Genomic DNA, 72,089 nt, shown 5'->3' with positions numbered 1-72,089 from the left:
AATGGGGAAGTAAGTATGCTTCACTAAACAACCTTTGGGATTTTAGAAGCCAACTCTTCAATTTTTTTGGGGGAAGCAAATGTGATAGAAAGAAATAGGCAAAATAAATATACGTGTAAGGAAAAATGCTAGAGCTTTTACAATACTTTAATCTACTTTGAAAGATAATAAATATGCAACTCTTGAATAATAGGCACAAAACACCATTATCTCTTTATTGCTAGAAAGAGAATAGAATGCATAAGGTTACATAGACACATAACATGTAATACTCAAATATTTCTATGAGAAGTATCTTTTGAGGCTTGTCAGAATGTTTTAATGTCAAGTCATAAACATTAGAGGCCACCAAAACAGTGAAACACATGATTCAATAGTCAATATATTTGAATTGAAATCATAAGAGTCATAAATTAATACAAGTTATTATACTCACTTGGGACCTAGAACCTTAAATCATTCATCAAATAGAAATAAAACATACAAAAGAGGCAAACTAGGCACAACCTAATATGGTTCTTTCCATTAATCAATAGAGTAAAGCTAAAGTCTGAGAAATAATAGAGATTGCATATCTTTAATTGCAAAGATATAATACTCTCTCATATGTATAAAGTCACTAACTTACCTTATAATATTCCTAAAGATATAATAGTCTTTCATGTGTATAAAGTTACTAAGAGGAACTTTTTATTAAAATTTGGTGGCATAGAGATCATCACCTTTGTTGGTGAAGAACTGATGATCATGTTGGAGAATTCATTTGCATTTTAACTACTTCCTCTTTCCTTGTAAAGCTATGTTATATTCTATATATATAATGAGAGCCTTTCTCTTCATGGGCTTCTAGATCAATTCTTGAAAACAAAGTGGTTTCATATCAAGGAAGATTACATGGAAGCTATTTAGAATGGTTCTTTTGGTTCCTCTATTAATAAAAGGGTTTTAAGCATGTTTTCAAAGGTTAGTTTGAGGATATTAAGTCTAGTTGGATTCCTATATTTTTTGAAATCTCTTATAAGATCATTGTTAATACATGTTGTTCTTAATATCAAAAGTGTTTTACAATTTGTTGTTAGATCCAAACAAACTAAAATTATCATTGGTATATTTATCTTTGATAATCTCATCCTTGTTAGGTGAACTATCAAGTGGGTGAAACAAATGACATAAGAATTTTTAATAATTGAGAATGACTTTAAAAAGTCCTATGGATCAAACTTATAGACAGTTTAGAAATATAAATGTTATATTATCTTAGTTTTAGACATTGTTTGGTTTCATGAAAAAAAGCTAATAGAAAAAGAACTTTATACACTAATCACTAATAGGAGATTTGTGCATAGATATATAATACAATCAAATACTTTCAAAAGAAATTTACACAATGAAAATTCATCAATTGATTATTTTAGAAACGCCCTTTTAATAAGAAACCTATACTCAAAACCTTGAACCAATGTATTCATGGTATCAGTAGAATTGCAGTACATAATAGCATAAAGCTCAACAACTGACACTACATTTTTGGTGTAAATAGTGACTTTACTTGATGATCCTAGTTAGCTTTTTTTGGTGTAAATGGTGACTTTACCAAACTAGTTAGCTTATAGAATACCTACAGATAGTCCTATTCACATTAGTTAAGTCTCCACCGAGGGACTTTTAGAGATTTATCTCACCTCATGTGGTTGAAACATGTGTACTCACTTAGTGACTTACATCTCTTGCACACATATATGCCACTTGCTCACGCACTTGTCAAGTGTGGTCACAAGTCTCCCATATATGGAGGGATGGTCAATCATTGTTTCCTACCTTCTCATTTCTATATTTTGGCTATATATATAAGGTATCCATGTACATTACTTACACTCTCATTGTATATGATAGATATTGCTATTTGTGCTAGTTTTACTTCACTTGTAGAAGGTTGTTATGCATTCTAATTCTAGTTAAATCACAACATGGTATTAGAGCTAGTTTTGATTGTCGTAGCTGGTTTGATGCCACATGAGATTAGTTGACTCTCTTGGCTTCTCTATACTAATTCTCTCTCCAAGTTTGCACATCTTCTCACATCCAAGTGATTCCTCACATAACTCTATCATAATGTTTTATGAAGTTAAACCGACATCAACATAGAATTTAAAATTGATGAAAAATTGGTACTTCAATTATTATTTTTTTGGGCTATTTTTTTTTTTTTTGCTTTTGTATCCACTTTTGTACAGATTTTGGATGAGGAAGCAATTTTTTAAAGGCTATTTCTAGTAAAAGGCTTGTAGGTTTCTTATTTGGCCTATTTTGCCATCTAATGCTATGGTATGATATTTTCCATAAGAGTTGGTTGTTGCTTGGCTTTTTTGGCATCATCATAATCACTGAAGAGAAATCCAAAGAAGGCGTGAAGGAATTTTGTAGGTCGTTAAATGTTAAAGTTATAGAGAAAAAGGTGCATGCCCTCAAATTGTCTCCTTTGCATAACCAAGCATTCACCAACGTTGAAATTTTTGATGTGGGAAGAAGTTTAAGAGCTGTACAACCCTCTTATTTGTAGCAAGGATCAACTAAGATTTTTTTTGCATTTATCTATATGCATCATCAAGTGCAGCTATCATCAACAACAACAATATTCTTTGTTCTTTGAATTTGTCACAGTCATTTTGGCATATGCATTTGCCATGAAAGATTTGGATTTTACAATGTTAACACAAATCTCTATGAGGAAACAAATGGCATAAATAACTGCGTAGGAGATCATCACCCATTTTTCACTACGCAGTTATTTTGGCTCCAAAATGTTATACTTGTAGAATTTTGAACCTGACCTATCCTCTATGAACCAGTTGATTAGCAAATAATAACAACAAAAAGAATAAATTGCAAAAAGAAATCACAATTCAGAATAAAAAATAAAGTGCCCTATTTTTTGGAATTGCACACACCATTTTCTTTATTGAAGCTTAATTAAAAAATTACATAGAGATTGTATATATAAAAAATTTGCAGCCTAGAAGAATTAATAATAACTACAGTTCTAAATATATTCGTAGCATTGCATGGAAAGCTACTAAGGCTCTCAAACTAAAAAAAACAAACTACTCCCTAAATTAAGAATACAATAAGTGCATGCACAACATGCTTTATTTACTAAAAATAAACTCATGCAAAAAACAAAACTAAAAATAGTCCTAAGGATTAATGCATGCTAGAGTACATGCTTTATTTGCATGAATAAACATAAACTAATTTAAACTAAAAATAGCTTATGCATGGTGATGAATGGATAGATTCATGTCCAAACTGGAGCTGCATGGAGCTGTATGCTAGAGAAGAATTAGTTATCAACATACTCCCCCTTGATGCTGAGAGGGCTCACAATCTTATCTCGTAGTGCTATAAACTGAGCATTCACAACCGCTTTGGTGAATATATCTGCTAGTTGATCCTGGGTGTTGATGTGCTTCAATTCAACATCCTTCTTCTGCACCAAATCTTGTATCAAGTGATATTTCAAATCAAAATGCTTTGTTATGTTGTGATGAACTTGATTCTTAGCTAACTTGATGCACTCACATTGTCACATTAAATTACTGTAGGATGAATTTGTTTTTCTCCAGTTTCTTCCAAAACTTTTCTGAGCCAAAGAGCTTGTGTACCTGTTGAGGTAATTGCAACATACTCCGCTTTTGTAGATGAGAGGGCAACAATACTTTGCTTTTTTAAGCTCCAGGTAATCAAACCAGAACCAAAAGAAAAACAATTTCTAGATGTAGATTTATGGTCATCCATACTACCTCCCCAATCTGAATCACTAAAGCCTACAAGATTGAACTTTTCAGAAGAGTAGTAATGAATACCAAAACTTAAATTCGCTTTCACATACCTCAAAATCCTCTTGGCTGCCTTCATATCTATTTTAGATGGATTTATCATATACCTTGAAACAAGTGAAACTGAATAGGCAATATGAGGCCTTGTGTGGATTAGAAACATCAAGCTCCCCACAATACTTCTGTAAGCTGTCTCATCAACTAAATCAGCACCATCATCCCGACATAATAAAAATCCATGAGCACTTGGAGTGGAGGCAGGGTTACAATCAAATTTCTTCAACATATCTTGTGCATACTTTGTTTGACAAATGAAAATCTCATCCTTACTTTGATAAACCTCCATTCCTAGAAAATATTTCATCAGACCAAGATCTTTCATCTCAAATTCTTTCATCATAGTAGCTTTGAATTCATCTTTCATCTTAGAACTACTACCCATATACAAAAGATCATCAACATACAAACTTATGATGAGAATATCAGTACCTTCTTGTTTGTAGTAAAGGCTAGGATCACTCTTACTTCTTTGGAAGCCATTCTCCTGAAAGTATCCATCAATCCTGGCATACCATGCTCTTGGTGCTTGCTTGAGGCCATACATATCCTTCTTCAACCTGTAAACAAGATGCTTCTTTCCTTCCACTTCAAAACCTAGTGGCTGCTCCACAAATACTTCCTCTTCTAAGTACCCATTCAAGAAGGCACTTTTCACGTCCATATAATGTATGCTCCACTTCTTCTGAGCCACTAATGAAATCAACATTCTTATGGTCTCTTGTCTTTCTACTGGTGCAAATATCTCTTCATAGTCAATTCCATACTTTTGTGTGAAGCCTTTAGCAACTAATCTTGCCATGTGTCTTTCAACACTCCCATCACTATTAAACTTGGTCTTGTAGACCCATTTGGTGCCAATCCTTTTTTTGCAATGTGGAAGTTCTGTTAACTCCCAAGTGTCATTCCTGTGAATGGAATCCATCTCTTCTTCCATGGCTTTCACCCAAACCTCATTAGTACATGCATCTTCAAAACATGATGGTTCAAAATAAGCCTTGGCTAATAAAGCAAAATTCACTGTCTCACCTATTGGGTTTTCTTCATGTACTTGATTTCCACTCCTCTGGTAGATATCACTCAATTTCCTTACCTTCCTTGTAGAACTTGGAGAAGAAGATGGACTTGAAGTTGGTACTGAAGAAATTGATGAAGGGCTACTTGGTGGAGTTAAACCACTAGATATAGAAACATTAGTTGGTTGCTCATGATCAATATCAGTAATTATATCATCATTCAAAATAGATTTTCACTTCTCAACATGGCCTTTTTGATGACCATAAACTCCCCCTTCATCAAAAATCACATCTCTTGAGACAATAAGCTTGTTACTGAGGGGATTATACAATCTATAAGCCTTGTTTTTCTCACTATACCCAATAAAAATACATGACTCACTCTTTGCATCTAACTTCTGTCTATTCTAATCAAGTACATGCACATAAGCCAAACAACCAAAAACTTTGAAATGATTAACATTAGGCCTTTTGCCATACCAAGCTTCATAAGGAGTCATATTTCCTAGTGGACTGGTGGGGCTACGGTTGAGGATGTACACTGTTGTAGCAACTGCATCTCCCCAATAAGAATTGCTCAATCCCTTGGTTTATAACATGCACCTTGCCATTTCAATCATAGTATGATTCTTCCTTTCAGCTACTCCATTCTATTGAGGTGTGTATGGAGTAGTAATTTGCCTCTTGATGCCATTAAAATCACAATAACTTTGGAAAGCCTTTGAGCAAAACTCTCCTCCACGATCAGTCCTTAAACATTTGATCTTGCATCCTTTCTCATTTTCCACAAGGGCTTTAAACTTCTTGAATGTATCTAGGGCTTCATCTTTGGCCTTCAAAAAATATACCTGACAATTTCGTGAGTAATCATCAATAAAAGTGATGAAATATGATGACTTACCCAAACTCTTAGTCTGCATAGGACCACATATATCTGAATGAACAAGCTGAAGTGGGTGATCAGCCCGCCATGCATTGCCCTTTGGAAACTTTTCTCTTGCATGCTTTCCTTTAGCACAACCTTCACAAACTTCCTTGTGTTCCTCAAGCTTGGGCAAACTAGAAACTAATGCATGCGAGGTTAGAAACTTCAAACTATGAAAATTTAAATGCCCATACCTGAGATGCCATAACCAACTTGAATCCTCATAAGCCATATTTGCCAAACTGTTGTTATGTTCACCAAAACTCAAGGGGAACATCCTATTTCTTGTCATAGGAACAACAGTGATCACCCTATTATCCTTATTCTTATCATAGATAGTAAAAGTCTTATTCTCAATGACTACTTTATAATTTATCTCACATAGCTGCCCAACACTTAACAAATTGTGCTTCAATTGTGGAGTATAATAAATATCAGGAATACTCTTTATACCTTCTTTTATTTGGACCTCCATAGCTCCTTTGGCACAACCTCCAATGATTTATCATCACCAAGATGGATCTTAGATTTGAAACTTCCATCCTTTGTTGAGAACAACTTCTCATTTCCTGTCATATGGTTAGAGCATCCAGAATCTAGGTACCAAACATCTTTACTAGTATTTTCACCCTTGGCATAAGATAAAAATAAGTGATTAGGAGGATTGTCACTACTTTCTTGAGCATAGTTAGCACTTTTACCTTCTTTCAATTTGCATTCTCTTTCAAAGTAGCCATACCTATTACAATGGTAACATTGAAAATTTCTCTTATCAAATCTACCTCTACCTCTTCCTCTAAAACCACCACTTCCTCTTGAGCCACCTCTTCCTCTACCTCTTGAAGAATTTTTGCTTTGCCCTTTACCTTGGCCTTGATTGATTTTGGCACTACTGTTGCTTGCATCTTCATTTTTTGTGATTAGCAATTTAGAGGAAAATGCTTTCTCTACACCTTCAAAAGAATCTTTCAATCTTTCTTCATGAGACATCAGGGATCCAACCAGTTGATCAAATTGTAGTTTTGTTAAATCCTTGCTTTCTTCTATGATTATTGCTACATGATTCAATCTGGGTGTTAAAGATCTCAACACCTTTTTTTATCAAAACTTCATTGCTTACAATTTCCCCAAGTGTACCCATTTTATTGACTACATATTTGACTCTAACACAATAATCACTTATACTTTCAGCTTCTTGTATCTTCAAATTCTCGAACTCCCACTTCAATGTCTGAAGCTTGACCACTTTAACTTGATCACTACCTTGGTAAGCTTCTTGTAGAGTCTTCCAGGCATCTTTGGCAGTTGTTGCTCTTGATATTCTTGGAAATAAGCTCTTATCAAGAGCTATCTGAATGTGAAACAAAGCTTGAGCATTCTTTTTCCTTGCTTCCTTTCTTGTTGTTCTTTCATTGGCTGTAAGGGCATTCCAATTAGCTGGCTCCTCATAACTTGATTCAAAAATCTCCAACAAATCTTTTCCAATAAAAAAGGTCAGCATCTTAATGCACCAATAATCATAATCATTCCTTTCAAATTCTGGAATGGGCATATTGTTAGAATTCGACATGATTAACTTTGGCAAAATTCCAACAATAAAACTTTAACCCAAAACAATTTTACCTGCTCTGATACCATTTGTAGAATTTTGAACCTGACCTATCCTCTCTGAACCAGCTGATTAGCAAATAATAACAACAAAAAGAATAAATTGCAAAAAGAAATCACAATTTAGAATAAAAAACAAAGTGCCCTATTTTTTGGAATTGCACACACCAATTTCTTTATTGAAGCTTAATTAAAAAATTACATAGAGGCTATATATATAAAGAATTTGCAGCCTAGAAGAATTAATAATAACTGCAATTCTAAATATATTCCTAACATTGCATGGAAAGCTACTAAGGCTCTCAAACTAAAAAAAATAAACTACTCCCTAAATTAAGAATTCAATAAGTGCATGCACAGCATGCTTTATTTATAAAAACAAACTCATGCAAAAACCAAAACTAATAGTCCTGAGGATTAATGCATGTTGGAGTACATGCTTTATTTACATGAATAAATAGAAACTGATTTAAACTAAAAATAGCTTATGCATGGTGATGAATGGATAGATTCATGTCCAAACTGGAGCTGCATGGAGCTGCATGCTAGAGCAGCATCAGTTATCAACAATATTCGTATGTCATGTTATATGACATTCATGAAAATCACAACCGTTAATTACGTTATCGACGATCAATAATACAACATACCAATATAATATTTTGGAACCACAATAGCAATAGCTCTTTTTCATTTGATACTTGGGTGATATGAAGACGAGATTTCCAAACTATTTGGAAAAGTCGTATTGTGGAAATATACGCAAGAAATAAGATGACATTTATTGGGGTACCAAACATGGGAGAAGGCCCTTCCTGAATTCCACAATTATATTGTTGCTTTTTGAAAAGGGGATATGAGCTTGCAAAATGGAATTAATCTGTCCTAATTGTATGAGAAATGTTGTAGCTGAGAGCTTGTATGCCCACCATAACAAGAAAAATGTATGCAACAACTTCTACATTGTGCATAACATGCAATAGTTGACTCAGAATACATGCAATTGCAAGGCAGAAAGATAAAATGTTTAGCATTGCCTTCAATGTCCTACGATGAATCGTTTCTGCTGCCTGTCATTTGTACAAAATTGGTGTTATATGGAATTCGACTGGTTTGAAATAAGCAGATCACTCTCTGCTCTGTTGCTTGGGATTGATACTTTTACAGACAGACCTATCAAATGCCTGAAATTCGTTGATGGGTATTGCAATTACAGTTCAATTTGACAATCCAGGCCATCTTCTAAATCATTGCTACCTTTGTTGTGGAAAATCTCTGCCCGAGCCTGAATGTCAAGGCAGTCTACAAGATACATCTTACCCTCTGTAGATCTTACACACCCTCAACGGATAGCCCAAACAAAGTAGGAAAGATTTCGTGCAATTTGAGCTGTGCTGCAACTTTGAGTAATAAGACTGAAAGCTAATTCCTAGTTTATAGAAATAAGATAAGATATCAATCGTTCGCTAAATTGTTGCCACTTTGAGTAAACTTTAAGCAATAAGCTAACTAGTTTGGTAAGCCACTCAACAATTGCCTTAACATTTTCTTCCTCCATTCTTAGTCCATCCTTCAAAATGACAAGTTTGAAGAATACCAAACTCTTCAATATAAACCTATAGCTTTTTCAATTTTCTGGAGCCTTTCCATCCTTAGTTGTAATAAATTTTACAAATGTCTTAAGTTCTCTTCCAACATTAAAATATCATAAATATATACTACCACAAACCTACAAATGTAACCTCATAGAACTTAATCATCTTCATTAATGTGTTGCCTGAATTCATCACCTAATCTTGAACATCTTTTTCAATTCATTATCTTCTTGATTGAAAATTTGATATTATCCATTCTAAAGGTGAATTTTAGTGAAATATTTAACTCTTTTAAGAACAACCATCATATCATCAATGTAGTGGGTAAAAAAATATATTTGATGATAATTTTGTGAGTTAAATATATAATGAAAAGGTTAAATATACATTATCATATATTAAATTTAGAAATATTTTAAAGGGTTATCACATTGTGACAAGGAGATAATATCTTGCAGATCAATACTCCATAATGTGTACGAATTTTTAAAACAATAGATAATTGCTCTAAGATGCTTTCCACTTATTTTAGTGCATCAAGTCAAAACATGTCACTATTAGTTGCTTCTAATGCTCTAGGATGAAAGTGTCACTATTAATTGCTTCTAATGCTCTAGGATGAAAGAGATCATATGTATTCTAGATATCTTTGAATGAATGAATTGAATGTCTTTAAATATTAGCACATGCATCAAATTATATTAAATATGTGTTTAGTTTCTTTAAAGTTAGGAAGGTAAATAAGGTTGACCAAATTTGACTTTTTAATTTTTAAAAGAAAGGGGACAAGTCTACAATTGCATAAATGTAGTAGTGTGGGAAAATTGTAAGAATTCATGTAAATATAAGATAGGACTAAATGTTTTGAGATATAAATGAATAAAACATTAAGAGAATAACCTAATTTCACATAAAATTGTTCCATTTATCACTATTCACATATACTTTAAGAAATTTTCCCAAAAGAATTACAAAACTAAAAAATATAATATAAATATACAGATTTATCATTACATTATTATAAAAAAATAGAATCATTAATAATTTTAAAAATTCCTTATTTATCTGAATGAATTAAATTTTTTAAATAACACCATCAATATTAAATTTATTACACACACAATTAACGTTCGCAAAGTTCTAGAAGTTCGAGATACGAAGTAATGCATGGATTGTTTATGGGTTATTGACAAGAAGACTCAATATCAAACGCACCCATTAATGTGAAACAGCTATTGCTAACATCATATTGTTTGTCAAAAAATTGCTATCACATTTGCATGTCAAACGATAGTTCAAGGACTCTAAATTTTTGTTTGTTCAATTTTCCTTAATCAACGAAATCCAGTTTAATTTGAAGAAAGCATGAACAGTAAAACTGTGAAATAAGAAATAATATAAATGTTATTTAAAAACGTAGAAGTTTGTGTGAAGCCAACATTGTTAATTTAACGAGATATTTAGTTTGAACGTGATGTCTGTAAAGTGTGCAAATAATTTACAAACTATTCTAAAGACCTTAAACTGTTAACTCACGGACCACAGCAAGGTACCGCTGAATTGGTTATCTCTCAAATATAATCTTGTTAAACTTGTAAGGTATCCGAGTGATGAAGGCAACTGACCTTTTAATCTGTTTCTTCTCAGGTATAGCTCTGTCATATTTGGAAGAAAACCAATTCATTCTGGCAAGTGGCCGCTGAATCGGTTTCCTTGCAAATTTAATATTTGCAAGCTCGTAAGATTTCCCAACGATGCAGGAACACTAACCTACAGCATTGAAATGTTGCCCAATTGAGAGGGAAGATGCCCTGAAAGAAGATTATCATTCAGCCACAGAGATTCGAGGCGCCTCAAAAGGCCAAGTTCTCTTGGAATGGGACCCTGCGTATTGTTTTTAGAGACAGTAAACATTTGGACACTCCCGAGTAGGCCAAACTCTCTTGGAATGGGACCTTCTAAATTGTTTTCACAAACAGAAAACAATTGCAGAGACGTGCAATTCGCTACGCTTGAAGGGATAAAACCATTCAATTGGTTTTCATGGAGACATAACTCTTCTAGCATTTGTAATTTGCCGATTTCGATTGGGATCGTGCCTTTCAGATTGCAGGAGGCAAAGCCTATAAACGTAAGCTTTGTGTAGTTGTTAATTTCAGGTGGTAAGGAGCTCGTAAAGCGGTTATACCCTAGTCTTACAAATTGAAGATTTAGAAGCTTACCAAGAGAGGCAGGAACATCTCCAGAGAGATTATTTGCACTCAGGTACAGAACAGTAAGTAGGCTGCAGTTGACGAGAGTCGATGGTATAACACCACTAAAAAAGTTGTTTGAGACATAGCGCTGCTGAAGGTGGGTGCAATTTCCCAATTCAGGAGGAACATGTTCATATAATCTGTTGCCAAAAATTAGGTCCAGCTCCTCCAACCGGCTTAGCTTCCTAATCATAGGAGAGAAACGGCCGGGTAGGTTTCTGGTGGGCAGGGCTAGTGAAATAACATTGTGGGATGTTAATGTTGATGTGCACTTGACGCCTTGCCACTTGCAAAAATCAGATGAAGCAGAGGCGTTGGACCAGTCTGGCAGAAGATCTGTATCTCCACCACCCTGTAGCGACTCTTTTATTTGCAGATCAAGGATCTCGCCTTCCTGTGGAAGCAGCACAAACATAGATTGGCGGAAGAGATAAACCTAATAACTCTCTGACTGGGAGAAGAAGTGGCTGAAAGCCTTAACAACATTTTGGCCACGAAAATAATCACCTCGGTAGCGGTCGGTACAAAACAATGATTGTATATATATGATTTTCCGACTCGGGTATATAAGGATGTGCTTACGAAAAGATTTTAATGTAGTTGTAACGCATAAAGACAGAGATCCAAAAAGGTCAAGGAACTGTCTTTTAACTTATCGCCTACAACAATTGCTAGTATGAGCATAGCCGTTTGCGTGTTGCTAAACTGTTAGCACAGTCAAAAAAATTATTGACCGTCATTTTTAATTTAATATTTTAATTTTCATGACGACGTGTTTGGAAGGCTGGGCCGGTGGACGAAGTCTTTACTCGTTCATTGAGCTTGAAATTTTGATCGTTTGTGAACAGGTTTTTTAATTCTGATGCATAGTAGCCTTCCTTTTTCGAGAGATCACAAAAAAATAAATCCATTTGGGAAAGGACTATTATAAATATCTGGAGCTCTCCCTTGCTCATTTATAGTAGTGGATGCAATTCATATTTCTCAATTTAAAAGCTCTGATGACCCCAGAAAAAAAAGAAGAAAGAAGAAAGAAGAGAAGAGCCTCATATTCAACCTATTGGATGCAATTCATATTTCCCAACTTAAGCTATGATGATCAGATAAAGGATTATTGAGATCAATCTCTATATAAGTATGGGCATAAATAGTTACCATTCTTTCAAGTGTCTAATGAAAAGATCTTAGAGGCTTCCAAAAGCTACTATAACTGAATGAAGAATGTTAGATCTCTATAATTTTGTATGTAATTGAAGAATACACAGTAGGAGTTAGAAGTGGAGATGGAAACATCTCTAAAGAATCAAATTCAGCGTGCTGAGATTTAATAAATAAACCTATTTCATGGTGAAAGTAAGATCCTCATTCAAAAGCTTTATTTCTATATATCATTATTCTAAAGAAAATAGAGAAAAAACTATTAGATATCTGTACAACTTCAATATCTCCCTCTTTTTTATAAGCGAATGGTTATGAGTGCAATTTTAAATAAAAGACAATATAACTTATAAATCCACAAATTTAAATGCTCTCGAAATATAATTCTTCTTTTGAGTTAATAACCACACGAAATCGTTGCTCTTTTACCAACATCCATTCAAAAGAGAACGAGTTTCCACTTATTATGAACTCTAACATCATGCGTAGCTTGCATAAGAAAATTTACTGCATTACAATGCTCAAAAGTTGAATATTCATCAATTCGAATATCTTTAAATGACAACGGCAATGGTCTGCCAAGACCTTCGCTACAACTAACCATAAATTATCAGACCGTTGACATAACATCAACCAATGAAATAGCAAAGGAGGTACGAGAAAATGAAAAGCAGTAAGATCTAGGACTGAGACACAGTCCACGGAAATACATACGGCAATATAGTATCAACATTCGATGCATGCGATAACATAGGAAGAAAACCAAGACTCAAAGATCAACGAACCCGCTGTTCACTGACAGACTACAGCAAGGTGCCGCTGAATTCGTTTTTTCGTAAATCTAATCTTGTTAAGCTTGTAAGGTTCCTCAATGATGCTGGCAACTCACCTTTCAATCTGTTGCTTCTCAGGTAGAGCTCTCTCAGATTTGGAAGAAAACCAATTCCTTCAGTCAAATTGCCGCTGAACTGGTTTTCTCTCAAATCTAATACTTGTAGACTTGTGAGGTTCTCCCACGGTGCAAGCAACTGACCTTCCAATCTGTTCCGTCCGAGAGATAGTTCTCTCAATTTTTCTAAATAGCCAATTGCTGCTGGCAAGGTGCCACTGAATTGGTTTCCAGACAAATCTAGTACTTGCAAGCTTGTAAGATTTCCCAAGAATGCAGGAACGGTGCCGGAAAGACTATTATTCGAAAGGTTTAGAAAGCTCAAACTTTTCAACGTACCTATTTCCTCTGGTACACTTCCATTAAGATTGTTGACAGACACGTCTATCGTTTGCAGCATTGACATGTTGCCCAATCCATTGGGAAGATTCCCTGAAAGAAGATTGTTGTACGACCATAGAATTTGGAGGCGACTGAGGAGACCAATTTCTCTTGGAATGGGACCTTCTAGATTGTTCCCATAAGCAGAAAACAGTTGCAGGGCCCAGCAATTCCCAATGCTTGAAGGGATAAAACCGTTCAAATGGTTTTCATAGAGATATAGATGTTCCAGCCTCTTCAGTTTACCGATTTTTAATGGGTTTGTGCCTTTCAGATTGGAGGAGGGAAAGTCGATAAATGTAAGCTTCGCGCAGTTGCCAATTTCAGGTGGTAAGGAGCCCGTAAAGCGATTATACCCTGCCCTTAGAACTTCAAGATTTGCAAGCCTTCCGGGAGAGAATGGGATGACACCACTAAAAAAGTTGAAGGAGAGATATAACAGCTTAAGGTGGGTGCAATTCCCCAATTCAAGTGGAACATGCCCATATAATCGGTTGCCAGAAAGGTCGAGCTCCTCCAACCAGCTCAGTTTCCCAATCACAGAAGAAAGATAGCCAGGTAGATTTCGGCTGGGAAGGGCAAGTGAAATAACGTTGCGCGATGTTGATGTCGACATGCACATGACGCCTTGCCAGTTACAGAAATGAGATGAAGCAGAGGCGTTGGACCAGTCTTGCAGATAATCTGTAGCTCCACCACCCTGCAGCGTCTCTTTTATCTGTAAAAGTATGCCGACTTCTTCTGAGAGGCCATAGGCACTGCTAAGCAGGAACACTACTCCACATAAACACAACCATAGAGTGGGTGAAAACCTCATTTTAGACAGGAATGTAATCACGTCAGTAGAAGATTTTGGGACTTGGCTATGTGAGAAATGCGCTTGGGAAAAGCTTTTAATGTACTTGTGACGCACAAAGAGATCCAAAGATCAATGACGTGACCGTTACTCACAGGCTACAACGATGCCAACATAAGTTTAATCGTTTGCATTTACAAAAGTGTGGTTTAGAGGTGAAGCATTGGCTCACCCATCTCAATACTATTTCAAATGGTGCTTAATCACAAAATTTTCTTCAAGGTTAAATATATTGAGTTTGTAATTGTATTTGCAAAACTTTTAACAAGTGTTGTGCCTTATGAACCATTCAATACAGAGTCTTTTTAGCTCATCAATTGATAAGTAGGAGATAAATTTCACATTAACTCAAATTAAGATATTTCTACCAGGATTCAACTGTTTAGTTTTCGAGTCAAACTCATCAACCCATGTTTCATGAGTAGTGGTCCAACTCAAGCATGCTTAACCACGGAGTTTCTTCCAAGGTTAAACCCACTTAGCTTGCAACCCCATTTGCCAAATCTTCAGCAAGTGTTATGCCTTATCATTAATTAAGCTTAAAATTTGATGGTCTCTTGACTTGGTTTTAATTTTAAATTATGTTTTATTATTCTCAAATTCTATTAGATCATATTCCATTTTGAATTTTCAAAAATTATAACAATAATTAGGAAAAAATAATATATTACTTTCATTTATTGGATATTATGGAAATAGATATTTAAATTTTATAATATATCTAAGAGTATATATATATATATATATATATATATATATATACTCTCAATCAATATTATTTAAGTTATTTGTTTTGCGTTTATAAAGATACATAGTATTTTTTTAATATATATTCTTAAGGTATTTGTTTTGTATGTAAAATTTAAAAGTGGTTATTGTTCTTTATTCATTTAAAATTTTATTTTTACTTTTTCATATCTATAAAATTAGTATATATATATATTTAAAATAATTTATTTAAAATATGATCTTAAGAAACCTATTCAACTTATATATCATAAATTCATTTCAAAATAAACTTATCAAGAATAGTGTCTCTTAACATATTTCAGAAGCTATAATTTCAACATGTAAATAATTTTATAATGATTTGAAAATTTTATCTGAGTAATAATAGTGTAGTATCTTTACATAACATATCATTAGAAAGAAATATCCAAAAACAGAGAGAAAGCTCTGCAACTTCCCCACCTGTTGCTAATTTTAAATTTTTTATTTTTGTGGAAATGTTAATCATGGGGTGAAAACATTTCTTGTGGATAAACTCATTGGAAAAAAAAAACTTGTTGTTCCAACAACTCCACTCCACTTTCTTTAATTAAAATTACTAAAGAAAGTTTTGAAATCTCTCTCCTAGATACCTTTATGGACAAAAGTATCTTGGATGTAACAATGAATCTTATACGTAAGTTCTACTCTTCTAGACCTAATGTTGAAAATAGTGTATTGGTTAGTGCTTTGACAGATGGGTTGTTTCTTTTAGATTTTCTATTAAAGAATATATAATTAATTTCCTCTTAGAGGGCCTTTGGTTTTTTGAAAAAGGTCGCTATATAATGTCCTTTCACTTTGTAAATGGAAACCTGATTTTAAGCCTAAGACAAATCTATGAAGGGTGGCTTCCACTTGGGTTCACCTATCAAGGCTTCCCATGGAATTTTAGAGCCCTAATAATTTCAAGTGTATAACATTATTTTGGCATGCTTATTTCCATTGACAAATTAACTCTCCTAAACTCCCATCCTATATTTAATAGGCTTTATGTTAATGTAGGGACCCCATAGAATAGTAGGGGCACTCAATGTTCAAGTCAACAAACCCCTTCCCCAGACTATCAACCTTATCTAAAAGTTTGTTAAACTATTCAGACCCATTTTATATGATAACACTAGTTTCTTTTGTCAAAAATTCTTTAGATTTGATCACCTATTAGACACATAACATATTCCTCCCACTAGTAACTACTTAAAGTAAGGTAAAGAAAGCTCTAGGCCCCCCAACCAATAGATTGTTGAGGAGTTCTCTAAATCTACGAAGAAACTTCTCATAGTACAAGAAACTCAAGTCCTAAATAATGCATCTTCTACAATTAGAAATAATCTATCAAATGGGATAAATACTAGTTTGGAAGAAGGAGGAGTCCTTCAAGGTAAGACACAATAGGGAACAAAGAAGCTAGACCCAAATGATAATGTGACAAGGTCCAAAGAAGGAAACATTAGGAAACGCAAACAAAAGAACTGTAAGTTAATACAAAAAGTGACACCTGAAGTGTGGATCATGCCTCAAAAGACAAATAAAGTTGTATCTCACACTATTGTGGAGAGAATCCCAAAGGCTCACACTAGAGATAAAAAAGTTTGGAACATATTAACACAAACTCTAATGTTATGAAGCTTCCTCTACTAGCTACCTCCCTAGAACTGGTTCAAGATGAATCTCACACACTTTTGTAAATGTGCAAGGAAGTACAATAGACAAAAAAAATAGTAGAAACAGAAGATGGTTTTCAGGCTCAAGACCTTAACATAAAACATGAAAAATTTAAGTCCCCTAATGAAAAAAAAAAGTATGGTTGAAGTCTTGAATGACTTTAATAACCCTCCTAAATATCCCCATACCTTTAGCTAAGAGATCAATTGGACAATGGTTAGAAGTAAAAATAGAAAGAAGATCAATGGAAAGAAAGCTAACATAAGAAGAAATTTGAGGAAATGAAGACCTAATTATATTATAGATACTCAACAAAGGGAAGTTGAAAAGGATATAGCAATGGGGAAACAAGGGACCCTAGATAATTTTTTAGGTGACAAGAGAACTAGAAAATTAAGATCCTATCATAGAACAACAGAGGGATAAATAACACTAATAACCAACATACACTGAGGTGTACTATTATTGATAGTAAAATATATATACTTTCGTTGTAGGAATGAAATATGACTGAATATGTTATTGCTAAAGTTCCTGATAAAATTTGGCCTAATGAAAGTTACTATGTTAGATAAGAAAATGGAGCCTTGAGAGGGAAAGTAACTATCTGGAACTACCTCACTGCTAGAGGGGGTGTGATTGATAACTACAAAAATAGTTTGACAATGGCCTCTCCTACTCTATCTTCTAATGAGAACTGGAAGCTCATCAATACTTATGCACAAAACACAAGAGATGCTATAAAATATCTTGGGAGAAAATTTATTGTTTGCCAAATTCCTGCCAGTATTGTCATTAGATATTGGGAGTGAACTTCAATACCCCTTTATTTCCCTCAAAATAATTGGGTGATATGATAGATTTGGTTGAGTTTCTAAACAAGATAGGCTAACTAGATGTGGACCTTAAAGATTCTCTATTTACTTGGTCTAATAGGAGACTAAGAGCTTATCTTATTTAAGTCAAGCAAGACAGATTTATTGTTTATAATGGTTGGAATATACATTAGAATCTCACCCTTACTTCCTTCCCTAGAAGTGGGTCTGATCATACTCCCCTACTTCTATTTTTGGAAATCTACCCTATCAGAGGTCCTTTTCCTTTCAAATTGAAATTATTTGGTCAATCTATCTGGACTTTAAAATTTTGGTGAATTCTTAGTGGAATTTCCCTATTAATGGGACCTCTATATATAGAGTGGCTTATAAGTTGAAAGAAATAAAAAATCAGGTTCAAGGACAAAATTAGTATACCTTTGACAACATTTTCTAGAAGAAGACCAAATCTCAAATAATCTAAAAGAGACTTAGGATGTTATGGTTGTGGGGAACATAGATCATTATATTTTTTTAAAAGAAATACAATCAAGAGAAGATCGGTATTTTATTCTTAAAGAAGAAGAAACATATTGAAAGAAATCAGAATCTAATGTTTGCATGAGGGAGACAAGAATACCTAAATTTCTTCCACTAATCTATATTAAAAAATAGGATCTATATAACACTATTAGTAAAATATAGATACTAATGGGAACATATGGGAGGATCAAGTTGGAGTTGTTAGTCAACAAGATGATATCTTTGAGGTGATACCCTATGTTCTCTTAGAAACTGACAATTACAATTTAACTAAAGATGTCTTGGAAAAGGAATTAAAATATGTTGTATTCTCCTTTGGGGCCTTTAAAGTGCCTATTCCAAATAGATTCCACTCTACTTTCTTCCAACATATTGGGATATAGTTAAGAAAGGTGTGCTTGTTGCTGCTAAGGACTTCTTATATTTTGGGAAAATTATCAATTAGATCAACACTACCTTCACTTCGTTGATGCCAAAAAATGATTAGGTAGACAACTTCCTTGACTTAAACATGATGAACTTATGTAATATTTTTTATGTAATTCTATCCTAGATGATTTTTAACCACTTTAGAGTCATAAATTGTACACCTTTAACTAGGGTGTCCAATTTCATGCTTAGTTAGCACTCATTTTATTATGTCTCATTATACTATGCATTATATGACTTCCATATGCATTTTAATAAATTAATTTAAATATGAGTTGTTTATTAATTTAAATCACATTGTATTCTATAAATTGGGCCCTTGATTCTAGTTGTACCCTTTTATCATTTTATCCTAACCCAATTCCAACTTTCAAAACACATTTTGCATATCTATACATCATGGTTTGAGCCTCCAAGGTGGAATTAGCATCAGAACCCTGTTATCTTGAATCCCTAGAAATTTTGGATGATGTCATCGAGACAAGGATGGTCATATCCCCTTGGTCCCGCACTTTAATCCCCAAATTTTGGGAGGATAATTTGACAGTCCTATTTAATTCAAATCCTGCTCCATGCAAATAAATAATAAGCTTATGTTGTCTTTTGATCAAATTCAAATCTAAGATTTCATATATAATGCAATTCACTCCCTCATTTGTCATAACTTTTTGGCATTTTTGGAGAGCAAAAATTGTGCCATTGAAGATATCCTAAGGAAGTGAAAGACCTAATATTTAAATATTAGATCATTCTAAGCATCTCAGACCTACAAATTCAGCTTCAATTTGTAGTTTTAGATACACAATCATATTTCCTACTTATTTTTGTGTCGATTACAACATTTTTGTGTGTTTATCAGCAAATTACAATAGCATAAGTGTTCATTTACTTCATACTGTGGTCATAGTTTTACATTACATGAACTTATTTCCATCTATTTTGATAGTTCATTCACTTTCTAAATAAAAAAGGAATAGAAACCATGATAGTATGATTTGACTCTCTTTTACAGGAGTCAGTCAAATACAATCACTCCTCTAGGTGATTTTGTATTCTAATGTATGTATGAGAGTGGATCTTCATCTTAGTCCTATCCAGATCCATTTTAATCCATTACAACCACCTAAAACCTCTGTTCTCTTACCTTATTTCTATCAATCAAAAGGGATTTTATCAGGAAAAATAAATATTAGATGTTGTCTTAATTACACTTGTATCCTTAGAAATACACATCCACACATACTTCATAGTGGATCAAGGAGACTCATATATATGAGTTCCAAATACAATTGAAAACATAATTCAACCACATGGGTGAATTCACAATACTGGTTCCCACTTTTTGACCAACTTTGACACTGAGATGAATATTTTGACAAAAAACTTCACTTTCCGACATCTATAACTTTTAAACCATTAAGAGTTTGAAGATGGTATAAACTAGTGATTTTTAGCATCTTGTTTGTAGATTCTAAATATATTTTTTTCAAACTTGTTTGAATAAAATTTTATTGATTTTTCCGTCTCCCTCAAAAAGTAGTTTTTTACAGCAAACAACATTTTTTAAGAGTGATGTGTATCTCGAAACACATAATTTTTTTTCTATAAGTGATAAAAACTTAATTCTTTTGAATTTTGGTTTGTAACATCAATACCCAGGGCATGCAATTGGTTTGATAGTGATATATTGAACATTTTTCATTTTATTAATTTTTGAAGTTCGACTAATTATAATTCAGATATAGGTGTACATTTGAACACATAACTTGTTCTATATATATCAAAATTCAATTTTCCTTTTTTTTTAGAAAGAAAACACCAATACCTAGTGCATAAATATTTTTTTGAATTTTTTTGAATTAGTTTACTATTTTTTCCCAATGCATTGAACAAAGAAGTTCATCTTCGGTGAAAAACCTACATTCATAAGAAATAAAATGAAAATATATTAATGAAATTAAATATATTAAAAGTTATACTATTTGGAAAGCTTATAATAAGGACTAAATACATAAAAAAAATAAAAATTAAATGAATTAATTTGACCCCCCAAAAGCTAATGTAAAATTGGTTTTTTATCAGCATTTGATAGATGCAAAGTAGACTCCATTGCAAGTATGATTTAGAAGTAGAGAGGTTCTATCCAAGAAATTTTGATCTAAGAGCCTTTTATTTAACTCTCTTCAATTAATTACTTCAAATGGGACCTCTTAAAGCTTAAATCATTATATTTTCTAAAAAGTGTATGATTTAAGCAAAAATCAGGACACACCAAAAAGTGGGAACCAACTTTGTGAGTTCACCCACATACATAGCTGCATAGTTCAAACATATAGTTTATTTCATCAAACATGTAGTAGGCTAGGTGTTAATCATCCTATACACAACTCAATGCAAGAGAACAATCCACATGCTTCTAAAAGAAACTTAAGAAGGCCCAAAAGGCTATCCTTGCATAAATAGTGATAGATTCACATGCATAAATCCTTTTGTAAGCCGGTCATATCAAAAGTGCAATAGGTTTGGCTCAAAAATATACACTCAACTCCACACAAAGTAACTTGTCTTGTGGAACGAACCAAGGATTAGACATATCATAGAGCACATCCACCTTTAATTTTTGGCATCAAATACTCAAATCAAATATTACAACATTCTAAATAAAAAAGTGGGTATGTTATTGACATAGTAGCAAACTGGTGAACCAAATACTAACTTCTAACCAAATACTAGCTTCTACCATACTAGAGATTTTGAAACACATGATACTAATAATTTTTTTGTAGATATACTCACTATAAAATTTACAGGTCATTATGCTTAATCACTGCAGGTTGCAAGAACATGATCACTATTTGGTTGACAATATCAAACATTCTAGAATAGAATTCCAAACCAGTTCCATGAACTAATCTTTTAGCCCATTTCATAGTCATTTCAATCAAGGTACTGCATAAGTTTAGCCATTACTCAAACTTCTATAGCATGACATGTAATTACCATAAATCTCTACTCTTCTAGATAGAACAAGAACAATCAACATGAAATACTTCATAAAAGAAAACTTGTGCCTAATAGTTTGACATCAATGACAACTTTTGTTAAACAACTTTAACCCAATAATATGTAACTTGGTAATAGTTAATTGTCTTTCAAGAGAAGTGAGGCACATATAGCCCTCTATCTAAATTGTTGAGTGTCCCAAACCACCAATCAATATAATACATAAGAAATTGTGTTCCAATGAAAGATCTGATTGTTCAATAAGTGAACATATGGGTACCTGCAAGAAGTTGTGTCCACTTTTTGGCCAAAAAGTGGAAGTTTTTTCCCATTTTTTTCAATTTCATCCTGTTTGACCTAAATATTTGAGGCACTTATAGAATGAATCTTGGAAAAATACAATAATAGAAAATGTAGTGCTCGAAGTCTACTTTCCAAATATGTAATTTATTTTAATACCCAGATCTTAAAAATGAAGCTTGAATAGGAATTACTAAAACCTATAATTTAAAAGTCACTTTTCAGGACCATACCATGCTTGTGTACGTCAAGCATAATTTGACCTAAATGAATTTTTTTTTATAAATCCTTTTGGGAAAAGATCTATAACTCATTCACCTTTGATGATAATATTTTTTTGTAATTTTTTTCTGCATATTTGGTTTTTGTTAATTTTTTATTGGGCATAATCATTGTTTTGAGAAATTCTTGTGTATGAAAAGCATAATTTGATCTAAACTTAACATTTTTTTAATTTTTTTATATTTAAACTATATAGAATTGTCTCTAGTTTGATGCCATAATCTATTTTTTCAAAAAAGTTAGAGACAAAAAAGTTATTAGAAAACTAAAAACCCATGTTATTTCAAGTTTATGGACCTCTTTCATTAGTAATTATTTTAAAAATAAAAGTATTGATCCATTTTTTTTTTAAATTACATATTTCGAATCTAGACAGTCTCTACTATAATGGGTTTTCATTGTTTAAAAAAAATCTGAAAATTTGGTGTTCAGATATATTTCTGAACTCATTATTCTATATGAAGATTGATTTGGCCTTCAAGTTGTAGGTCAAACCAGGTCCAAGCCAAAGGGTCGGCTCTCCAAGCCATTTCCCAAGCCAAAACTGAAGCTACAACTGAACCAAAGCTTGAAATTTTTAGAAACGGGATCCCGTTTCATTTTTTAAAATAATTAAAAACACATTCAGCAAATGGGATCCTATTTTGAAACGGGATCTCGTTTCAAAAACAAAACGGGATCCCGTTTCCTTTTTTAAAATTTCTTTTTTTAATTAAACTATATATACATTTTTTTAATTTTTTTTTTTAAACAAACTATATATACATGAAATATAACATTGAAGTTTAAGTCACATTTCTATTTGTCTTTTTCCTTTCTTATACTTTAAGTTATATTTCATGTATATATTGGCAGGATATTTGAGAGTGGTTTCAGATCTCTAGGACTTATAATATAGATTCTAGATTTTAGAAGATCTTATAAATTGTGACGTAATCGGACCTATAATGTCATAATGACATAATAGGTCCTAATGTGTCATAATAGGTCCTATTGTGTCATAATAGGTCCTATTATGACATAATATGACCTATTAAGTCATAATAGGTCCTATTATATCATAAGACCCCCCAAAAGGACATATTATGACATTATACCTCTCACTAGAACCTATTATGACTTAATACCCCTTAGTAGGACCTATTATGACATAATAGCATAGATTATCACATAATAAAACCTATTATGTCATAATAGGTCCTATAATGTCAGAAGACCCCTTAAGAGGACATTTCATGTCATAATAGGTCCTATTATGTCATAAGACCCCTTAAGAGGATGTATTATGACATTATACCCCTTAGTAGGACCTATTGAAGGGTATTATGTCATAATAAGACTGATTATGACATAATAGGACCTATGATGACATAATAGGTCATATTATGTCATCATAGGTCCTAATATGACATAATACCCTTCAATAGGTCCTACTAAGGGGTATAATGTCATAATACATCCTCTTAAGGGGTCTTATGACATAATAGGACCTATTATGACATGAAATACATAATAGGACCTATGATGACATAATAGGTCATATTATGTCATCATAGGTCCTAATATGACATCATAGGTCATATTATGTCATAAAAGCCCTTAAGAGGACCTATTATGACTTTATACCCCTTAGTTGGATTTGCTAAGGGGTATTATGTCATAACAGGACCTATTGTGACATAATAGGACCTATAATGTCATAATAGGACCTATAATGTCATAATACGACCTATTATGTCATAATAGGTCTCATTGTGACATAATAGGTCCTTTTGTGTTATAATAGGTCCTTTTGTGCCATAATAAGTCCTATTATATCATAAGACCCCTTAAGAGGACCTATTATGACATTATACCTCTTACTAGGACCTATTATGATATAAGACCCATTAGTAGGACCTATTATGACATAATAGGATCGATAATCACATAATAGGACCTATTATGTCATATAGGTCCTATAATGTCATAAGACACCTTAAGAGAACTTGTCATGTCATGATTGGTCCTATTATGTCATTAGACCCCTTAAGAGGACCTATTATAACATTATGCCCCTTAGTAGGACCTATTAAAAGGTATTATGTCATAAAAGGGCCAATTATAACATAATAGGATCTATAATGATGTAATATGTCCTATTATGTCATCGTAGGTCCTATTATGATATTATGTCATAAAACCCCTTAAGAGGACCTATTATGACTTTATACCCCTTACTAGGACATGTTAAGGGGCATTATGTCATAATAGGACCTATAATGTCATAATACGACCTATAATGTCATAATACGACCTATTATGTCATAATAGGTCTAATTGTGACATAATAGGTCTTTTTCTGTCATAATAGGTCCTATTATGTCATAAGACCCCTTAAGAGGACCTATTATGACATTATACCTCTTACTAGGACCTATTATGACATAAGACCCCTTAGTAGGACCTATTATGACATAATAGGATCTATTATCACATAATAGGACCTATTATGTCATATAGGTCCTATAATGTCATAAGACCCCTTAAGAGAACCTGTCATGTCATAATTGGTCCTATTATGTCATAAGACCCCTTAAGAGGACCTATTATAACATTATGCCCCTTAGTAGGAATTGTTAAAGGGTACTATGTCAGAAAAGGACCAATTATGACATAATAGGATCTATGATCATGTAATAGGTCCTATTATGTCATTATAGGTCCTATTATGACATCATAGGTCATATTATGTCATAAAACCCCTTAAGAGGACCTATTATGACTTTATACCCCTTACTAGGACATGTTAAGGGGTATTATGTCATAATAGGACCTATTGCGACATAATAGGACCTATAATGTCATCATATGACCTATTATATCACAATAGGTCCCATTGTGACATAATAGGTCCTATTATAACATAATACAATTTATTATGTCATAAGACCCCTTAAGAGGACCTATTGTGACATAAGACCCCTTAGTAGGACCTATTATGACATATGTAGAGAAAGATAAGTTGGTTGGAAGAGAGAGATGGTACGTTTAGAGAGAGTTGAGGGGTATTATGTCATAATAGGACCTATTGTGACATAATAGGACCTATAATGTCATAATATGACCTATTATATCATAATAGGACCTATTGTTACATAATAGGTCCTATTGTGACATAATAGGTCCTGGTATGTCATAATAGGTTCTATTGTGACATAATACAACATATTATGTCATAATCGGTCCTATTATGTCATAAGACACCTTAAGAGGACCTATTATGACATTATACCTATTAATAGGACCTATTATGACATAAGACCCCTAAGTAGGACCTATTATGACATAATATGTCATAATAGGTCCTATTGTGATATAATAGGTCCTATTATGACGTTTAGAGAGAGTTGAGGGGTATTATGTCATAATAGGACCTATTGTGACATAATAGGACCTATAATGTCATAATATGACCTATTATATCATAATAGGACCTATTGTTACATAATAGATCCTATTGTGACATAATAGGTCCTATTGTGATATAATAGGTCCCGGTATGTCATAATAGGTTCTATTGTGACATAATACAACATATTATGTCATAATCAGTCCTATTATGTCATAAGCCCCCTTAAGAGGACCTATTATGACTTTATACGTATTAATAGGACCTATTATGACATAAGACCCCTTAGTAGGACCTATTATGACATAATATGACCGATTATCACATAATAAGACCTATTATGTCATTAAAGGTCCTATTATGTCATAAGACCCCTTAAGAGGACCTAATATGACATTATACCTCTTACTAGGACCTATTTTGACATAAGACGGGCTTTAGTGGGACCTATTATGACATAATAGGATTGATTATCACATAATATACATAATAGGTCCTATAATGTCATAATACCCCTTAAGAGGACCCGTCATGTCATAATAGGTCCTATTATGTCATAAGACCCCTTAAGAGGACCTATTATGACAATATACCCCTTAGTAGGACCTGTTAAAGGGTATTATGTCTTAATAGGACTAATAATGACATAATAGGATCTATGATGATGTAATAGGTGCTATATTATGTCATCATAGGTCCTATTATGACATCATAGGTCATATTATGTTATAAAACTCCTTAAGAGGACCTATTATGACTTTATACCCGTTACTAAGACTTAAGGGTTATTATGTCATAATAGGACCTATTGTGACATAATAGGACCTATAATGTCATAATAAGACCTATTATGTCCTAATAGGTCTCATTGTGACATAATAGGTTCTATTATGACATAATACAACCTATTATGTCATAATACGACCTATTACAATCATAAGACCCCTTAAAAGGACCTTTTATGACATTATACCTCTTACTAGGACCTATTATGGCATAAGATCCCTTAATAGGACATATTATGACATATGTAGAGAAAGATAAGTTCGTTGGGAGAGAGAGATGGCACTTTTAGAGAGAGTTAAGGGGATCATGTTTCACGTCTCATGAAACCCCTTAACAAGTCATCATAAGACCCCTTAACAGGACCTATTATGACATTATACCCCTTAGTAGGACCTATTAAAAGGTATTGTCATAATAGGACTAATAATGACATAATAAGATCTATGATGATTTAATAGGTCCTATTGTGTCATTGTAGGTCCTATTATGACATCGTAGGTCATATTATCTAATAAAACCCCTTAAGAGGATCTATTATGACTTTATACCCCTTACTAGGACTTGTTAAGGGGTATTATGTTATAATAGGACCTATTGTGACATAATAGGACCTATAATGTCATAATAGGACAATTAATGTCATAATGTGACCTATTATGTCATAATAGGTCTCATTGTGACATAATAGGTCCTATTTAGGCATAATACGATCTATTATGTCAAAATAGGTCCTATTATGTCATAAGACTCCTTAAGAGGACCTATTAAGACATTATACCTCTTACTAGGACCTATTATGGCATAAGACCCCTTAGTAGGACCTATTATGACATATGTAGAGAAAGATAAGTTGGTTGGGAGAGAGAGATGGTATGTTAAGAGAGAGGTAGAGATGTATATATAGAGAAATATAGGTAGGTAGGGGGTAATGGGAGGTGTATAGAGAGAGCGAAGATAAAGAGTAAAGAGTTAAGGACGTGAGAGAGAGGTAGAGACATAATTTTAGATTTTGGGAGACATGGGACAAATTTAGATAGAAAGGAAAAAAAAGACAAAGAGAAATGTGACTTATATATAAATTTTATATTTCATGTATATATAGTTTGTACTTTTTATTAAAAAAAAAATTTAAAAATAAAAATTTAAAAAATAAAAAATTTAAAATAAAAGGAAATGGGATCCCATTTTGTTTTTGAAATGAGATTTGTTTTAGAATCAGATCTCATTTTGTTTTTGAAATGGGATCCCATTTCTTAGATCTAGGCTTGGGATCCCGAAGCTAAACGGGATCCCGTTTCAAATGTTGGCTCGAGATCCTGACGTGAAACAGGATCCTGTTTTGTTTCTCATGTGCTCCGTGAGATTTTCCTTTTTTGTCTAAGTGTAAAACTTCCACACTAAGTTAAAACAACTTTGTGCACTTACCCATATATTGGACAAAACACATATAGTTTTATGCACCAATGTAAGGTCAATTGCATATGTCTTGATTTAAAAATGTTATATGATATAGAGTAATGGAATACTTATGTGGCATGGTAAAACAATTTCACATCACATATATACAAGTTATTCAAGAAAAAATAATGTTATCTAACAATTGAAGGAATTGTAATAAGTTTTGATGTGCTACACAACATGTTGGTTATTTACACTCAATTCCTCCTCTAGCAACTCTTTTATTTGCAAAACTATACCATCTCATTCTTAGATTTTCTAGGTACCACTAATCATAAAAATTTCTCCAAAAAACATAGGTCCATAAGTGACTAAATACAGAAATAAAATAACTCTCTAAGTTGGAGAAATATTTTCTAAAAACTTCATGAAAATTTTAAATAAAGAATATAATCACCTTGGTAGCTACCAATCAATTATAAATTATAAGAATTTATAATTTGGTTACTTCATATTTTTCTAAAAAAAGTCTTATAAGCACTATGTTTCTTCCACTTACAATGAATTAGAAATAGTTTCTTACACAAGAGAGATTTTTGTAATTTACTCAAGGATAAGTGTACAATATACCAAAAATATCATTTTAAGTTAAATAAGAAATTTTATTTAAAACAATTTATTCTCAACTTTTTATAAGTTTTACACAGTAACAAGTAGAAAATTTCTTACACTATTCTAGAATATGTTTTCTCACATGTGGTATTTTTCATATTTTTCTTCTAATTTATTTTTAGTATTAGGTTATAGTGAACCATGGGTTCATAAGTTTGGATAAAAATTTAATCAATAATTTGTTGTTATAAAAATTTAAACCTTTTTAGGCTAATCTAATATGATACATATGCGTGATCACAAATTGATCTAGATTAATGATTGATTAGTAAGATTGATAGTTTAATAATTTATAATAAATGATATTTTAAATTAATGCAGAAATAAAAATAGTTTTCTTTGTGAAAAAACATGGATAGTAATTAGAAATATTAGGATATTAGAGTAAGGTGTTCTTGAAATATAATGCATGTCTATTAATGAATTCGCTTAATTTTTGTGTGAGATATCTATATGATTATTAGATAAAGTGATAGATCTACAATGAGGCCATGGTTGTGTATTAGTCTTTTGAGTCTAGATTCACTTCTACACTTAATGATGTTCTACATTTCTCATTGTCTAATTGATAAATGCTTGTACTCTATGGTTATTGAAGATTTAAGGAATAGTGGCATTTAGAAATGTTTTGAAGGGCTACTAGTTCATCACAAGAAGAGTTTATCTAGGTTAGCTTCTAGAAAGTGTATAAATATTACAATCAGAAGTGTCACAAGGTGTATATTTTCTACATTTTAGTGTTGTATCAATTGAAATGTGTTGATATTAGTAACTCCTAATGTTCTAGCAATAAAGAGAGCATATACATTTCAGATATCTTATAATGAATTATTGAAAATCTTTAAATACTAGCAAGAACAAAAAAAATATATTATGTAGGATCAGGGTGGAGAATTGAATGGAGCTAACTGATCAATTTTGTATGAAATTGTTCACATATAGGCCACTGATTTCATCCAAATTACTAATAAATAAATATAGGTAGGTGCATAGGTGAGTGAAATGAACAACGAAGACAAATGTGTAAAATTGTATAAGAAATAGAATAAAACTAAAGATAAAATGATATTTGTATGTATAAATGAAAAAAGAAAAAATTTACTTAAAATTTACACTTTTAATAAATATATGCATATATAAAAATAATGATAAAATATATAGAAATGAGAAACATAAATATTAAAAATTTACTTTCACACTTACATAAAAATTGTTCAAAAATTAAATCTTATTATCACAAACAACAAAGACATTTTTGGTTGTGGATTCTTCTATTTAGTGTTGGCCCTATGAGCGGGGCGGGGGGGGCTTTCTGCTTTGGCCGGTGGTGTCCTTTGGTGCCTGAGACTTCTTTGGAAGGGTTCCCTTTTTTGTGAGGATGCCTCTTAGTTCTGCTTTCATGCTTGGTTGGGGTTCTGATAGTATTTGTTGCCATGCTCCTTTTGGTAAGCCTTTGGTGGTGGTTCTTGTTGGTGTCGTGGTCCTTAAGGCTTCTTTTGATGTGGTGTGTTTGAGGGGTGTTGTCTTCATTCTTCATGATGGCATTATTTTCTTTAGCTGCAAATCTCCTTGTGTTATGGTGGATGGACCTAGAATGGATATTGCAGGCTGGTTACCCTGCGAGTGCCTAACTAGAGTGCACTTCATTTTTTGTGTATCTACTATGATGCTAGATTCTTTCTATTTATGGAGGCTGATGTCATCTTAGAGGACCTACACTTTTAACCCTCTCCCCCCCCCCCCACCACTTGTGCCTTGGTTGTCTTTCCTCCAATTCTACCACCTGTAGCTAGTTTTGGGACCTTTGTTTCTATGGGTTTTTGGATGGAATTTCGTCCCAAGTGATCTTTCTTTTGGGTGTTTCTTCCCAAGATTTTGTGCTATCGAATGGCTTATTAAGGTACCTCTAAGCATTTTTGGGCTAGTTCTTTCGAGTTTGTTTTATGTTAACCCGCTATTAAGTTTTAGTTTCCTTGATTATTCTATTAATACAAAGGTTTTTGTTTGGATTATGATTCGGGTGCTTTTCGAAACCCCTTTATTTTGATGTCCAAATGTTTCACTAGTTGTGAGCTCCTCCTGCTAATGTATTGAGTTCAAAACAAATTAATTAAAAATAAAAGCACAACTTCTCAAAACATTAATATCATTCCCGTTTCTTTGTACGAAAGTCAGAGGAGACACACGATTATAAGCTTGGCAATGAAGCTTCACATACTGACAAACTCACCGCACAGCTGTTACGACACAAGATTCATTTGTCTATTTGCTATTGATTATTGACTGGACTCAATTATTTATTCACTTCTCATTTTCGATGGATTCTTACATCGCTTTGAAATTCCAATGCAACTCAAGGAGAAAGCATTTGTCAATATTAAATTTCAAAATGCTGGAACGCAAAAAGAGCAAACCTTTAAAAATATCAATATAATTCCGCGTTTCTTCGTTTCACATTACAATAACCAAAATTTATGCCTAGAGTTTCAAGTCCTCAGACCTCCTTACAGGATTTCAAGGTTCAATAATTATCTTTGAAAATTGTTAGATAGGGGTATCAAATGGAGCATAAATGTTATTTAAAATTTATAATTAAATCATTTACTATTCTTTTTCTTTTATTTTAGGGTTTTTGCTTTTGTAGGTCGTGCCCGTGGGTTCACTCATAGGGATGATTATTTTCCTGATTAAGTGGCTTTATAGAACTAAGATTTTAATTATGAATATAAGTGTGTATGAGAATATCATTCACTCAAATTTGATTTTATATCACATATTTATTATCATTCACATTATATTAGTTTGATGTGCATTTCAATTTTTGGACTTGAAAAAAATGATTTTCTATCAATTAAACTATGTATGGTTAATTTTTATATCTGATAGATATATATTATGATGATGAAACTATGCATTTAACGATCATGTCAATTGAAAATATAATTTCATGCTTTATATTTGAAGTTAACCATGTTGATATTTTTGTACATAATTCAATATTAGACTAACTACATTCTTTGACGTAAGGAGGTGGATGTGGGATGCTATTTTTGTCTCCAAGAATGAGAGGGGGAATTTCATTGGAGAGAGGGAAGTAGATCTAGAAGAAAAACTATGGTCATCAAAGATATGACAACTCACATGCACACTTATGCTCTAATAGTTGTTTCCTTTGATTGCATTATAGTTTCATGTCCCAACCATGTGAAATTACTTACTGTTAGTGTCATTAATCCACACTTCTTGACTTGTGTGATAAATGTGTTCTAGATAGAAACATGTGTTTGTTTCTTAGTAAATTTTGATGTAATACTATTATTTTATCCAAAGATAAATTTTGATATATAGAATTGTGAATTACTCAATCAGTGAATATAAGAATCTAAGTGCATGTGTGTATGCATATCTGTTGTATAAATTCTTATTTGTGTACCTTTTATGTATGAATGAACAAACACACACTTGTGTGTGTATTTGCATGTACGTTTACGTATGAATATACTTATACATACGAGTATACGTTCAATTAACGACAAAGAGAATTTGATATAAATATAAATGTGATTATACATATAGTTAGATACATATATATGAATTAATATTTTCTTAGCGAAATTCAACTTAAAATTTGAATATAGCTAAGAGACAAATAAGACATGGATTGTTAATAACATGTACCAAAAAAAATTAATATGATAGTACTTCACAAAGTATAGAAGAAAAGGAACCTTAATAGCATTTACTCCATTGGGAGTGAAGTAAAGGGGGAGTTGCTAATACTCATCGATGGAGACTGAAATGCATGAAAGAAGGTAAGATTTCAAAGTTTAGTTGGGGGGAAGAAGAAAGAAAGATGGCCATGACATGGGAAGTAAAAATGAGGAAGGAACTCATTTACGTTAGTCGAGTATTGTTATACTAAAAATGGTATCCATCTTTTTTTTCCATCTACATTTTAGTAATGATTTGACATAGAATGATTAAAGAATGCAAAGTTCTTGAATTGGTTAATGGAGTTTGACTCACATAGAAGTTTTAAGTCTTTGATTTGGTTTACTTTCATTACAATGTTTTAGAAACCATATATTAGAAAGCGGTATGGAATTATCGTTTGACCTTTATAGAGTTTAATAATGTTATTTCTTTATAGTTTGTGGAAGCTATTAGCTAGTATCCTCTATGTTATTGTGGTCCTTGGATTTAAGCCAAATAGTTTATGCCAAAATTCTTTGTTGGACCCTAATGGTATTATCTATGTTGTTATGATGTTCACAATACTTAAAATATTGATTGGTCTATAAGTCTATTTTCTTAGGTGTAGTACAATAGAATGTTGTGGATATATCTTTTCATGATTGTTTGAACCTTAGATATTTCTTGATCAAGCATGATTTAGTCAATGTTACAATTATTAAGTGTTATAGGTTAGCTATATTATGACAACTTTCATCACATATCTCTTGTAATTCATTCTTCTAAACATGATACCTAGTTTATTGACGATGAGTAAAAATGAAGAAGGTGACATTACAAGTTGGAAATCAAGTTAAAATGGTGCAGACCTTCCTAATGAGAAAAAAAAGCCTAATAACTAAGATTTGTCTCCTCATATTACTAAATCTAAAACTCTTATTACTTAATAAATTTTTAATAATTTATAATATATTATTTAAAATCTAACCTTACATAAAATTTGAGGTATATTCTTTTTACTATCCTTTTATAAATATGATGCAATATAAATCATTTTGTAAAATAATATTAAACATAGATTTGTTAAATAAAGTCGAAGTCCTCCTATAGTGCTAGCCTTCAAAATGTCCAAACAAAAATGGTAAAAAATGTGCACATCTCTCTTTAAACATGTCCAATAAAAAATGATAACAAATAATCAATTCATCCCTTTGACAGCTTCCACAAAAAAGAGGAAAATTTTCTAGCAAAAAATCTACCAAGATTTAATGAGTTTGTTTGTCTAGCAAAAATGAAGAAAAAGGTTAAGTTTCCATGTATTTTCCACTATGAATTGTGTATTTTTAGTTGAGTTGAATATTATCTTCAAGACTAATTTATATTGCTGACGATTCCATCATCTAACTTTCCTTCGATTAATCATTATATGACTCAATAAATTAATTATAATAAATTTAAAATAACTTTTCTAGTAAAATGAGATAATTCTTGAATTATTTAATAATTGTAGTGCATATAAAATAACATTTATACTAAAAAGAGATAAATTTTGAAAAAAACAAAATCTTTAAGGATAAATATAGTTATTTATGCTATATTAATATTAGTAGGTATACTATTATTAAAAAAAATTATAAATATAATCAAAATATATTATAATTACAATTATATTGACATAATTATTGTAATTATTATTAAAATTATATATAAACATAATTATTATTAATATTAATAATTATGTTAAATTATTGATTACAAATTTAATAATTCTTTAAATAAAATAAAATGAAGGAAATTATATAATTAAAATATAATAAACATTAAATAATTCATTCTAGGTTCTCTTTCCTCGACCGATTGAATTCTTAGTCTCGGATTTCTTGATTTTTGGTCTTGTCTGGAGGCTAGTAGATATGTCTGTTGATAGTCTTTTCTAAAAATTTATGTCATTTTGACTTGGTTCCTTGATGTTAGCATAATTAGTTTGGCCCTTCTTAATTTCGGGCCTTTTTGTAATTATTCTTTTTGGTTTCATCCCAGATTCTCATACTTTTAAACTCTATATCTTGTTTATATTAATATTATAATCTCATGGCTTATGCCCTTTATTGATTAAAAAAAATCATTAAATAATTCATAAATAAAATAAAATCATGATTGAATAAATTAAAAAAAAACTTAAGATTGCTTTAGATTTCATCAAGATATATATAATAATCATGTAATATAGTTAATATTATTCATGTAATTATTAGATTAAAAAATTGATTCATAATTTTATATAAATGATACTTAGCTTGTCAAAGATATTTACAACCCAATTCCATTTGTTCATAAGAATCATTTATCAATATGTGTATGCTACTATCTATTGTACAAGCTATCAACATCACTCTTGGATATTGAATTTTGGATATTTGTACAATTGCTAGGTGTAAATTCTATTTGCGGCTATATTTTTTTTTTATTAAATTTATTAATTGTTATAGTTGTCCTTTGAGTTATTTTTTAGTTTCATAATCTTTAAAAATTGTCAACTTCCAATTTACAATGGTGGATTATAGATAGGCCACCTCTTCTTCCTTTCTTTGTTTACGCAAATTGGCATAGATCATTTTTTAATCTTGAAGGGTCATTTATTTGACATATCTATGTACAATAGGAGTTGTTATTTCTATAATCCTTTCCCTATTTTCTTTTTAATGGTTAAGATAATTCTAGGATTCTTATTATAGGCTTCTTCTAAGTTTTTCCATTACTTATCATTGCCTGTATTTCTACTACAACCAATTATTTCTTCTAAGTTTTTCCATTACTTATTATAGGCTTCTTCTAAGTTGTACTTGTTTAATCCTTTATATATAAAAAATATCCAACTTAATAAAAGTTTGGCCACTAGGTGAATGGTAAATAAATAGGAGAAAATTGAGATGCCTATTGGTGATGACTCCTTAGAGGTGATTATACTACATATCTTGTTCAGGAGGTATCTTTATAGGAGACTAGGTTAACTAATTACTTTAAGCTAACTAAGGTAGATCTATTATAGATATAGAGCTCCAAATATTTTGCTTACCATATCTTTAATAGCCACTCATATCATATGAGCCTACTCAAGGGATTCATATATTTTGTCTACAATAGGCATAGTTTTCTTAATAATATTAATATAAATTTATGTAAGGAATAGTGAAACATGGTATTCATGAGGCTTAATGGTGCAGTCACAGTTAGGAGAGACGTCAATGAGATTGACTTGGACTGTTCAACAAGAGTAAAAAGCAATGAAAGAAAGACAAGATGATGGAGGCGATGCATAATTGATTGATTATATCATGAAAAACTATTTACAATCTGCCGACAACATGTGGGCTACAAGGTTTGGTTCACTGGCCTAATAAAAACATACTCAATTACAGTCTTGGTCAATACCGAACCTGTTAACCTCAAGATAGATCTCTCTGGTTCTAAAAAATTGCTACTACAAGCTAAATTGCATTGATTTATATGGTCTAGAGGGATTCGGGTTGGCCCAAGAAGAAAAACAACGATGAACATGATCAAACATGTAAAACCACCATGTCAGTCTCCGCCAAAGAAAATCCTCAAGAAAATCCAAAGGATGAAGTGCAGATGTGAGGGAGGGTCAGCCACACGCCAAGGAATAATGGAAACAATGCACTTGGGCTCCACAAGCTATGGAAAGGATTTGCAAGATTCATCAATAGCAAATAGGTCCAAGACGTTCCAATGTTCTAAGCTAGGAAATTGCCTCAGAATCCGGAAGTGATAACTTACTGGAAAATGATCCAAACATCCCATGGTTCAAGAATAAGGAAGATAATCATGATTACAATAAAAATCAAGCTCTGCAAGTTCTAGTGAGAAAATACAAGAAAATGCAGACAAAAGTGCTAAAACTGCAAAACATAAACAAATTGAAAAGAAATGTTTTGGTTGATGCAAAATTTCCAAGAACCGGGGATGCTCCTACGTCACTTAAAAAGTAAGATGTTGGTCAAGTCAAAGGACATTACAAAAATTTCATAATGTCCTTCATGGTTTATCAATGTATTTTTTCACCAACTCTCTCTATATTTTCAATGGTCATTCTTCTCATGACTATTTATCACCCTCTAAGAAGAGAAAGATATTGTTATTCATGGCGTTCACCATTCTAATAAGTTTTGTCTTTCTTCTATCTCTAGTATGTAGTTTTAAAATACTCTATGGTTTCATCACTACTTGTTCCTTCTTATCCTTTTTTTATCTAGAATCTTTTGGTTGAAAATGGATTGACCATGGGTAAATAACTAGGTTTTTTGCCATACCTTTACTTTTCAACCTCTTCTATAATTCTTTGGCAATATGTTCTAGCTAAAATTGAGATAAGCTCCACTTTTAGATTGTTCAGACTCTTTCCCTTGCTAATAAGATTTATATTTGTTCAAAAATGCTTGCAACCACTCATTTTTTCTCAAGATACAGTAACTAATTAAATATTTTTTAGGGTTTGAATCAAGGAAAGGGGTTTCATTGTGTTGCCTAAGAATTATTTTTCATGAACCTATTGATCTTGGCCTTATTAGTATTCATTTACTACACCTTGCATCATATGCCAAGGATAATTAGAGACTTGACTCTTAATGAAGCCTAGAAAACTTCTCTAGCACTATATTTATTCTAGAATGATTATGGCTAAGAAGTTTCATAAGGTCTTGGTTTATACTAAATTCTTCTCACGAAGAGACCCAAGAAAATTCAAGGCACATCTATTGTTAAAGGTATATGGAAGGAATAGGAATCCATTAATCCTTGTCTTATTAATATTAGGGCTTGTATTAATTAGTATTCTTTGTTGTGGTTTCATGTGATTACTTTCTAGCATATACCTCTTGCCAAATTTACCTAGGTTTATGCCTTTAAGTTTTTTAAAGAGAGATGGATTCAATTTCAAATGTCTTCTCTAGAGGCATAAGGATAATTTAAAGCTAATCAACACATTATCCAAAAAAAGGGGCATGTTGATACCCCTAATATTCAAACTTCATATTGTGAGGCTTTGAGAGTAGCTAAATTTGATGAGATAAGGCTTCAAATAGATTGTTAAACACGAGAAGGGAAATTATTTTGGTTACATATGCAAAGAAATTATGTTGGATGCATTTCATGTTAGGTGCAATTTTATACAAGTTGATGATGTTTTTAATTTTACAAGTAGGCAGGTAAAATAGATTTGAAGTAATCTAGTAAATGATGCATTGTCCCTACCTTGTAACAAATATCCAAATTGGTAAAACCCATTTATCTTTATCAAAACCAAATATGCAAATTCATGGGTGAATTTATAGAGAGTTGGTGGTATCAATGTGTTCTAAAATGCACAATAGAGATACTTTGAATACTTAAATGATAGTAACAAATTAATCCATAAGATCCTTTTTGTAACCTTAGGTTTTAAGTTGGTCAACATTTTTGAGCCACACTTGACAATATAAAGACATGAGATTAATATGGTAATGGTATTGAATGTACTTATAGGCCTAAAATAGTATCAAGGGATAATCATCATGCATGACAAATATCTATTATAGAAGGAGAAAGAAAATGAATAACTTATATCGTGATTTAGATACCCATTAGAGATATCTAGTATAGAATTAGATATATTTAAATTGAAATCCAACAATTCAATTGATATAACATCTAATAAGGAAAAGTTAATTACATCAACACTTGCAAGAATTGATGGTGTGTGAGAGTGGAGGAGGGAGTAACACTAGGGTTTTAGTAGGTGTAGGGGAAGTTGAGGGGGTCAGATTCTGATGGTAATAAGGATGCAATTCTTGGTGTGGTTGCTATGTTTTCTCATCAGTGTTGTTAACAATGCTATTTTTGGTGTGTTAGATCTTCTCTACGGTGCCCTTTCCACTTAAATATGCTAGAAAATATGGTGAAGGGAAAGAATACCCTAAAAAAATATCGAGGGGATCAAAGTTTCTGATTATTGGATGATATGTAATCAAAATGGTTGTAGTTCAGCTCATTGGAAAGATTATCAGACATCCCAATCCCATAAGAGAAAAATCTTAGACTACAAAGAGAACTTAACCAACAAATTGTCCAATAGAAAGATTCACAAGATTACCTCATCTGGACTGCTTCTTCCTTGGGTAATTATTCTATGAAACAAGGTTACTATGAATTATATGAGGATGTCCCTCTTTAGGAGTCAAGGGATTTTGATTCTTGCTAGACAAATGCGAGCCTCCCCAAAATAGGATCCTTTACTTGATTAGCCCTCAGAGGTAAAATTTTGACAAGTGATATGAAAGCTTCTTTAGGGATCTCCCTTATCTTCAATTATGTGTTTTGTGGTAATGAAGTTGAAACAAAAGATCACCTACTACTTAATTACCCTTATTGCATATGAGTTTTGGACTTGTCTTCTTAGGAAACTAAACTAGAGAACTCTTCATGTGAAACTCTTCATGGTTTTTGAATCCTAGCCTAAATTATATAAAGAATCCTTCTTTATTGTCTATTGGGGGGTGGCTCCTACTATTCTAATTTGGAATAGGTGGGAAAGAAATAGGCAAATCTTTAGAAATGAAAATAACAAGCTGGAAGGAGTGCTTCTTAACATTGAAAATCCATCTCAAAAGTAATGAAATCCTTTACGATTAGGGAAAAAAATAGACTCGTGTTTTACATAATGGGACAATAGAGATTTATTAGATTTGGAGTTAAATAGTCCCCCCTTTTAAAGGAAGCCTCATTTGAATAATGTCCCCAAGAAGATTAATTGAAAAGAGATAAAGTTGAAGTTGCCTTCTCCATCTCAGGTCAAACTAAACTTCGATGGAGCCGCTAAAGGTAACCCAACTCCAAGCATCTCTAGGGTGGGTTGTGTATTCAGGGATGCTAAGGGAATCATAATTGATGTTTAAACTATAATAATGCCAAACAGACCAAAAAGAAAAAAAAGGTTGTTGAAGTTAGAGCTTTATTACTAGGCATCAAATTGGCAATCAATCTGCAAGTCAAAAATCTAGTTATTGAAGCAAACTCAATGAACACCGTAAATGCACTTTGAAACTCTAAGCTGGAACTTCAAGTATATTCTAAATGAGTTGTGGAGCCTTTTACAATTTTTTGGTCAATATCAAATCTCCCATTTTTACAGAGAAGTAAATAATCTTGTAGATGCACTAGCAAACAAGGGTGTTTCTTGATACTGGGGGTATCTCATTCTCGCAGTATGAAATTAAAGAGGATGCAGAGCTGGCTAAGATCAAGATTTTAGACAAGAATGATTTATCTCACCCTTTGCAAATATTTATTCTTTGGAGGTTTGCAGTGGTGTTATTTCACTCCAAACGTCAATCAAATGCAGGTGGATATCAATGGGTACAATTTACTAAAAATTTAAACAATCATTTTTTTCAGGGCTCTTCTAATGTGATATATTTTGGGTACAAGCCTACTTGTTTTGAGCATCTTATCATCCAATGTGGTATATGTGCAAAGATGCATACACCCTGTGAACATTTGTATGTTTTCCCAAGTGGTGGATATATATCTCTGCCTATAAATCTTTGTTTCCAGTTCGGAATAACCTTAATTCTTTTAGTTTCCTTTCTTAGAGTTATCTAACACATTGTGGCCTAATGGAGTATATGACAATAAATAGAAGAATTGCAGTGCCTCACAAGCAGTGGGAGTTTCCTACACAAGACCCTTTCTTGGGTGAGCATCTAAAAAATACCTTCAATAGGGATTGCTTGAAGGTTGAAAAGGCAATCAAAACTATAATTTGTGAGGATCTGTTGAATGCGAAGGCACCTCGTTCACTCTATTCTTCCTAGATTCTTCAAAAGTAAAGCGGCACTCTACACTCATCTCCTTGAGCCTCCAGTAGTAAGTCGCTTCTCCTTAGTTTTCTATGCGCTGCACCGTCTCCTCATCTATATACCACACATTCTTCAGGAAGCTCCTCTTCAACAAAGGGGATGGTTTATTCTCGGGTACATTATGACCATTTGCCTTTGCAGATGTGGGGAAAGGAAGGGCCTGGAAATAAGCATTGTAAGGAGGTGGTTGAAGAAAACACGACGAATCCTCTATAATGTTGCCCCTCTGTTGGGGATTGCTTCTTTTTTTGGTTCATGCTCGTAAGCTCAGATCTGGTGCATGTTTTGATGTTGCCCCTGGCTTTTTTTTTGGTCACTGTGAAGGCTCTTGTTTATACGTAATACTTTATTATTGTATATTTAACATTCTTATGGTTTCAGTTACAGTCCTCATTCCTCGACTGCTTATGTAATATATAATTATCCTCTATATTATTACTATATTTCAGGATTTTGCCTTTTACCTTAGGAAAAAAAGGTTTAGAAAGTAAGACACGATATTATGCTTTCACCCTATAAAACTGTTGATTAAAATTAAATACAAACTAAACCCATCCATATTACTATTATATGTAAACTTAAACAAATTGGTTAGAAAACCTAAGTAATATATAAGATTAATGTATGCATTTTGTCTATTAAAGAGACCATTGAATCGACGCATAGTGAATATATTTAATAATAAGGCTAAGGTTAGAAAATAAAGTATAACATTTATGTAGTTAATATTATTATGATATTGTTAAGTCTTAAAAATTATGTAATGGGTATTGGTTATAGTATTGAATATAGTCTTAAATGAGGGTGCCTTTCAAAAGAAGGAAAAAGGTTGACATACTTATTTTGTGACTATTTTATTGTATGGTATGATGAAATTGTGGTTCAATTATACGATGTCTTCATAATAGTGTAGAGGATGTCCAAAATATATAAGGGTATTGACAGCATTGAGGTCAAAACTATGGTGTTGGATAGTTAGATACACATTTTGTTAATTGCAAAATTTGTCTGATTTATAATATTTTATTTTATTAAAAAAAAATTAGGATATAATAATTTATAAAATAAAGGAATATCATATTAAAATAGCTTTGATGAAGTGTACATTTTTAAAAGTTATTAGTTGTTATCATAGTATGTATAATTGATCAAATGAATAAGTATGTTTATGCAACTCAAAATTGAAAACCAATATGTAGAAAAGAAAAAATGTCATGGAATTTTACAATTCATTATACTTTCCTTAAAAAATTATGAACATAATTTTATCATTACTATTTTCCTCTCAGGAAATAAAAATAAACATAAATTTAAAATATTAGAAAGGAAAAGAAAAATGATCATCACAATGTCTGGATCACTTTAAAATCTATCATTTACTTCTAGGAGATCCAAAATTTATAGTTTTCATGGCCAAATATCTTCTAAAAACATAATAATAATATAACAAATCCTTTCCACTTGAGCAAAACGTATTATTTTACTAGCCCTTTCTTCTGATTTATTGTAAAATAGTGTAGGTCCTACTCAATTATGTTTGCATTAGCTTCTTGGCATTGATGAGTTGAAAAAAGCCAAAGATTGTTGGAACAAGTCTTTGGCAATGATTTGATAACATTTAGTTGTTGGATGAAAGCTATCCCAGAACACATATTTGGATGGATCGGGACAAGTTAATGTTCTAGGGTTGCATGCTATAGATGTCTCCAATAGACCCGTTCCACAACAACCTTTCCTGGTCTCTTCAAAACCTGCCAAGCAAAATGACCCCAATTCATTTTTTTCTCTTAAGGAACATTTGTCTCAATATTGTTACCTAGTTTCATGTATATAACTAATTTATATCAAAATCAATTTTCTTTAGATAAAAATAGTGACCTATTGATAAGGAGGAGATTATATTCATAGCAAGTCAAATTATGATATTGCTATTAGAATTCAATTGTGTAGTTTTTGAGTCAAACTCATAGACCCATTTTTCAGAGTAGTGATTCATAGGAATCTATCTCTTGTGAGAATAAATGGTACATTTAGCACTCGTAGCATCTAGGTGATACTCACAGTGGTACCATTCACCAATATGAACATCACCTAGATGCTATGAATGCTATGTATATTATTCATTCTCACAAAAAAGATGGATTCCTATGAACCACTACTCATGAAACTACACAATTGAATTCTAATAACAATATCATAATAAATATAACCCGTATTAAGAAATATAATTAAAAAGATTCTAACTAGTCATTGAGTTGGATGCAAAGCAAGACTGTAACTTTAACTTACCATACTTATTAGGAGATTTAATGATGTCAAAGAACTTATCGTATATATCAAAATAAGCAATAAGGGCACCAGGAAAATTGGGCCTTATCTTCTTTAATAAAGCTTTGATCTTGGAATTGAAGGAGCTCGCAACCTCATTAAACTCCTCGACACATTTATTTTCTAGTATGTTGTGTAGAGTAATTTGGGAAGGCAAACAACCAAAAGGAGGAAGCCCAACAATGGCAACTGTAGTAGCACCCTCGTTGTAAACATTCTGATCACAAAGCACCAAGTTTATACATTTAAGAATTCTGAATTCAAAAGAAGCTGTAGTCATATAAGAGAAAGCATTGACCTGTATAAACACAGTTAGAGATTTTAGAAGCAGATCTTGGAACTGTTTAATGGTATACTTTTTCCTGGTTAGAGGATTTATGAAATAATTATTGGCAAAGTCATTACTTCCTCCGCTTACGGCAAATAATGCTTGAGATATGGTCCTATTGGCAGTTTCATGCCCGAATTGTTTTGCAAGCCGTACTTTATAGAGCCTGAAATTTTTCACTTGTCTCTCCAGTGGCAAAACATTCTGCAAATACAGAAGATCAGAGCTAATCTCTGGCCCCTCATTACTGTAAATCTTAAAAATTGAAAACTTTAGTAATAAAAAGACATTAAAAGAACAAGAGTTCCAACCAAAGGAATAGAAGTACTGTCTGCATATCCTGAAGCAGCTGAACCGAAACTGGCCCCTGTCAGTAGCTTCTGTCCTTGAAATTCGGGATCCAAAGATGCAGGCAGCAAATCTGGAAGTCCTAATAGCTCAGCTATATGATGGTATGCAATCCAAAAGATTCAAAGTTAGTAACCATGAAAATGAAAAGTAAATGAAGTAAACAAAGAGTGTTTATATCAATAATGAAACTGAATGTACTATCAGGCATAAGATTAACATTACATAGTTGGTCTGTAATTAATCTTCCATTTGTGAATCTGCCAGTCGGTTGACCGTATGGAAAATCCCTTCCATAGGGAGGGAAATTAGATTTGACAATAGTCGCTAGAAAATTGTTGTTACCAGGATCTATGGTCGAGTCTCCAAACAAATACAACGCTGAAACAAGCGGTTGCCTCTATCCTTCTGCCTCAGCGACATACAATATAAGAAGAAATAATGTTAGAACAGAAATGCTCAAAGAAATATAATCTTCTCCCATTGTTATACAGAATTATCTTAGACTAGAGCATAAACTCTCAGGCCTTCGCGGTACCTATATAAGAGTCAGATTCACGAACTATTTTTGAATTGGGAAACGTGGTTCATACTCCTTTCGATAAGAAAAAAATTATCAGCTGTTTACTTTTTTAGAGTTTTTATAAACTGCCGCACGTTATCATCGTGGAAACAAGTTTGCTACGTTGTCTCTTTCGCACAAATAAAATATTGTTACACCTTTAATGGCGGCGAAAAATTAGTGTTTGTTGCACCTCCACTTAATCAAACAAATTAGGTTTAACACTAATAAAGTAATTTTTTTTATTGAATATTGGTTAAAAATATCTTGTTCATATGAACATCAACATTAGATTAATACTAGCAATTGCATCTTGGTGTGTGCAATGGCTACATCGAAGAGGTATGGAAGGTTAAATAGGGAAAAAGTGGTCAATGTTTTTGCATACCTTTTTGTAATACATCAGATCAATTAGTAGGCAATTTAGCAAAAGATGTTATTTTTCAACAAAGGTCTCTGAAAATTACTGAAATGAAACTTCTGAATTAAGAAAATGATCAAGCTCTATTATCAATAGGCTCATTTTATGTTTGTTATAGAGAGAGAGGGGGAGAGAGAGGAGGGGGAGAGATGTGGAGTATACATATAAAGAGAGAGAGAGATGGGGGGGTGGGGGTAAGTGATAGATGGATAGAGAAAGGAAATCATGTCAAGAGATTTTACTAGCTTTTTGTGTGAAGTTTGTTGTGTTTTTTTTAAATGTAGCTATTCACAAATTGCACATACATGTTTAGGCATGTCTTAAATTTTTTTCATGTAATTCTATTGTTGTCTTTTTTTGTTTGTTGATTTCTCCTTGTCATGAATTGTAGTTTGTTCATGCATTTGTTGTTTTATTCCGCAAAGTGAGTCAAGGCAAATAGTATGAAAGAAATTTGTAGATTGTGAGGAGTTGCAAATTTGTACATGTTTCTATTTTGGATGGTTTCCTTCAATTTGTGCAAACTACCTTTTTCTTTTCTTTGATAATCGTTATTGTTTCTGATTGTTCAATATTAATGTCATGTGACATTATAATATCATCTCCAAATGGCTTGTAGTGTGGATGCTTGTCCTTCACTTTGTAACACATGATATTGTACACTTGTGTTGGCCTTTGGCATTTGTCATATTCTTTGGTAAACATGTCATTATTTGTTGTCCAAAGTTTTATCCTTATTTGCGGAATATAAGAAAACCACTCAAAACAAAAGTCATGTCCCTGAATTTTCTTTGTTCATATGGGTCTCCTAATTTGGCAATAAATATTTGCTACCTTGTCACACCATAATTGAAAACTAAGTCAAATTTTAGACTTGCGTGAAGACAATTAATTGCTACTTTGTCCTTATCTAAAATTGTGTTGCAAATGGATTGGGCCATGTATTGTTTTAAGACATTGGACATCATATTCATTGTTTGCAAAAGTAGCAATACTATGAAAAAGGCTATCATCACACTCTGATATTGATAATGCATTTTTACATAAATTTGATATCACATGTATTGAGTTATCTTTTGGAGAACTACTTCTTGAATTGTAAATTATTTTTGACCATTTAGACAAGTAAATTACTGGTTTAGATGAATTTATCTTATTTGACACAAGTGGTTCAAAATATCCATGAAGACGGTCTTTATCATGGAACAAGATAGATTATGTAATAGTTTGTGAGCTTTGATTGAAATGAAATTAATTTATTTTTCTTGTCAAATATTGAATACATATTTTAATATTGAGCAATTTTTCTAGCCATTTGGTACAAAATATGTTGCCTCAAAGGCCATATTCATCACAAAATTGGTCTTAGAATTGCAAACAGTCTTATATATTGTATATATGTATTAACATCATTGACTCTATGTGATTCATATAATGTGTTGGCATTTTGATGCAATTTTGTATGACCGGTAAATGATATGGTTGTCATTGTTGGCAACATCATCTCCTTAGTCTTCCCCATCCTTGCGGAGTAAGCAAACTGGGTAGTGAGTAAATAGGTAGCCAATAAGTATACCGGCAAGTAGTAGACTGACAAGTAGTAAGGTGATTGGGTAGCGATGAGTAGATTGGTAAGAAAGACGTCCACCATCTAAGAAAAGACTAAACCAGTACATAGAAAGAAATCAGCTAGACAAGGTTGTGATCGGCTCACTGGAAAAGTTGGTAACTGACAGACTGGTAACGTTCAGTTACATCTAGTTAAATCGGAAGTCTTCTCTCACTCAACCAATGGACATATCGACATGTTCAACAATATTGACAGAGATTCTTGCATGATTTCAGAAGCACATTTTAAGGCTTGAAAACAGATTTTTTTAAATAGAAGTTTTAGAGGGAAAAGTTGGCAAAAGAATTAAGGATCTATAAATTCACATATCTCATTCTTGAAAGGGCTGTTGTTGAGGTGATTAAAGTTAATGTGAAAAAGAACACAGGGGGAGTTTCAGAGCGTGCAAAGCTGAGTGACACAAGACCGGTAGAGTGGGGTTTCGTAGAGTAGTGACTTAGGTGACAAAGGACCGACATAAGGCAGAGTTATGAAGGACAGGCACAATCAATGCAGACCAAGACTGATGCCTAATTGTGATCTAATCCTAGGCTAATGTGTAGATTCTTATATCTGATCATTTATCTATTGTTTTAAAATGACTGCAACATAAATCCCTTAACTGGGTGGACTTTAATAGGTCCCATTGTATAAATCCCTTAGCCGGTTAACATCTTAACTGATGTTCTAAGTCCTTTAACCAAGCTACCTTTAACAGGGTAAAGGCACTAACTGACCTTGATCAAAGTCCCTTAACCGGGTGGCACCTAACCAGTGTCTTTGTAATCTCCTAACAGGGATGGCTCTTCACCGACCATACTCTAGAAGAGTACAAATTTGTGAGTTTCTACACACACTGTGGTTTTCTCCCTATTGGGTTTCCACAAGATAAATTTGTGTGTCTTTGTGTATCTTTTCATGTATGCTCAATCTTCTCCAGCAAATGTGTACATTTGTGAATGGTTAATTAGTTCATACTTAAAGCAAAAGTATCAATTAGTAAAAACCGGTAATGTACTGGTTCACCACTCCCCTCTCAGTATTGGTTGGGAATAACAATTAGTATTAGAGCCTAGTTCCTCTGAAGTGAAGATTAACAACTTTAGGATAAAGATCATGGAAGAGTACCGGTATCAGAAGTAGATTGATGAAGCAAATGAGATTATTGCTATGTTGAAAGAGAGACTGAGAAAATATCTTGCTAAAAGGAAGGAATTGGCTCAACAACTAAATGAGTGTCAAGATATCATAGATCAACTCTCTGAACAGAGTGGACCTGAAGAAGCTAAAGAAGTAGTCTCAGAACTCATAGAAAAGAACAAGAAGCTGACCGAAGAAATCACACATCTCAAAAGAGAACATGAAGGCCAGGCCCTGAGAATGATTGAGATACTAGAAGCTGGCAGAAGTGTTGATGAAAGAAAGAGAGAGGTAGAAGAAGATCTCTCAAAAGATGAAAGAGCCAGGAGGCTTGCTGAGGATTCCCTGAGAGAAAATGATGCAATCATGATTGAGAAAGATGAAGAGATCCAAGTTCTCACTCTGGAAAATGAATGCATACGTAAACAACTGAATGAAAATGCAAAAGAAAAGGAGAGGATGATGAAAGAGATTGAACAACTCAAGAGTGAGTTGAAAGTTGAAAAATGAGAGAAATGAGAGGTTGATAAAATTCAATGAAAGCTCTGAGAAGCTAGATAGACAACTGAAGGCTTAGAGAAGAAGAAATGATACAACCGGTCTTGGTTACCCTGGTTCAGGTCTTATGGAAACTGGAGAATCATCCATATCCAAAAAGATGAATGATGATAAAAGAAATCACTCAGAAGAAAGATGTACGCAGTCTTCCAAATTCTCATTTAATCATTGTGAAAAATCAGATCATAAGACCAATGACTATAGGAATAAACCGGTTAATCAAAAGAATACTTTCACTTTTGATGGTTACTGCCATAATTGTCATAAGTATGGTCACACTGCTTATGAGTGTAGATCTAAATCAAGCAACCTGTCAAGTGCAAAAATATTTAATTGACATTGCTTCACTTGCAATAAGTTTAGACATAGATCAGAAGAATGCAGGTTCAAGAGAAAAGTATCAAGACCACCCTTCAAACCGGTTTGTCCTAACAAAAGGAGTAATCAATTGAATGCCACATGTTCTTGTGTGGTAATTTTGGTCATGTTGCTGAAACATGCAGAATGAGGATGGGTTAGAGAACAATCTAGGACCATGGAGGATAACTAGTATAGCATTCTTTAACTACCATAAGATCATCCATCTAGCTAGAGAATGCAAAAGCCGATCCTACAACCGGTCTGCAAACAAGAATCGGTTTAGCAAGAAAAAGGAGAAAAATAACCTGAAAGGAAAGAAGACAACTGAAGCAATAAGAGATTAAATGAAAAAGACATGGATCAAGAAGGATGAAGGAAAAGAAGGACAAGGACATCTTGAAATAAAGTCATCATCCATCCGTGATGACAATTCCACTTCTAACTAGGCATATCAATGCCCAGGGGGAGCATATATGGTAAGATTTCTCTAGAATCCCCTCAACATATGTAAGGATGTGTTTATCTGCATAGTTGTGATGAATAAAATTTTGTCTAAGAGTTCTTAATTGGATTTTGTCCTATGAGCTATTTATTTGAGTATCAGTATCAGAAACTAATAACCAGTGAAGTCAGATCGGTATACCTTAAGTTGTGTGCTTCAAATCTGACCGTTAGATTCTAGTGCCAATAAATCTCAATGGATAAATAAGAAAATGGTAGCGCATTTTCATTTACCTAACTACTTGATAATTGTCTTCAGATCTTGTGCTTTCAAAGGCGATTTAAAATTCCTAAGCTTTGTTTGTGCGAAAAAGAAATTCAAGCAGAGTGATAGTGGTCTTTGGTATTCCCTAGGAAAGGGTTTTCAACTGCATCTATGAAAATCTTGATTGAAGGTCATCATGGCAGCGTAGATATCGACTCCTATGTTGGTTGAAGCTATCAAGGAACCCCAAACCGAGTTCAAGCTACACCCGATGAAAGAAGGTGAAATCGACAAGACCGGTGCTTTATCATTCGTGCCCTCTGGTGTATTGTTGGTAGAAGATATTCGCTCCTATATTCATTGCAAACTCAAAGAACTTGGAGATAAGTTCATTTGAAATGAGGTTAATGGGTGTGTGCGGGAAAAGCGAGGCTATGAAACTTAAAATGTGAAAAAATGAAGCTCAAAGAGGCTTGTCCACACACCCACGGGACTTCTTGGTGCAAGTTATGGAGTCATGAAGAATGACTCAACTTCTGAAGGTTGGTTCCATGGTTCTCTATCTCACAAGGTCCCTCAAGCCAATGCCTTTGCTCTCAGATCACTGAGCAAAGTGGCTTAGGGATGAAAAATGCAAGAATGAGGGATGCTTATGATTGATTTAGTTATGAAAATGAATCCTATATATGCATGATTCTACAAATGCAATAAACTAGATTATAAGATGACAAGATTAGTAGCAATACTATCCTAACATGATATAGTAGTTTATGAGTTAAGCTAATGATAAAGGAAATAGTCTAAAATGCTTATTAGATTAATTCCTATTACAAAGAGAAGCTATATGTGTTAATAAAATTAAGCCTAAATGAGATACTAAAAGCTTGCATGGATCCTTAAAATGGAGGGATGAGAGATCTATTTATAGCAAAAATAGGGCAATGGATGGTTAGGATTAAAAGAGTTAATCAAGGGTCAAGTTTGAAAGTTGTCAATCCACATTTTCAATTTTCACCAATGAAATGGTGACAATTGTCAACATAAGGCTAGTTGAGAGGAGAGGTAAGAAGCATTAAATGCTTGAGAAGACCTCATGATTACCCTAGGAGGTAAGGGTTAAGGTTAGGTTAGGGTTATCCATTGGATAAAGCTTTTACCCAAGAGGTAAACTCTTGTGCAAAGGTTAAAGGAATAACTATGGTCAAAGCAATAAATGCTTGATGAGACGCTTGGGCTAGATGGAGGTTAAGTTAGTCAAAAAGTCTCTAACCATGCCACTAATGGTTAGTTAACCATTAATGGTTTGAAGACTTTGGGGACAAATTTGTAAGAGTCCTTCCAAATTTGGGGGTATTCAACAAGTTAGCTTGTTGAATGGATAAAGGCTTTAATGCCTTTTGAAGACTTTACTCCAAATTTGAGAAGTGACCTTCTCAAATTTAGGGAAAAGGGATAATGGATGGGTTTAGGGTTAATCGATTAGGATTAGATGGATTCTAGAAGAAATTAGGAATAGGGTTTATGATGCAAGTGGGAGATGTAGGAAAATGCAATTGGTTGAGGGAAAATAGAATTAATTAAAATAAATTACTTTATTTCAATTTGTTTGCAATTTGAGAATTTGAATAAATTAGATTTATTCAATTTGGGGTAGATTATTAATTAAATGTAAATTTAATTAAAAGGTAAGAATAAGGAATTTAATTAAATAAAATGATTTATTCAATTAAATGACGAAAAGGGCTTAAGTGAATTTAACTAAATAAATTGAATAATTTACTTAATTAAATAGAGGAATGTGGGAAATTTAGTTAAATTAGATTTAACTAAAATAGAAGAATGAACATAAAATATTCATTTAGGAATATGGTCATTTTTATATGTCTACAATGGGCTCTGTGACAATGATCAATTGAAGCCAGAATTTCTCTCTGAAGAAAAAGGGTTTGACAAATGTGATTGATTTTCTTGTTCAATTTCATGAAGACTAGGTTAGATATGTACTAATCAGGGTTCATGATCAATTTTTGTGGCTGGAGGCTAATGCACCGATCAATATTTTAAAGGAGGTGATTCAAAGAGTGTCTGGGTTCAGTGCTATTGATGAATCATTAACCCTAAGAATGATTTCATCAAATGAAGTCATCCGATTAACCAAATGCCAGTGTGATAGTCGGGCTATGACAATCACCCATATTGAGGATGCTGAAGTAAGAGTTGCTTCTACAGTATTAGGTTACTGGGTTTATCAATCTAGCCAGATGAATAGTATGCTGAGCGGTGCCATCCATGCTAGATATTGAATTATCAAAGAAGATGCAACCTATGACATATGAGAGATGATTCAAAGTCAGTTCATGGTTTACATGAAAATAATAAAGAAGGATAAGAAGCAATCCTTCAAATATGGCTCTCGACTTGTATGTATATTCTTCCATGTGCTAAAATATTTTCCCGGTAAGGGTAATGTAGTATGGTAATTGATGAGATGGTTCAGATAGGTGAAATGATTAGCGATCTAGGAGATAAATTTGGGGAAGCAATGTGGGGATATTTCAAAGAATTCCAAACTCGAATGCACAAGAGGGACAGAATTCCAACCAGAATAGTGTTGAAATACAAGAACAACATTTTTTTTTGTAGATACAGATTGTTGTATTGTCCAAGCAGTTGAACCCATAAATTTTTGGGTTCCACCTATGGGGTATGAGGTTACAGAAGATTTTGTTAAAATTCATATCAATATGCTTCCATCTAAACCAGTAGATTTGAAGGCAAAGAGGTTTGGAACATACGAAGAGGCAAGTTCTAAAATAAAACAAGAACTTAAGGCGCCTATCATTAAAAGAAAGTAAAGAATATGATTGATACCCTTGACAAGAAATATGGAGGTGAAGCATCTGGTGCCACTATCTCCACCAATGCAAGTGAGAAAGTAGGGGTCACACCTACCAAAGATGAAGAACTGACTGGTGGAAAGAAGAAAGTGACAAAAACAAAACCAAAGTGCACTGCAGCAACTAAACTGGCAACATACACAAAGGAAAAGAATCTAGGTACTCCAGTATCTTCACCAAGCAAAGATAGACTGGTGGGTAAACTCACAAAGTTGGTTCCCACTTTTTGGTACATCCCAATTTTTGCTGAAATCATACATTTAAAAAAAATATAATTATTTATGCTTTATGAGGTCCCATTTGAAGTAATTAATTGAAGACAGTTAGATCAAAGGCTCTTAGATCAAAATTTCTTGGATAGAAACTCTCTACTTCTAAATCATACTTGCAATGGAGCCTCCTTTGCATCTATCAAATGTTGATAAAAAAACCAATTTTACATTAGCTTTTGAGGGGTCAAATGAATTCATTTAGAAGTTTTATTTTCTTAAGGATTTAGTCCTTATTATAAGCTTTCCAAATAGTATAGTTTTTAATATATTTAATTTTATTAATATTTTTTTATTTTATTTTTTATGAATGTAGGTTTTTCACCGAACATGAACTTCTTTGTTCAATGCATTGGGAAAAATAGTAAACTAATTCAAAAAAATTCTAAAAAATATCTATGCACTGGATATTGGTGTCTTCTTTCTAACAAAAAAAAAAAAAACTGAATTTTGATAAATAGAACAAGTTATGTTTTCAAATGTACACCTATATCTAAATTATAATTAGTCGGGCTTCAAAACTTAATAAAATAAAAAATATTCAACATATCACTATCAAACCAATTGCATGCCCTGGGTATTGATGTTACAAACCAAAATTTGAAAGATATAAGTTTTTATCATTTATAGAAAAAAAGTTATACGTTTCGGGATGCACATCACTCTTAAAAAATGTTGTTTGCTGTAAAAACTACTTGTGAGGGAGATAGAAAAATCAATATAATTTTATTCAAATTTTTTTGAAAAAACTATATTTAGAATCTGCAAAAAAGATGTTACAAATCACTAGTTCACATCATCTCCAAATTCTTAACGGTCTCCAAATTCTTAACGGTTTAAAATTTATAGGTGTCGGAAAGTGAAGGTTTTTTGCAAAATGTTCATCTAAGTGTCAAAGTTGGTCAAAAAGTGGGAACTAGTATTGTGAGTTCACCCCGGTAGGAGTAACTTACACTAGAAAGAGAAAGAGTGACCCAAAAATTGAAGAGGATAAGAAAGAAGGTGACACTGGGTCAGTGTGGAAATAAAAGAGGTTAGAAGAAGTGAAAGGAATAATGCTCCAACAATTGATGAGATGGTGCATGGAATCAAAGAATTTGGAGTTATGTCCAGTGTTGGAAGGAGATATTCTCTTAGTAATGATGAAGACAAGAGGAAACTTGAGGAAGATTTGATCTGGAACTTGCACACCTTTTGTAGAACTCCCAACAAATTGTATGGCATTATTCAATCAGATTTGTTGGATAAAATTGAAGGAAGATGGAAGACCTCTCTAGATATTGAAAAAGAGCTCAAAGTAAAAGCACTCATGGAAGTACAACATTAATTAGATTTTGATCAAGCTTCACTGGTGGCTAAAGCATGTATTCAACATTTCAAGATAAGAAACAGAATTGGAAGAGTGGTAGTAGGTGAAATTAGAGAAGTGCATGCTAAAGGTATTGTCCCATGGAAGGAAATTTTGGACTAGCAAAAGAAGGTTGAAGAAGAAATTGGACAAGAAACTAAACAGGACAAAGGGGCAACTGTCCTTGATAAAGGAAAAGCTAAAGATTCCACTAAAGGATTTGATACATTCTCTTTTGAGGACATCATAGGAGACGTTGTATCAGACATCCCCAATCTGACAATAGGTATTGAACAACTGGGTCATGCATCACAGGTAGAGGAAGTCGATAAAACTAAATTGTCAGGTCAAGAAGAAGTGTTAGTTGAAGACATTCCTTATGAGGATACACCTCACAACAACTTGTCAACACAAAATCCTAATCTCTCTCAAGAAGGAAATGAGGAAGAGAAGAGAAAAGAGAAAATAGAGACAGAAAAGAAGATAGAGGAAGAGGAGAGAATAGAGAAAGAAAAAGAGGAAGAAAAGAAAACAGAAGAAGGAAAAGAGGAAGTAAAGAAGACAGAGGAAGAGAAGAGAACAGAGGTAGGAAATGAGGAAGAAAATAAAAAAGAGGAAGGAAAAGAGGAAGGGAGAGGAAAGAAAAGAGGAAGAGAAAAAAGCAAAGGAAGGAAAGGAGGAAGAGAAGATAAAAGATAACACAGTAGTGTTGGATACCCCTCCAGTAAAAAAATTAGACTTAGATAGGGAAAATGTAAAGCAAAAGGTAGGAATCATCACAACAACTAGCTCAGAAGCTGAGCCCTCAAAATTTGAAGAAGGAATAAAGGAAGAAGAAGAAGGTGATTCAGTTATAGATATAAACAAAATGACCCCTAAACAGTTGATGAAAGTCTCAGAAAAACTGAGAATCCAAGCTGAAAAGGTAAAACTAAGAGAAAAGAAAAAGAAGGCAAAAATCCTCACCTCAGCCTAAGCAATTCTCTCTGATCTCATCCCGAACATTGCAATTGACGATACTGCACCCATTATTGATCAGTTGAATACTCTGGTCAAAGAAATTAGTTCAAAGGAAACCGATTTGGAGAAGGTTGCAATAAGACAATATGAAACAAAGCGGGGAGATAACCTAATGGAATAGATATCAGTTGGAAAAGTTGCTCTATCAACCAATATAGAAGAGGTTAAGACCACACTACAACAAGTTGGTCAACTCTTGATGAAATCTTCAAACTTTCCTGTCTTAATCAAAGATTTGGATGATAACATAAATTAGATTCAAAAGGAGATTCAGGATCTGGTAAGCTCATTTGATCCTCTTAGTAGTTCAACATCAAATTTCACTAGAAAAATCAAAATGCTCAATCATGAACTCGGAAAGTTGAAAGATGAAGAAGACAAAAGAAGTCTTATCTTGTTAGAGCTCCAGTTCTATTTAGCACCAATCATAGACTTCATGCAACTAAACATTAAAGAGGCAAAAAACTTAATTCATGCACCTGATTGCAAGACAATTGGCGATATGAAGGTCTTCATTGCAGTAATACATGGCCACTTTACTATAATGAAAAAAATTCAATCTTCATGGGAATCGTCTTTCAAAGTTTCTCAAGAAAACTTTAAAGAAATGTTTTCTTTATTTTGACAAATCATTTTTGATAGTCTTTTCCTTTGATGACAAAAGGGATAATTTTGGCTTTTATGGAGTCTTGTCAGGAATAGGGGCCATGGGACCGACACAGTAGTTTGCAGAATTTTTCACCAATACCAAAGGGGGATTTTGTTGGCATTCTGATGCAATTTTGTATGACCGGTAAATGATATGGTTGTCATTGTTGGCAACATCATCTCCTTAGTCTTCCCCATCCTTAGGGAGTAAGTGAACCAGGTAGTGAGTAAATAGGCAGATAATAAGTATACCAGCAAGCAATAAGGTGATCAAGTAGTGGTGGGTAGATCAATAAGAAAGATGTCCACTAGTTAAGAAAAGACTAAACTGGTACACAGGAGGAAATCGTCTAGACAAGGTTGTGATCGGTTCACCGAAAAAGTTGGTAACTGACAGAGTGGTGATGTTTAGTTACAACCAGTTAAATCGGAAGTCTTCTCTCAGTCAACTAACAGACATATCAACATGTTCAACAGTATTAACAGAGATTCTTGCATGATTTCAGAAGCACATTTTAACGCTTGACAACGGAATTTTTTAAATGAAAGTTATGGAGGGAAAAGTTTGCGAAAGACTTAAGGATCTATAAATTCACATATCTCATTCTTGAGAGGGTTGTTGTCGAGGTGATTAAAGTTAATGTGAAAATGAACACAGGGGGAGTTTCAGAGTGTGCAGAGCCGAGTGACACAAGACGGGTAGATTGGGGTTTCACAGAGTAGTGACTCGGGTGACACAGGACCGACAGTGCAAGATTCAAGTATCAGCAAACTGATAGAAGGCAGAATTGTGAAGGAGAGGCACAATCGATGCAGACCAAGACTAATGCCTAATTGTGATCTGATCAGGCTAATGTGTAGCTTCTTGTATTTAATCATTTATCTGCTGGTTTCAAATGACTGCAACATAAATCCCTAAAATGGGTGGACATTAACAGGTCCCATTGTATAAATCCCTTAATCAGGTAACATCTTAACTGATGATCTAAGTCCTTTAACTAGGCTACCTTTAACAGGGTAAAGGCACTAACCGACCTTGATCAAAATCCCTTAACCAGGTGGCACCTAACCAGTGTCTTTGTAATCTCCTAACAGGGATGGCTCTTCACCGGGCGTACTCCAAAAGTGTACAAATTTTGTGAGTTTCTACTCACACCATGGTTTTCTCCCTATTGGGTTTCCACGAGATAAATCTGTGTTTCTTTGTGTATTTTTTCATGTATGCTCAATCTTCTGCAGTAAATGTGTACATTGGTGAATGGTTAATTAGTTTATACTTAAATAAAAAGTATCAATTAGTAAAAACTGGTAATGTACTGATTCAACCCTCCCGTCTTAGTATTGGTTGGGACTAACATAATGTCCTAGGATCTAGCTCATATATATATGAAAAATAAAGCTTTTGGATCATTTGTTGCAAGAAAATTTAGGAAATGACCAATGATTTGATTGTAATTATAGATAAGTATACCACATATTTAGCATAGTTTCAAAGAGATAAAAGGTAATCTCCTACATTATATACAAATTGGCTTACTCTGAACAAGTTTCTATTTTACAATAATACAATGTCAATTGTGTCTTTTGTATTTGTATGTATTAGTTCATAGTTTTCTACATCAATGATACTATCGCCACTTTCTATTATTGATAATGCATTTTTACGTAAATTGGACATTACATCTATTGAGGTATCTTGTGATGAACAACTTCTTGAATTACAAATTATTTTTGACTATTTACACAAGTTAATTATTGGTTTAGGTGAATTTCTCTTTTTTGACTAAAGTAAGCAGATCAAAATGCCCACAAAGAGGGTTTTCATCATGGAATATGATAGAATATATAGTAATTTGTGAACTTTGATTGAAATGAAAATACTTTTTTCTTTTCTTTTCAAAGACCAAATACATATTTCAATATCTAGCCTTTTCCTAGCCATTTGATATAGAATATATTCCCCCAAAAACCACATTCATCACATTTTGGTCTTGAAAATACAAAGAATCTCATTCATCATATATGTGTATTAACATCATTAAATCCATTCAATTCATATAATGCTTTGATATCTAGCTCATATCTATGTGAAAATAAAGCTCCTGGATCATTTCTTGCAAGACAATTTAAGAAATGATTAATGGTTCTATTGCATAGTTCTAGAGAAGTGTATCACATAAGTAGCAATAGTTGTAAAGAGTCAAAAAGACAATCTCTTACATTGTATACAAATTGACTTATTTTTAAGAATAATTTATTATTTTTCAATGCTATATCATTTATATCTTTTGCATTTGGATATAATGGTTCATAGTTTTCTGCATCTATGATACTATCTACTCATTTTGCTGGTTGAATTTTTTTTTTCATTTTGGTGACACAAAATCAATAATTGAACAATGTAACCATAAGATTTTAGTGCTCTCATACCTATAAATTTTTATGTGCTAATAAAATTTATCTTGATTTTTTTTTATTTTGTTTGCAATATCAAACTCATGTATGTTAGAGAAAATAACATTGTTATGATATATTTATCAAATAATTGTTTATGATATTCATAAAGGAGAAAAAAAGAGTAAATTTCAATTTGCTTTTAAACATTAAGATATCGCACTCTACCACTTGTTATAATTATTAATCCTTTATAATGTTTCCAAACGATCAAATAGATAGGGTGTAATTCATTTAATCAACAATCAATAGAAGATCTAGATTTTAGAATTGAGATAAAATACACAAAAAACACATATTTATAAATATGGATATAAATAAATAAAGGTATTTAACTCTAGGTTATATCTCAAGTCTTCGGACATGTAGTGCCATGGTTAAAACATTTCGTTGGTGAAACAGCCACCATGGTTCAAATCCCTACTAAGCCTTTGTGCTTGCAATACCTTGTGCCTTCGCTGGGCCATTGTGCTCACGGATTTGAATATGTGAAATGCCCAGTTGTGGCCTCACTGGTTCATAGCTCCAGGTCAAAAGCGTTTACCCCTTATTTAAAAAAAAATGTTATATCTCAAATAATTTGTAATAAATGACACTTTACAAATTATTTTATATGTCAGATTTAATAATTAGTATAATGAATGACTCTATTCTACATAATTCCTTATCTCAATTTAAATAATTTTTTACACTTGCAAAGCTAATATCATTGATCTTGCACTACAAATGATGTATTAGCCTTTTTAATAAATGAAATATATTTTTCTTAATATGAAACTTATGTTGTTGACAAACACCTTTGAGAGTTTTCTATTAAAATATTTTATCCTATTCAAATGTTGGATCCAATTTAATGGTTTTGGAACAAAGTTCAGAGACACCCAAATATCCATACAAGATGCCCATGTTGATGCTGTGATGATGTTATGTTTTAATGAGTTCTATGTTTTCACTCTTCTTAGATAGTTTCTCCTTGTTCCTAATCAAATAAATTGGGGTTCATATTTTTTCATAACATTCTAATGTACAAATTCAAGTATGTCACACTTAAATCAACAATAACTAACTAAAAGTTAAAAACTTTTTAACTTTCCATCCAAGAATTGTGCTTCTGAAATGGTGTCTGCTAGGGTTTTAGCACAAGTGGGAGCAAGAAGGCGTCTACTAGGGTTTCGGTGGGAGGTGAGGGTGTTGGGGAGAATGAAGGGGATGATGTGAATGGTGATGTGACAACTTACCTGGTCCATGTTCAATGCCCTTCTTTCCTCTGTGTTCTTGTGTGAGGGCTATCCCTTCCCACTTTGCTCAAGGTTTCCTGCACATTGGTTCATAAGGCTCGATTTTTGGATGGATGGGTTTTGTGGTGCTCAACCTCAAGGGGAGATTTATGTGTGGATACCTTTGGTGCACTTGTTTTATACCTTTTGTGCACCTGTGGGTTTGGAGAGATGCTCATGGTTGAGGAAGGGGGTGTTGTGAAAGGGGTTGTGCTGGGCCATAATAGGGATATTTGGGATCTAGGTTGTTTTTCCTTGGACTCTAATGTTTTTGTTCTCCTTTTGGTTCATGCTTGGGGGGCTCTTCCTCCTTCTTGGTTTTGGTTTTTTGGGATATAGGGGGTCTTATACCTTGTTTCTATTTCTTCTCTGTCTTCCCTCCTTCTCCTATTTATGTCACTCTTTTCCCAACCATCTAGATTATTTTCAATAATTTTTTCTAAAGTGGTCCCATCTGATATTGAGGTTGAGATGATGGGTATTGGAAATATGCAGTGTCCTATTGAGGTGGAGAGGGTGGTTGTGATTCTTGTTGGAAGAAGTTGGAAAGAGGCCTTAGAGATTTTGTCTTTTGATTGGATTGGATCTTAGTGTGGTCTCATTGTTCTCTTTACCCCTCTACTCCTTAGTGAGGTGGTGATGCTAGGGGGTAGAGTTTTCACAGATCTAGGTGCTTCCTCTTATGTTTTGGAGGATCTTTCCCTTGAGGCTGTTGATTTTCTGGTTGTTGGATCTTTGCTTTCAAGCTATTGTCTGTCTTCTCCTATAGAGGTGGAGAGTGCAGTGGTTCTTTCTTGTATGGATGCTATCTTGATTAGGTCTCTGTTTCAGCTTAAGGTGGTTGAGGGAGCCACTACAAAAACCTTTGATGTGGTTCTAGGAGCCATTTCAAAACCCAATTTTAAGGTTAGGGAAGCCTTTCAAAATCCCTTTGTTTCTAGTCAACTTGTTTTATTTGCCTTGTCTTATCTTGTTTGGCTGATAGCTGATAGTTTTCAATGACCCAGTTCAGATTGTGGTTGTTTTTGGTAATGGGCTAGTCTTTCCTTTTACTTTCTAAAGACTTTGTCTCAGTTCAAGGGAGTCGGGAACATCCATGTTGTTTGCTAAGGTTTTTTGCTAACCCTCATCATTGGCTCTTAAGTTTGAGGCTTTAGCCTAGTTGGTGTGGCCAACATGATTCATATTGATTATATCTTAAGTGTCTGGCTGGTTCTTTCTTCCTATGGCAGTGTTGGTGTGTGGTTGGCTTTTGTCAGCTTAGTTGTGTTTGGGTTGCTGGTTTTCATGGTTTATTCTCTATGGCAAAAATGTATTGCGGGTTCCAAATCTTGGTAAAATATGAGGGTTCTGGGTCCCTCCAAAACCTATTGTAAGGGGTTTCGAGTCCCCTCAAAACCTTATTTCCCCATAATAAAAAACCAACTAAAAGTTAACTTAAATTGGAACTAAATTAAATTTTTGGACATGATATCAAATTCAACTTAAATTTTAAAAATTGAATCTTTATTTAAAAAAAAAAAATCTATACATACATACATACTTACAAACATACATACATGAACAATCAAAATATATGCTAAAATCACATCATATAAAATGGTGTAAAACAAAAAGGAGAAGTGTAGAATTTTAAATTATTATACTCCTTTGATAAATATCCTTACTTCAAACAACTACCATAGCTAAAATTAAGATATTTTTGGGGACATATATCTAAGTCATGAAAGGATCGATATTATTAAAGTAAATAATTGTTCTTTTAACTCAATCTTATGTTGTTTCCTTCTACGCTATAAAATTTATGGTTGCACAAAAAATTACATAGATTTTTCCTTAAAGTTTATTTTAACAAGCCTCATTTTGGAATGACGTGGAGAAGATTATTTATTTAGATGGTAGGTGAGCCACATACTTGATTAATTTTAATTATGAATTTGAATTTCATAGTTGTAAATTTTTACGAAGTCTTTCTATTCAATTTAGAATAATTTTATTTTCTTATATTCATATTTTCAGTCATTTTGCCAACCATAAACACTTTAATCAACATCCAAGTTACCTCCAACATCAAATCCATAATCCTCTATAAAAAAATAGTTTAGCCTTAAAAAAATGCATATACATTGAGCTTTATTAATAACCTCCACCATTTATAGAAAATTAATTCATTTCTATGTAAGTTTCCTAACAAACCTCCATATGAAGTTGATCATGTTGGCCTTTTCTATATGTTGTATCAATTAGGTATGTAGCTATACTCATTATAGTTTCAATGCAAACCTAATAAAATAGAGGGTTAAATTAGTTTCTTAAAACTGCATATGAACATAATGTGTCAAGGAATGTGAGTGAGTTGAATGACATTAAAACATATATGCATGTTAAATCTAATAAATATATGGTGGAGCTTGGAATATGCTTAGCCCAATAAAATTCCTTGCCATTGTTGATATATGTAATGGCCTAATATTTGTGCCCTGCAATTATTAATAATGCAAAAATGACATATTTGGCTGCCTTGTCAAGGTTCCGTACAAGAACCCATTGTGTAAATCCATTTCCTCATCATGTGTCTTTTCTGGTTGAAAATACCACTATTCATATGGGTATGGAAATAGTTTTAGTTGTAATATTTTATTTTCTGGGACATTAAAATTTTCCTTAGGAAGCATCTCCCTTTGTTTGGACCCCAACAAAGCTAGAACATCTCATATAATATTTAGAGATTTACATAGTTCAATAATATCTAATATGAGATATACCCTAGTGATATGAAACTTTGACATGAAAAGAACTTATTTTTATGTATGATTAGAAGGTATCAGTGTGAGAGGCAATTCATTGCTATCAATATCCTCTGCTCAATCCAAATCACAATAATCTCAAATCTTTAGAGAATATTCTAAACTTCAATTGAATGAAATTTATATTTGATTATTAATTGAAACTATTTAAAAATTATTTTTATTGAAGCCGAATGTTGTGGTCCAAGTTTTCTTGAAAACTAGTTCAAAATCCAAACTATGTGTGCAACATTAGATCTACTAAAAGCCATTGCATTTATCAACTTCACACCAATGTTGTGATGTTAAATTGTGTTATCACACAGCTTAACTTATATTTTCTCCGTGATTTATGAAGAGATTATAGTTGTCGCACAATCTAAATAGACATTGCATGCTTTGTTTGAATTAAGATATGGGGAAGTGAAGTTTAACTCCTTACACATTTCCTTTGTAAAAAAATTTATCCATGATTTAATCTCTTATGGGAGTTAAATATTTGTATAAAATTATCCTTTGGAATACAATGTAAATGATAGAATCTTATTTTATCTTTGGAGCTCAGTTCTTCTCTACAAGTTTCTCTTATTTTTCTAGCTAGATCTATATTTTGTTTTGTACGATCAACTGTAAAATTTCACATGGTATCAAATCCTTGGATCTAGGAAGAAGGATCATTAATAATTATTTGTAGGTAGTTTTTTGTGAAGATTATCATCACCACAGAGGTAGAAGTAAACCTTTGTTTCTAGATACATGTGTGTTCCTCACTTACTTTTTTGCATTTCATTGATTCTTTATAGATCGTACATATTTTGCAAGCACCACATGATACATATTTGGAAAAATTTGGAGATTTATAAAAATTGAACTTATATAAAACTTATATGAGGGGTTTAAGCTTAAAGAATCTAGTATAGTTTATTTTAATAACCTTTTTGAGTAAGCAAACTTGTAATATTAAAAGTTGTTAATTAACCATTGAGCTCCACATTCTTCCTCCAATAGGAAACCAAAAATTTTCTCTTGTTCTAAATTGATTGCTTAGAATATGTTCTTTAATCCAAACCTACTACCTAGATTTTCATATCACTACCTAATTACTTAGATTGAAAGGTTAAATACCTCATACATGTACCTAGCTCCTACCTACAAATTAGATTGCACTGCAAGCAATATCCAAATATAAACTCAAAAATCAAAATCAAAGTAACTTGATAATCAATAAGAATATAACATTCATATATTTTTTATTAAGGTTAAAACACGTTTTGAGGGGACCTGAAACCCCTTACAATAGGTTTTAAAGGGACTCAAAAACCTCAGATTTTACAAGGGTACAAAACCCAAAACAAATAGCTACAAAAAGATGCATCAAAGATAATCAACAACCTAAAACTAGCCTAGTATCAAAGAGATATCAATGAAACCTAGCTGAAAAGGAATAAGGCCAAAGCCTTTCACTAGCACACAGGTTTTACTAAGGCTCCCTTAACCTTAACCAAATACCAAGGGTTTTTCCAGGCACCCATAACCTGAATATTGGGTTTTACAAGGCTCCCACAACCTGTATTGGGTTTTAAATTGGATGCCACAACCAACAACATTTTGGGCTTTAAAAGGGATCCCAAAACCCATAAGATGAAATCATTAGAGAAACTCCAGTTGAAAATCAACTCCCAACCAGCAAAGCACTTTTCCACCTCCATAGGAAAAGGACCTTCCTCCATAGGGATAGTAGAGAAGAAGAACACCGACTAAGCTTTCCATGTACCATTCAACCCCACAAGAATCAAAGGTAGATGATATCGCCAGTTGTCAGGAATACTAGGTTTTAAATAGGCTCCCAACACCTTCAAGAGATACTGTGGCCTACAATAGTCATACACCAAACAAACAACCTCAAACTCAATATCCACCTCCATAGGATAAAAATGTTAAAGATCATTCAATCTAGTGAAGAGAATAGAGAAATAACTAGCCTCAAAAAATAGGGCATCAAATGCCCTCATGAAACTCTTTCTAGCAATGACCAACCAAACACTCTTTCCCACAACAAAAAAGCCATTAACCTCAATAGAAACAACAAGGAAAGAGAAAAGAGGGAAGGAAACCCATACCCAGACCAAAACCAACTATAAGCTCTCAAAGATAACCAGAGAAATAAATATAGAAATAAATAAGAGAGTTAGGACAACAATAGGACCCCACAAAAAAGTGATGAAGCTAGAAAAGTCTGGAGTCCACCAAAAAAATAGGAGACAAACCTCCATAAAGGCCAAAGGGGCATTGTTGGCCACAACCTTGAGAAGAAAGACCCCCATAGAATATCTGAACCATTTGAGAACCACACCACACGTACCTTCAAGGAAGGGGCCAAAACAGAGGGTAAAAAGACCACAACACCCCACCCACCAGAAACCCTCGTAAGACCACCAAACATTAGAGCAATAAATGACCAAACAAACCCTCTAAATAATCATTTGTTATTATTAGTATCATATGATAGAACTTGTGAACATGACATGTTGACAAGTTTACTAAGATTCAAATTCTGTAAGAACACTAAATTCTGAAAAGAAGGTGATAAGCTAAAGTTGGGAAGAAGAAAATTCATCTTAACAAATTTATAGTTTCTAGGATCCACGTATACAATGCACACCTTTCTAAAGTATTTATAACCTTAAAGAGCCAATCATTGAGCATAAGAAACCATAACAAACCATGAATTCCAAAGTCTAAATTGTAAGTGAGTACCTATAGTTTTGTAGAATTTATAGCTTGATTAGTCTCTTGGTTCCCTACACCTTCATAACTACTCATCTCAAAACCAGTCTATATTCTGTAAGGAAGTTAAGTAGCGGAAACAACTTCCTACACTAACCTTGAGAGGAGGGTAATGCAAAACTTTTTCAGATCATTACAACAGTTACAGAAAATAGAAATAGATATAATAGCATTCATACCACAACATAGTGATTTATGTGGGGAAAACCCTTTCGGGAGAAAAACCCCACCCTCCAAAAGCAGCTCAATATTTTATTCAGCAATCAAAAACAGATTACAAAATACTTGCAGAGCAAGCTCTTCGCAAGAGTACCACTAATCAGAGATTCAGAGGCAACTCAATAGCCATGAGACTCTTACACACAACCTCTATCTCATACACCTCATAAATAGGAGATACAATACAAGAAACCGTCAAACGGTATTACAAAACCATGGCCTAAAACCACCCAATAAGGTGTAGCCGACCTTATCTCCCTTCTATGACATGTTAAAGCACACATCAACACGTGTCGCTCCCTTTTACAGCTCATTTATGTATCCGATACAAATTATTTTTCCTATTTCAGGAGTACAAACTTCCGGAGGCCATAACTTGAGAACCGGGTGTCCGATGACGAACCGTTTGAAGCGCCGGAAAGCTCGCGAAGTGCTCTATCACCGTGTAACCCGCTTCGCCGGTTACGGCAACTTTTCAGGGCGTTTCGGAGCCTTTAAATTCCCCAAAATTAAGTTTAAACATTTTATTGCACCCCTCCAAGACGAAAACTTTAATATCTTCAAAACTAGCTGTGACCTTGCGACGCAACTTTACCGAAATGCTTATCTAACCAACCAGAAGCTTCAGGGAGAGTTTCGCACCATTTCGTGATCAAATGAAAACTTACTATAAATAGTAACCTCACATAAATGCAAGGTTGAGACACCATTTTTCCCAACAAATCTCCCACTTGTCGAACACCTTGCATGAGCGGAAGGGAATGTCAACACAATGAATCAATTGCTAGGGGCCATAAGGCCCATAGACTCTGAACACCATCTGAACTTCTCTGTGCTCACAGCCTTAGTTAAAGCATCTGCAACATTCATCAAAGTGTCCACCTTAACCAGCTTCACCCTACCATCTTCGACCATATCTCTAACAAAATGATACTGAACATCAATATGTTTGGTCCGAGCATGAAATGTCGGGTTCTTAGCTAGGCTAATTGCACTCTGACTGTCACAGTAAACTGTCACTGTACCTTGTTTTATTCCAATATCCGAACACAGTCTCTTAAGCCAAATGGCCTCTTTACAAGCATGAGTAGCTACCATATACTCTGCTTCAGTAGTGGATAAAGCAACCACAGCCTGTCGCTTACTCATCCAACTAATTGCACCACCAAACAAAGTAAACACATAAGCACTGGTGGATCTTCTGCTATCAATATCACCTGCCCAATTTGAATCTACATAACCATGGATATCAAGGGAAGTCATGTCTCCAACTGAATTATCATGATAACACAAAGAATACTCTAAAGTACCCTTCAAATATTTGAAGACTCTTTTGACTGCATCCCAATGAACTCTACCAGGATTAGACATATATCTAGAAAGTACTCCCACTGCTTGGGCAATATCTGGTCTAGTACAGACCATAGCATACATCAAGCTTCCAACTGCACTCTGGTAAGGCACTCTGCTCATGTCTTCCATCTCCAATGGGGATGTAGGACAATCTGAAACAGATAGTTTCGTTCCAACTGTAAAAGGAACACTCAATGGTCTACAATTCTGCATGTTGAACCTCTGTAACACTGAATTCACATACTTACTCTGGCCTAGCCATAGCTTTCTGTTCGCCCTATCTCTTCTAATTTCCATCCCAAGGATGTGCTTTGCTGCACAAAGATCTTTCATTTCAAATTTAGCAGCGAGCTGAGACTTCAGTTCTGAAATCATACCTTTCCCTTTACCAATGAATAACATATCATCAACATACAATGCAATGAATAAGAAATGATCACCATAAGATTTATAATAAACACAGTGATCTGATTTAGAACGTTCAAATCCCAAACTCAACACATATGTATCAAATTTCTGGTACCACATCCTAGGACTTTGTTTGAGGCCATACAAAGATTTCTTCAATTTACAGACCAAATTACTTTTGCCTTTCACCACATAGTGCTCCGGCTGTGTCATATAAATATCTTCCTCCAAATCACCATGAAGGAAAGCAGTTTTCACATCCATTTGCTCAACCTCTAAATCATAAGCAGTAGCAATAGAAAGCAAAAATCTAATGGACGTCATTTTTGCAACAGGAGAAAATATCTCACCGTAATCAACACCCTCAACCTGAGAGTAGCCTTTTGCAACTAACCTTGCTTTATACTTCTCAATGCTTCCATCTGAACCAATCTTTTTCTTGAACACCCATTTACAACCAACAGGTTTTTGTCCTTCAAGCAATGGTACAAGATCCCATGTATCATTCTTTTTCAAAGCTGCCATTTCTTCCTCCATAGCAATCTTCCAGGATTCTGCATCATTCATACCTAATGCCTCTTCTACAGATTTTGGTTCATCCACACTAGTATTCAGAGCAAAAATACATCTCCAATCATCAGGTGAATACCTTTCAGGTGGTTGTCTATGTCTTGTAGACCTTCGAACAAGCTGAGTTGGAGGTTCTTCCTCCTCTTCTGAAGATTCAGAGCTAGACGAGCTCTCCTCAAATTCTTGCTTATCTAGGGGTCTCGATTCAACTCTTTCAAGTGTAGAAGGAAGTTGAATCACATCTTATTTTTTAGTCTATTCTGGCTGCAATGTAACAGAAGGAGACTTAATTTCTCTAAAAATAACACTTCTACTGTGAATTACCTTTTGTGCAACAGGGTCCCAAAGCTTGTATCCTTTCACACCATAACTATACCCGATGAAGATACATTTCACAGCCTTGTTCTCCAACTTTGTTCGCTTCTCCTTTGGCACATGTGCATATGCCTCGCAACCAAAAACTCTAAGATGTCTCAATGAAGGCTTGTGACCTGACCATGCTTCCATAGGCGTTTTATCAACAAGAGCTGATGTAGGAGACCTGTTAATCAGGTAGCAAGCAGTGGCAACAACTTCAGCCCAAAACTTTTGTTCGAGACCAGCACCACTCAACATACTCCTAGCCTTCTCCATCAGTGTCCTGTTCATTCTTTCTGCAACTCCATTCTGCTGTGGAGAATACGGAGTTGTCTTCTGCCTGTTAATTCCACAGTCTTTACAGAATCTATCAAAATCATTAGAGCAAAACTCACCGCCATTATCAGTTCTCAAACATTTTATTTTCTTTCCAGTCTACAACTCAACCATTGCTTTAAATTCTTTAAAACGACTAAAAACTTCAGATTTACTCTTTAGAAAATATACCCATGTCCTTCTACTAAAATCATCAATAAATGAAACATAATATGTGGATTTTCCAATCGAAGAGACATCTACTGGACCAAACACATCAGAATGGATAAGGTCCAAAACACCACAAGTTTTATGAGAACTCGAGTAAAACTGAATGCGGTTTTGTTTTCCATAAATGCAATGCTCACAGAAATCAAAGTCAAGATTACAATCATTCAAACCTTCAACAAGATTTTTATTTTTCAAGGTCCTTAGACCCTTTTCTCCAATGTGGCCAAGTCTCTGGTGCCATAACATAGTCTTCTCTGTAGGTAACTTTGCTTCAGATGAAAGTGCACCCTTAGGTACCCAAAAACCATTTCCATATGCTGAAGGTGAAACCTTCAAATCTTCTAGTGAGGTATCCACAGATTTACTTTTTACAGAAGTGCTATTACACTCAACAGTGTATGCTTCAAGCTTATACAAAGTGCCAAACCTGACACCTCTAGCAACTACCATAGCACCCTTAATCATCTTACATCCTGTTTCAGAAAAGACTACCTGCACACCTGCATCTATTAGTTTGCTCACAGATAACAGGTTTCGTTTTAATCCAGGGATATGCAGCACACCATTAATCCCTTTTATTCTACCATCAGAAAACCTGATTCTAACTTTACCTCGACCAACAATGTCTAGAGGTGAATCATCACCCAAGTACACCTTACCTCCATTAAATCCTTCATATTCAGAAAACCAATCTCTATTGGAAGTCATATGAAAAGATGCACCTGAGTCAATCAGCCAGGCATCATTACCTGCATGAGTCGCCAAAGCCGCAATAAAGGCATCGCCATCTTCCTTGTCGGACTCAGAATCAGAATCGAACTTTTTCTTTTTCTTCTTCTTTTCTTCTTTGCAGTCCTTACGGATGTGACCCGGTTTACCGCAATTCTAGCAAATGACTTTGGACTTTCCAGGAGATTTCGATCTCCCTTTGGATTTGGACTTGCCGCGCTTCTCATTCTTCTTGCCTTTCTCCTTAAGTCTTCCATGAACAGTTAGGGCTTCCTTTGAACTGATGGATACCTTCCTTCGCATCTCTTCACCGAGTAGGGCACCCACCACGTCTTCAGATTTCAAAACAACAGAAGTACTACCGATAGCCATAACAAGAGAATTCCACGAATCAGGCAAAGAACAAAGCAAGATCTGACATTTCTCCTCCTCGTCCATCTTAACACCGACGGATACTAATTGAGCCACAATCATATTGAATGCTTCTAGGTGGTCTGCAATTCGTCCACCCTCTTCCATCTTCAAGGAATACAATTTCTTTCTTAAGAAAATTTGATTTAATAAATATTTCACTTGATACATCTCACCAAGCTTAGTCCATAGCTTCTTTGCAGAGTTCTCTTCATGGACATTGATTAGAACAGAGTCTGCCAGGCACAGTCTGATTAGACCCTTGGCTTTTCGGTCCATAACATCATACTGAGCTGCTGCAGTAGGATCTGAGGGTCTTTGGACATTCGCATCAATAGCATCCCAAAGATCTCGATCTATTAGCAGATCTTCCATCTTCAGCTTCCACATCTCAAAATTACTTCCATTAAATTTCTCCACCTCTATTCTCCCTGACGAACTCGCCATCTGAATATTCCTGCAACAAGATCAAAAAGTGTCTTCTGCACAAGCTCCCACTCAAATCTGGATTAGTTCAAAAAACCCAACTGCCCACAATTGAAACCAAAGGTGATCAGGCTCTGATACCACTTGTAAGGAAGTTAAGTAGCGGAAACAACTTCCTACACTAACCTTGAGAGGAGGGTAATGCAAAAATTTTTCAGATCATTACAACAGTTACAGAAAATAGAAATAGATATAATAGCATTCATACCACAACATAGTGATTTACGTGGGGAAAACCCTTTCGGGAGAAAAACCCCACCCTCCAAAAGCAGCTCAATATTTTATTCAGCAATCAAAAACAGATTACAAAATACTTGCAGAGCAAGCTCTTCGCAGGAGTACCACTAATCAGAGATTCAGAGGCAACTCAATAGCCATGAGACTCTTACACACAACCTCTATCTCATACACCTCATAAATAGGAGATACAATACAAGAAACCGTCAAACGGTATTACAAAACCATGGGCTAAAACCACCCAATAAGGTGTAGCCGACCTTATCTCCCTTCTATGACATGTTAAAGCACACATCAACACGTGTCGCTCCCTTTTACAGCTCATTTATGTATCCGATACAAATTATTTTTCCTATTTCAGGAGTACAAACTTCCGGAGGCCATAACTTGAGAACCGGGTGTCCGATTGACGAACCGTTTGAAGCGCCGGAAAGCTCGCGAAGTGCTCTATCACCTTGTAACCCGCTTCACCAGTTACAACAACTTTTTAGGGCGTTTCGGAGCCTCTAAAGTACCCAAAATTAAGTTTAAACATTTTATTGCACCCCTCCAAGATGAAAACTTTAATATCTTCAAAACTAGCTGTGACCTTGCGACGCAACTTTACCGAAATGCTTATCTAACCAACCAGAAGCTTCAGGGAGAGTTTCGCACCATTTCGTGCTCAAATGAAAACTTACTATAAATAGTAACCTCACATAAATGCAAGGTTGAGACACCATTTTTCCCAACATATTCTTCTCCTAGAGACTACTTTCTTGATCAAGACATTTCAATACTTATTATCTTATACATGTTTTTACTCTCATTGACTGTACAAAATTTGACATGTTGTCCTGAAACTCTTCATCCAATCTGTCATATATTTAAATAACATTAACTCTTATTATGTTGCTCTTCATTATGTGACATTGGTAGCTTACTATTATGGTCTCATTGTCATTCATGGTAGTACAATTTCACAAGCAATCATACATTGGAAGAAACATAATAGCTTATTTTAGTACCATCCCTTGTCTCTATGTATGGGGGAAAGAATGGTTTCAAACATCTCTTCTTCTTACGATTAAAAATTTCCCTTTTGAGAAGTAGTGTCTTCTATAAGGACATCTTATTGATTGTGGAGGTGTATATCCCTATTTGATGTCTCCTTCCTCTTATTGGAACAAGTATCCCTAATGAGGATCTTAAGTACATATCCTTAATTGGTACCTCTTACTTAGTGTTGGTAGTCTATAATTACTCATCAAATCATTTTCTTCATTGAGTGATATCTTTTATAATAAACCCTTCTATATGGTGGATGTGTTTATTCCTGATGAGGATCTATTTCCTTCTTTCAAAAGTGTGTTTCTTTTATAAATTATCCCTCTTTGACGTCCTTGCCTCTATGCTTGGGGGGTAAGGGTGATATTAAATCTTCTCTCTCTTTTTGTTCAATGATTCTCATTTCCTTTGTTGAGTTGCATTTTTTGTTTGATGTCATTTATTGCATAGAATATGTAAGTTCCTTATTTAGGACATATTCCTTGTTTGAAATTATCTATCTTTCATGAACAATCTCTCTTTAGTGAAAGTGTGAAATCCTTCACTAAGAATCCTCTTTTCCTAAAATATTAGATGTGTGTAATCTTATTTTGTTTCTCTTTTTAAAGATGTTATCTTTATCAAAGACCCCTTCTATCCTTGAAGGTGGATTTCTTTGGATAATGATCTCTTCAACCTTTTATTCATTAAAAGGATTCCCTTACACTTGTCAAGGTAATTCTTTTCCAAACCCTAATTCTGCATTTCATACTTAATATTTCATATGATGAGCTAGGGGAAACTGATTTATACACCATAGTTTGTGTTGGAGCTATGTTTTAGTTATCTTTCTTACCAAATGCTCCTCTACTTGCTTTGGTCTTATATCAAGCTTCATTGTGAGCTTTTGTCATCACCTCTCTTCACAATTAAATGTGGTAAACATGATACCCTGTTTTAACTCACTAATTAGCAAGCTGAAACAATGGGATATATAGCTATCCTTGAATTTCATCACTCTTAGTAAGCATTTAGGTGATTTTGTCATTTCAACTAACAATGTGGTTTTGTAGGATACAATTGCTAATGTTGTATTACAAATACTACTAGAGGCTTCGTTCGACATATTATGGACATATCCTTTTTCCCATGAATGTTTAATTTTATGTACTTTAGGTTGCATATGCACGCAGTGTCATATAACCACTTAAGTGGGGGATAAATGTAGCATTGTAAATTATACACCCTTAATTAGGGTTTTCCAATTTCACGCTTAGGTTAGCACTTGGCTTAGTGTGTTGCATTTGCATTTTAAAATTCCCTCAAGAATGTAATTATTAGTTTAATTAAATCTAAAATCCTCTCTTATCATTCCACACATTATAAAGTTGGTCCCTTAACCCTAAGTGTGCCCCTTTTTATTTTATCTTCCTTAATGAATTAATTAAATTAAATCTTAATAAAGTCCTATTTCGACCTTCAAGGCTCATTTTTTCGTATCTAAATACCTTGGATTGATGCATCAACTTGGATGTGACTTTGCAATCACAATACCTTTCATCCATAAAAATTTAGAAAAATGTTCATTGGACTGGTATGAATCACACCGGTCCTGAATTTTTCTCTCTCAATTTTGGGATCATGTTTTGGTGGTATTATAATGTTTA

General features: G+C 33.5%; 3 protein-coding genes across 3 annotated transcripts; all 3 read right to left on the bottom strand.

Moving 5' to 3' along the window:
• Nucleotides 1–10,807: 10,807 nt before the first annotated feature.
• Nucleotides 10,808–11,707, bottom strand: LOC131875196 (probable leucine-rich repeat receptor-like protein kinase At5g63930). Its single transcript, XM_059219250.1, has one exon. The coding sequence runs from the start codon at nt 11,705–11,707 to the stop codon at nt 10,808–10,810; it is 900 nt and encodes a 299-aa protein (XP_059075233.1).
• Nucleotides 11,708–13,253: 1,546 nt separating this feature from the next.
• On the bottom strand, nt 13,254–14,537 carry LOC131875195 (LRR receptor-like serine/threonine-protein kinase FLS2). The gene has a single exon (XM_059219249.1). It carries the CDS (start codon nt 14,535–14,537, stop codon nt 13,254–13,256), a length of 1,284 nt encoding a protein of 427 aa, XP_059075232.1.
• Nucleotides 14,538–40,583: 26,046 nt separating this feature from the next.
• Nucleotides 40,584–58,477, bottom strand: LOC131047741 (GDSL esterase/lipase At5g45960-like). Its single transcript, XM_059219248.1, has 7 exons — nt 58,469–58,477; nt 43,464–43,638; nt 43,202–43,332; nt 42,861–43,145; nt 42,524–42,779; nt 41,846–41,985; nt 40,584–40,649 (listed from the first exon to the last, which is right to left on the bottom strand). Exons 1-7 carry the CDS (start codon nt 58,475–58,477, stop codon nt 40,584–40,586), a joined length of 1,062 nt encoding a protein of 353 aa, XP_059075231.1.
• Nucleotides 58,478–72,089: the final 13,612 nt, after the last annotated feature.

The sequence above is a fragment of the Cryptomeria japonica genome, chromosome 4 (genome assembly GCF_030272615.1).
Source record: "Cryptomeria japonica chromosome 4, Sugi_1.0, whole genome shotgun sequence".
Lineage (NCBI taxonomy): Eukaryota > Viridiplantae > Streptophyta > Pinopsida > Cupressales > Cupressaceae > Cryptomeria > Cryptomeria japonica.
The sequence above is the reverse complement of the archived record's forward strand: the minus strand, read 5'-3'. Positions and strand labels throughout refer to the sequence as shown.

Bases quoted from the DNA above. Each gene is read 5' to 3' on its own strand.
- LOC131875196 (XM_059219250.1), bottom strand. From the start codon at position 11,707: ATGTTTGTGCTGCTTCCACAGGAAGGCGAGATCCTTGATCTGCAAATA.
- LOC131875195 (XM_059219249.1), bottom strand. From the start codon at position 14,537: ATGAGGTTTTCACCCACTCTATGGTTGTGTTTATGTGGAGTAGTGTTC.
- LOC131047741 (XM_059219248.1), bottom strand. The intron at 41,986-42,523 runs GTAAGTTAAAGT...TTTGCTTGGCAG, and splicing joins TAAATCTCCTAATAAGTATG to GTTTTGAAGAGACCAGGAAA. The intron at 40,650-41,845 runs CAAATCATTGCC...AGGATAATTATA, and splicing joins ATCCAACAACTAAATGTTAT to TATTACATAAGCAGTCGAGG.